The sequence below is a fragment of the Pseudophryne corroboree genome (genome assembly GCF_028390025.1).
Source record: "Pseudophryne corroboree isolate aPseCor3 chromosome 7 unlocalized genomic scaffold, aPseCor3.hap2 SUPER_7_unloc_1, whole genome shotgun sequence".
Taxonomy (NCBI): domain Eukaryota; kingdom Metazoa; phylum Chordata; class Amphibia; order Anura; family Myobatrachidae; genus Pseudophryne; species Pseudophryne corroboree.
The window spans coordinates 1,434,217-1,503,986 of record NW_026967608.1 but is presented as its reverse complement, the minus strand read 5'-3'; the positions used below and the strand labels follow the sequence as shown (position 1 = coordinate 1,503,986).

Here is a 69,770-nt window from a genome sequence, read left to right as displayed (position 1 = left end):
GGGAGAAAAATGCAAAGGTACAAGACAGCTTTTCCTTGCCAATATCTCTCTTTTGCAAAGAGCTGCGCATTGGAAAATTCAGGGCTATGCCGTGTAGATGATGGCCTAACAGGAGGCTTTAAAATTTTCTTTCTAGTGTCCTTCGTTTGGGAGAAAAATGCAAAGGTACAAGACAGCTTATCCTTGCCAATATCTCTCTTTTGCAAAGAGCTGCGCATTGGAAAATTCAGGGCTATGCCGTGTAGATGATGGCCTAACAGGAGGCTTGAAAAAATTTTTTCTAGTGTCCTTCGTTTGGGAGAAAAATGCAAAGGTACAAGACAGCTTTTCCTTGCCAATATCTCTCTTTTGCAAAGAGCTGCGCATTGGAAAATTCAGGGCTATGCCGTGTAGATGATGGCCTAACAGGAGGCTTTAAAATTTTCTTTCTAGTGTCCTTCGTTTGGGAGAAAAATGCAAAGGTACAAGACAGCTTTTCCTTGCCAATATCTCTCTTTTGCAAAGAGCTGCGCATTGGAAAATTATGGGCTATGCCGTGTAGATGATGGCCTAACAGGAGGCTTTAAAATTTTCTTTCTAGTGTCCTTCGTTTGGGAGAAAAATGCAAAGGTACAAGACAGCTTTTCCTTGCCAATATCTCTCTTTTGCAAAGAGCTGCGCATTGGAAAATTAAGGGCTATGCCGTGTAGATGATGGCCTAACAGGAGGCTTTAAAATTTTCTTTCTAGTGTCCTTCGTTTGGGAGAAAAATGCAAAGGTACAAGACAGCTTTTCCTTGCCAATATCTCTCTTTTGCAAAGAGCTGCGCATTGGAAAATTATGGGCTATGCCGTGTAGATGATGGCCTAACAGGAGGCTTTAAAATTTTCTTTCTAGTGTCCTTCGTTTGGGAGAAAAATGCAAAGGTACAAGACAGCTTTTCCTTGCCAGTATCTCTCTTTTGCAAAGAGCTGCGCATTGGAAAATTCAGGGCTATGCCGTGTAGATGATGGCCTAACAGGAGGCTTTACAATTTTATTTCTAGTGTCCTTCGTTTGGGAGAAAAATGCAAAGGTACAAGACAGCTTTTCCTTGCCAATATCTCTCTTTTGCAAAGAGCTGCGCATTGGAAAATTCAGGGCTATGCCGTGTAGATGATGGCCTAACAGGAGGCTTTAAAAAAAATGTTCTAGTGTCCTTCGTTTGGGAGAAAAATGCAAAGGTACAAGACAGCTTTTCCTTGCCAATATCTCTCTTTTGCAAAGAGCTGTGCATTGGAAAATTCAGGGCTATGCCGTGTAGATGATGGCCTAACAGGAGGCTTTAAAATTTTCTTTCTAGTGTCCTTCGTTTGGGAGAAAAATGCAAAGGTACAAGACAGCTTATCCTTGCCAATATCTCTCTTTTGCAAAGAGCTGCGCATTGGAAAATTCAGGGCTATGCCGTGTAGATGATGGCCTAACAAGGAGGCTTTAAAATTTTCTTTCTAGTGTCCTTCGTTTGGGAGAAAAATGCAAAGGTACAAGACAGTTTTTCCTTGCCAATATCTCTCTTTTGCAAAGAGCTGCGCATTGGAAAATTCAGGGCTATGCCGTGTAGATGATGGCCTAACAGGAGGCTTTAAAATTTTCTTTCTAGTGTCCTTCGTTTGGGAGAAAAATGCAAAGGTACAAGACAGCTTTTCCTTGCCAATATCTCTCTTTTGCAAAGAGCTGCGCATTGGAAAATTCAGGGCTATGCCGTGTAGATGATGGCCTAACAGGAGGCTTTAAAATTTTCTTTCTAGTGTCCTTCGTTTGGGAGAAAAATGCAAAGGTACAAGACAGCTTATCCTTGCCAATATCTCTCTTTTGCAAAGAGCTGCGCATTGGAAAATTCAGGGCTATGCCGTGTAGATGATGGCCTAACAGGAGGCTTGAAAAAAATTTTTCTAGTGTCCTTCGTTTGGGAGAAAAATGCAAAGGTACAAGACAGCTTTTCCTTGCCAATATCTCTCTTTTGCAAAGAGCTGCGCATTGGAAAATTCAGGGCTATGCCGTGTAGATGATGGCCTAACAGGAGGCTTTAAAATTTTCTTTCTAGTGTCCTTCGTTTGGGAGAAAAATGCAAAGGTACAAGACAGCTTTTCCTTGCCAATATCTCTCTTTTGCAAAGAGCTGCGCATTGGAAAATTATGGGCTATGCCGTGTAGATGATGGCCTAACAGGAGGCTTTAAAATTTTCTTTCTAGTGTCCTTCGTTTGGGAGAAAAATGCAAAGGTACAAGACAGCTTTTCCTTGCCAATATCTCTCTTTTGCAAAGAGCTGCGCATTGGAAAATTCAGGGCTATGCCGTGTAGATGATGGCCTAACAGGAGGCTTTAAAATTTTCTTTCTAGTGTCCTTCGTTTGGGAGAAAAATGCAAAGGTACAAGACAGCTTTTCCTTGCCAATATCTCTCTTTTGCAAAGAGCTGCGCATTGGAAAATTCAGGGCTATGCCGTGTAGATGATGGCCTAACAGGAGGCTTTACAATTTTCTTTCTAGTGTCCTTCGTTTGGGAGAAAAACGCAAAGGTACAAGACAGCTTTTCCTTGCCAATATCTCTCTTTTGCAAAGAGCTGCGCATTGGAAAATTCAGGGCTATGCCGTGTAGATGATGGCCTAACAGGAGGCTTTACAATTTTATTTCTAGTGTCCTTCGTTTGGGAGAAAAATGCAAAGGTACAAGACAGCTTTTCCTTGCCAATATCTCTCTTTTGCAAAGAGCTGCGCATTGGAAAATTCAGGGCTATGCCGTGTAGATGATGGCCTAACAGGAGGCTTTAAAATTTTCTTTCTAGTGTCCTTCGTTTGGGAGAAAAATGCAAAGGTACAAGACAGCTTTTCCTTGCCAATATCTCTCTTTTGCAAAGAGCTGCGCATTGGAAAATTCAGGGCTATGCCGTGTAGATGATGGCCTAACAGGAGGCTTTAAAATTTTCTTTCTAGTGTCCTTCGTTTGGGAGAAAAATGCAAAGGTACAAGACAGCTTATCCTTGCCAATATCTCTCTTTTGCAAAGAGCTGCGCATTGGAAAATTCAGGGCTATGCCGTGTAGATGATGGCCTAACAGGAGGCTTTAAAAAAAATTTCTAGTGTCCTTCGTTTGGGAGAAAAATGCAAAGGTACAAGACAGCTTTTCCTTGCCAATATCTCTCTTTTGCAAAGAGCTGCGCATTGGAAAATTCAGGGCTATGCCGTGTAGATGATGGCCTAACAGGAGGCTTTAAAATTTTCTTTCTAGTGTCCTTCGTTTGGGAGAAAAATGCAAAGGTACAAGACAGCTTTTCCTTGCCAATATCTCTCTTTTGCAAAGAGCTGCGCATTGGAAAATTATGGGCTATGCCGTGTAGATGATGGCCTAACAGGAGGCTTTAAAATTTTCTTTCTAGTGTCCTTCGTTTGGGAGAAAAATGCAAAGGTACAAGACAGCTTTTCCTTGCCAATATCTCTCTTTTGCAAAGAGCTGCGCATTGGAAAATTCAGGGCTATGCCGTGTAGATGATGGCCTAACAGGAGGCTTTAAAATTTTCTTTCTAGTGTCCTTCGTTTGGGAGAAAAATGCAAAGGTACAAGACAGCTTATCCTTGCCAATATCTCTCTTTTGCAAAGAGCTGCGCATTGGAAAATTCAGGGCTATGCCGTGTAGATGATGGCCTAACAGGAGGCTTTAAAAAAAAAATTCTAGTGTCCTTCGTTTGGGAGAAAAATGCAAAGGTACAAGACAGTTTTTCCTTGCCAATATCTCTCTTTTGCAAAGAGCTGCGCATTGGAAAATTCAGGGCTATGCCGTGTAGATGATGGCCTAACAGGAGGCTTTAAAATTTTCTTTCTAGTGTCCTTCGTTTGGGAGAAAAATGCAAAGGTACAAGACAGCTTTTCCTTGCCAATATCTCTCTTTTGCAAAGAGCTGCGCATTGGAAAATTCAGGGCTATGCCGTGTAGATGATGGCCTAACAGGAGGCTTTAAAATTTTCTTTCTAGTGTCCTTCGTTTGGGAGAAAAATGCAAAGGTACAAGACAGCTTATCCTTGCCAATATCTCTCTTTTGCAAAGAGCTGCGCATTGGAAAATTCAGGGCTATGCCGTGTAGATGATGGCCTAACAGGAGGCTTTAAAAAAATTTTTCTAGTGTCCTTCGTTTGGGAGAAAAATGCAAAGGTACAAGACAGCTTTTCCTTGCCAATATCTCTCTTTTGCAAAGAGCTGCGCATTGGAAAATTCAGGGCTATGCCGTGTAGATGATGGCCTAACAGGAGGCTTTAAAATTTTCTTTCTAGTGTCCTTCGTTTGGGAGAAAAATGCAAAGGTACAAGACAGCTTTTCCTTGCCAATATCTCTCTTTTGCAAAGAGCTGCGCATTGGAAAATTATGGGCTATGCCGTGTAGATGATGGCCTAACAGGAGGCTTTAAAATTTTCTTTCTAGTGTCCTTCGTTTGGGAGAAAAATGCAAAGGTACAAGACAGCTTTTCCTTGCCAATATCTCTCTTTTGCAAAGAGCTGCGCATTGGAAAATTCAGGGCTATGCCGTGTAGATGATGGCCTAACAGGAGGCTTTAAAATTTTCTTTCTAGTGTCCTTCGTTTGGGAGAAAAATGCAAAGGTACAAGACAGCTTTTCCTTGCCAATATCTCTCTTTTGCAAAGAGCTGCGCATTGGAAAATTCAGGGCTATGCCGTGTAGATGATGGCCTAACAGGAGGCTTTAAAATTTTCTTTCTAGTGTCCTTCGTTTGGGAGAAAAATGCAAAGGTACAAGACAGCTTTTCCTTGCCAATATCTCTCTTTTGCAAAGAGCTGCGCATTGGAAAATTCAGGGCTATGCCGTGTAGATGATGGCCTAACAGGAGGCTTTAAAATTTTCTTTCTAGTGTCCTTCGTTTGGGAGAAAAATGCAAAGGTACAAGACAGCTTTTCCTTGCCAATATCTCTCTTTTGCAAAGAGCTGCGCATTGGAAAATTATGGGCTATGCCGTGTAGATGATGGCCTAACAGGAGGCTTTAAAATTTTCTTTCTAGTGTCCTTCGTTTGGGAGAAAAATGCAAAGGTACAAGACAGCTTTTCCTTGCCAATATCTCTCTTTTGCAAAGAGCTGCGCATTGGAAAATTCAGGGCTATGCCGTGTAGATGATGGCCTAACAGGAGGCTTTAAAATTTTCTTTCTAGTGTCCTTCGTTTGGGAGAAAAATGCAAAGGTACAAGACAGCTTTTCCTTGCCAATATCTCTCTTTTGCAAAGAGCTGCGCATTGGAAAATTCAGGGCTATGCCGTGTAGATGATGGCCTAACAGGAGGCTTTACAATTTTCTTTCTAGTGTCCTTCGTTTGGGAGAAAAACGCAAAGGTACAAGACAGCTTTTCCTTGCCAATATCTCTCTTTTGCAAAGAGCTGCGCATTGGAAAATTCAGGGCTATGCCGTGTAGATGATAGCCTAACAGGAGGCTTTACAATTTTATTTCTAGTGTCCTTCGTTTGGGAGAAAAATGCAAAGGTACAAGACAGCTTTTCCTTGCTAATATCTCTCTTTTGCAAAGAGCTGCGCATTGGAAAATTCAGGGCTATGCCGTGTAGATGATGGCCTAACAGGAGGCTTTAAAATTTTCTTTCTAGTGTCCTTCGTTTGGGAGAAAAATGCAAAGGTACAAGACAGCTTTTCCTTGCCAATATCTCTCTTTTGCAAAGAGCTGCGCATTGGAAAATTCAGGGCTATGCCGTGTAGATGATGGCCTAACAGGAGGCTTTAAAATTTTCTTTCTAGTGTCCTTCGTTTGGGAGAAAAATGCAAAGGTACAAGACAGCTTATCCTTGCCAATATCTCTCTTTTGCAAAGAGCTGCGCATTGGAAAATTCAGGGCTATGCCGTGTAGATGATGGCCTAACAGGAGGCTTTAAAAAAAAATTTCTAGTGTCCTTCGTTTGGGAGAAAAATGCAAAGGTACAAGACAGCTTTTCCTTGCCAATATCTCTCTTTTGCAAAGAGCTGCGCATTGGAAAATTCAGGGCTATGCCGTGTAGATGATGGCCTAACAGGAGGCTTTAAAATTTTCTTTCTAGTGTCCTTCGTTTGGGAGAAAAATGCAAAGGTACAAGACAGCTTTTCCTTGCCAATATCTCTCTTTTGCAAAGAGCTGCGCATTGGAAAATTATGGGCTATGCCGTGTAGATGATGGCCTAACAGGAGGCTTTAAAATTTTCTTTCTAGTGTCCTTCGTTTGGGAGAAAAATGCAAAGGTACAAGACAGCTTTTCCTTGCCAATATCTCTCTTTTGCAAAGAGCTGCGCATTGGAAAATTCAGGGCTATGCCGTGTAGATGATGGCCTAACAGGAGGCTTTAAAATTTTCTTTCTAGTGTCCTTCGTTTGGGAGAAAAATGCAAAGGTACAAGACAGCTTATCCTTGCCAATATCTCTCTTTTGCAAAGAGCTGCGCATTGGAAAATTCAGGGCTATGCCGTGTAGATGATGGCCTAACAGGAGGCTTTAAAAAAAAAATTCTAGTGTCCTTCGTTTGGGAGAAAAATGCAAAGGTACAAGACAGCTTTTCCTTGCCAATATCTCTCTTTTGCAAAGAGCTGCGCATTGGAAAATTCAGGGCTATGCCGTGTAGATGATGGCCTAACAGGAGGCTTTAAAATTTTCTTTCTAGTGTCCTTCGTTTGGGAGAAAAATGCAAAGGTACAAGACAGCTTTTCCTTGCCAATATCTCTCTTTTGCAAAGAGCTGCGCATTGGAAAATTCAGGGCTATGCCGTGTAGATGATGGCCTAACAGGAGGCTTTAAAATTTTCTTTCTAGTGTCCTTCGTTTGGGAGAAAAATGCAAAGGTACAAGACAGCTTATCCTTGCCAATATCTCTCTTTTGCAAAGAGCTGCGCATTGGACAATTCAGGGCTATGCCGTGTAGATGATGGCCTAACAGGAGGCTTTAAAATTTTCTTTCTAGTGTCCTTCGTTTGGGAGAAAAATGCAAAGGTACAAGACAGCTTTTCCTTGCCAATATCTCTCTTTTGCAAAGAGCTGCGCATTGGAAAATTATGGGCTATGCCGTGTAGATGATGGCCTAACAGGAGGCTTTAAAATTTTCTTTCTAGTGTCCTTCGTTTGGGAGAAAAATGCAAAGGTACAAGACAGCTTTTCCTTGCCAATATCTCTCTTTTGCAAAGAGCTGCGCATTGGAAAATTCAGGGCAATGCCGTGTAGATGATGGCCTAACAGGAGGCTTTAAAATTTTCTTTCTAGTGTCCTTCGTTTGGGAGAAAAATGCAAAGGTACAAGACAGCTTATCCTTGCCAATATCTCTCTTTTGCAAAGAGCTGCGCATTGGAAAATTCAGGGCTATGCCGTGTAGATGATGGCCTAACAGGAGGCTTTAAAAAAAAAATTCTAGTGTCCTTCGTTTGGGAGAAAAATGCAAAGGTACAAGACAGCTTTTCCTTGCCAATATCTCTCTTTTGCAAAGAGCTGCGCATTGGAAAATTATGGGCTATGCCGTGTAGATGATGGCCTAACAGGAGGCTTTAAAATTTTCTTTCTAGTGTCCTTCGTTTGGGAGAAAAATGCAAAGGTACAAGACAGCTTTTCCTTGCCAATATCTCTCTTTTGCAAAGAGCTGCGCATTGGAAAATTCAGGGCTATGCCGTGTAGATGATGGCCTAACAGGAGGCTTTAAAATTTTCTTTCTAGTGTCCTTCGTTTGGGAGAAAAATGCAAAGGTACAAGACAGCTTATCCTTGCCAATATCTCTCTTTTGCAAAGAGCTGCGCATTGGAAAATTCAGGGCTATGCCGTGTAGATGATGGCCTAACAGGAGGCTTTAAAAAAAAAATTCTAGTGTCCTTCGTTTGGGAGAAAAATGCAAAGGTACAAGACAGCTTTTCCTTGCCAATATCTCTCTTTTGCAAAGAGCTGCGCATTGGAAAATTCAGGGCTATGCCGTGTAGATGATGGCCTAACAGGAGGCTTTAAAATTTTCTTTCTAGTGTCCTTCGTTTGGGAGAAAAATGCAAAGGTACAAGACAGCTTTTCCTTGCCAATATCTCTCTTTTGCAAAGAGCTGCGCATTGGAAAATTCAGGGCTATGCCGTGTAGATGATGGCCTAACAGGAGGCTTTAAAATTTTCTTTCTAGTGTCCTTCGTTTGGGAGAAAAACGCAAAGGTACAAGACAGCTTTTCCTTGCCAATATCTCTCTTTTGCAAAGAGCTGCGCATTGGAAAATTCAGGGCTATGCCGTGTAGATGATGGCCTAACAGGAGGCTTTACAATTTTATTTCTAGTGTCCTTCGTTTGGGAGAAAAATGCAAAGGTACAAGACAGCTTTTCCTTGCCAATATCTCTCTTTTGCAAAGAGCTGCGCATTGGAAAATTCAGGGCTATGCCGTGTAGATGATGGCCTAACAGGAGGCTTTAAAATTTTCTTTCTAGTGTCCTTCGTTTGGGAGAAAAATGCAAAGGTACAAGACAGCTTATCCTTGCCAATATCTCTCTTTTGCAAAGAGCTGCGCATTGGACAATTCAGGGCTATGCCGTGTAGATGATGGCCTAACAGGAGGCTTTAAAATTTTCTTTCTAGTGTCCTTCGTTTGGGAGAAAAATGCAAAGGTACAAGACAGCTTTTCCTTGCCAATATCTCTCTTTTGCAAAGAGCTGCGCATTGGAAAATTCAGGGCTATGCCGTGTAGATGATGGCCTAACAGGAGGCTTTAAAATTTTCTTTCTAGTGTCCTTCGTTTGGGAGAAAAATGCAAAGGTACAAGACAGCTTATCCTTGCCAATATCTCTCTTTTGCAAAGAGCTGCGCATTGGAAAATCCAGGGCTATGCCGTGTAGATGATGGCCTAACAGGAGGCTTTAAAAAAATTTTTCTAGTGTCCTTCGTTTGGGAGAAAAATGCAAAGGTACAAGACAGCTTTTCCTTGCCAATATCTCTCTTTTGCAAAGAGCTGCGCATTGGAAAATTCAGGGCTATGCCGTGTAGATGATGGCCTAACAGGAGGCTTTAAAATTTTCTTTCTAGTGTCCTTCGTTTGGGAGAAAAATGCAAAGGTACAAGACAGCTTTTCCTTGCCAATATCTCTCTTTTGCAAAGAGCTGCGCATTGGAAAATTCAGGGCTATGCCGTGTAGATGATGGCCTAACAGGAGGCTTTAAAATTTTCTTTCTAGTGTCCTTCGTTTGGGAGAAAAATGCAAAGGTACAAGACAGTTTTTCCTTGCCAATATCTCTCTTTTGCAAAGAGCTGCGCATTGGAAAATTCAGGGCTATGCCGTGTAGATGATGGCCTAACAGGAGGCTTTAAAATTTTCTTTCTAGTGTCCTTCGTTTGGGAGAAAAATGCAAAGGTACAAGACAGCTTTTCCTTGCCAATATCTCTCTTTTGCAAAGAGCTGCGCATTGGAAAATTCAGGGCTATGCCGTGTAGATGATGGCCTAACCGGAGGCTTTAAAATTTTCTTTCTAGTGTCCTTCGTTTGGGAGAAAAATGCAAAGGTACAAGACAGCTTATCCTTGCCAATATCTCTCTTTTGCAATGAGCTGCGCATTGGAAAATTCAGGGCTATGCCGTGTAGATGATGGCCTAACAGGAGGCTTTAAAAAAAAAATTCTAGTGTCCTTCGTTTGGGAGAAAAATGCAAAGGTACAAGACAGCTTTTCCTTGCCAATATCTCTCTTTTGCAAAGAGCTGCGCATTGGAAAATTCAGGGCTATGCCGTGTAGATGATGGCCTAACAGGAGGCTTTAAAATTTTCTTTCTAGTGTCCTTCGTTTGGGAGAAAAATGCAAAGGTACAAGACAGCTTTTCCTTGCCAATATCTCTCTTTTGCAAAGAGCTGCGCATTGGAAAATGCAGGGCTATGCCGTGTAGATGATGGCCTAACAGGAGGCTTTAAAATTTTCTTTCTAGTGTCCTTCGTTTGGGAGAAAAACGCAAAGGTACAAGACAGCTTTTCCTTGCCAATATCTCTCTTTTGCAAAGAGCTGCGCATTGGAAAATTCAGGGCTATGCCGTGTAGATGATGGCCTAACAGGAGGCTTTACAATTTTATTTCTAGTGTCCTTCGTTTGGGAGAAAAATGCAAAGGTACAAGACAGCTTTTCATTGCCAATATCTCTCTTTTGCAAAGAGCTACGCATTGGAAAATTCAGGGCTATACCATGTAGATGAAGCACTAAAGGAGGCTTTAAAATTTTCATTCTAGTGTCCTTCGTTTGGGAGAAAAATCCAATGGTACAAGACAGTTTTTCCTTGCCAATATCTCTCTTTTACAAAGAGCTGCGCATTGGAAAATTCAGGGCTATGCCGTGTAGATGATGGCCTAACAGGTGGCTTTAAAATTTTCTTTGTAGTGTCCTTCGTTTGGGAGAAAAATGCAAAGGTACAAGACAGCTTTTCCTTGCCAATATCTCTCTTTTGCAAAGAGCTACGCATTGGAAAATTCAGGGCTATACCGTGTAGATGAAGCACTAACAGGAGGCTTTAAAATTTTCATTCTAGTGTCCTTCATTTGGGAGAAAAATCCATTGGTACAAGACAGCTTTTCCTTGCCAATATCTCTCTTTTGCACAAAGCTGCGCTTTGGAAAATTCAGGGCTATGCCGTGTAGATGATGGCCTAACAGGAGGCTTTAAAATTTTCTTTGTAGTGTCCTTCGTTTGGGAGAAAAATGCAAAGGTACAAGACAGCTTTTCCTTGCCAATATCTCTCTTTTGCAAAGAGCTGCGCATTGGAAAATTCAGGGCTATGCCGTGTAGATGATGGCCTAACTGGAGGCTTTAAAATTTTCTTTCTAGTGTCCTTCGTTTGGGAGAAAAATGCAAAGGTACTAGACAGCTTTTCCTTGCCAATATCTCTCTTTTGCAAAGAGCTACGCATTGGAAAATTCAGGGCTATACCGTGTAGATGAAGCACTAACAGGAGGCTTTAAAATTTTCATTCTAGTGTCCTTCGTTTGGGAGAAAAATCCATTGGTACAAGACAGCTTTTCCTTGCCAATATCTCTCTTTTGCACAAAGCTGCGCATTGGAAAATTCAGGGCTATGCCGTGTAGATGATGGCCTAACAGGAGGCTTTAAAATTTTCTTTGTAGTGTCCTTCGTTTGGGAGAAAAATGCAAAGGTACAAGACAGCTTTTCCTTGCCAATATCTCTCTTTTGCAAAGAGCTGCGCATTGGAAAATTCAGGGCTATGCCGTGTAGATGATGGCCTAACTGGAGGCTTTAAAATTTTCTTTCTAGTGTCCTTCGTTTGGGAGAAAAATGCAAAGGTACAAGACAGCTTTTCCTTGCCAATATCTCTCTTTTGCAAAGAGCTACGCATTGGAAAATTCAGGGCTATACCGTGTAGATGAAGCACTAACAGGAGGCTTTAAAATTTTCATTCTAGTGTCCTTCGTTTGGGAGAAAAATCCAATGGTACAAGACAGCTTTTCCTTGCCAATATCTCTCTTTTGCAAAGAGCTGCGCATTGGAAAATTCAGGGCTATGCCGTGTAGATGATGGCCTAACAGAAGGCTTTAAAATTTTCTTTCTAGTGTCCTTCGTTTGGGAGAAAAATGCAAAGGTACAAGACAGCTTTTCCTTGCCAATATCTCTCTTTTGAAAGAGCTGCGCATTGGAAAATTCAGGGCTATGCCGTGTAGATGATGGCCTAACAGGAGGTTTTAAAATTTTCTTTCTAGTGTCCTTCGTTTGGGAGAAAAATGCAAAGGTACAAGACAGCTTTTCCTTGCCAATATCTCTCTTTTGCAAAGAGCTGCGCATTGGAAAATTCAGGGCTATGCCGTGTAGATGATGGCCTAACAGGAGGCTTTAAAATTTTCTTTCTAGTGTCCTTCGTTTGGGAGAAAAACGCAAAGGTACAAGACAGCTTTTCCTTGCCAATATCTCTCTTTTGCAAAGAGCTGCGCATTGGAAAATTCAGGGCTATGCCGTGTAGATGATGGCCTAACAGGAGGCTTTACAATTTTATTTCTAGTGTCCTTCGTTTGGGAGAAAAATGCAAAGGTACAAGACAGCTTTTCCTTGCCAATATCTCTCTTTTGAAAGAGCTGCGCATTGGAAAATTCAGGGCTATGCCGTGTAGATGATGGCCTAACAGGAGGTTTTAAAATTTTCTTTCTAGTGTCCTTCGTTTGGGAGAAAAATGCAAAGGTACAAGACAGCTTTTCCTTGCCAATATCTCTCTTTTGCAAAGAGCTGCGCATTGGAAAATTCAGGGCTATGCCGTGTAGATGATGGCCTAACAGGAGGCTTTAAAATTTTCTTTCTAGTGTCCTTCGTTTGGGAGAAAAACGCAAAGGTACAAGACAGCTTTTCCTTGCCAATATCTCTCTTTTGCAAAGAGCTACGCATTGGAAAATTCAGGGCTATACCATGTAGATGAAGCACTAACAGGAGGCTTTAAAATTTTCATTCTAGTGTCCTTCGTTTGGGAGAAAAATCCAATGGTACAAGACAGTTTTTCCTTGCCAATATCTCTCTTTTGCAAAGAGCTGCGCATTGGAAAATTCAGGGCTATGCCGTGTAGATGATGGCCTAACAGGAGGCTTTAAAATTTTATTTCTAGTGTCCTTCGTTTGGGAGAAAAATGTAAAGGTACAAGACAGCTTTTCCTTGCCAATATCTCTCTTTTGCAAAGAGCTACGCATTGGAAAATTCAGGGCTATACCGTGTAGATGAAGCACTAACAGGAGGCTTTAAAATTTTCATTCTAGTGTCCTTCATTTGGGAGAAAAATCCATTGGTACAAGACAGCTTTTCCTTGCCAATATCTCTCTTTTGCACAAAGCTGCGCATTGGAAAATTCAGGGCTATGCCGTGTAGATGATGGCCTAACAGTAGGCTTTAAAATTTTCTTTGTAGTGTCCTTCGTTTGGGAGAAAAATGCATAGGTACAAGACAGCTTTTCCTTGCCAATATCTCTCTTTTGCAAAGAGCTGCGCATTGGAAAATTCAGGGCTATGCCGTGTAGATGATGGCCTAACTGGAGGCTTTAAAATTTTCTTTCTAGTGTCCTTCGTTTGGGAGAAAAATGCAAAGGTACAAGACAGCTTTTCCTTGCCAATATCTCTCTTTTGCAAAGAGCTACGCATTGGAAAATTCAGGGCTATACCGTGTAGATGAAGCACTAACAGGAGGCTTTTAAATTTTCATTCTAGTGTCCTTCGTTTGGGAGAAAAATCCAATGGTACAAGACAGCTTTTCCTTGCCAATATCTCTCTTTTGCAAAGAGCTGCGCATTGGAAAATTCAGGGCTATGCCGTGTAGATGATGGCCTAACAGGAGGCTTTAAAATTTTCTTTCTAGTGTCCTTCGTTTGGGAGAAAAATGCAAAGGTACAAGACAGCTTTTCCTTGCCAATATCTCTCTTTTGAAAGAGCTGCGCATTGGAAAATTCAGGGCTATGCCGTGTAGATGATGGCCTAACAGGAGGTTTTAAAATTTTCTTTCTAGTGTCCTTCGTTTGGGAGAAAAATGCAAAGGTACAAGACAGCTTTTCCTTGCCAATATCTCTCTTTTGCAAAGAGCTGCGCATTGGAAAATTCAGGGCTATGCCGTGTAGATGATGGCCTAACAGGAGGCTTTAAAATTTTCTTTCTAGTGTCCTTCGTTTGGGAGAAAAACGCAAAGGTACAAGACAGCTTTTCCTTGCCAATATCTCTCTTTTGCAAAGAGCTGCGCATTGGAAAATTCAGGGCTATGCCGTGTAGATGATGGCCTAACAGGAGGCTTTACAATTTTATTTCTAGTGTCCTTCGTTTGGGAGAAAAATGCAAAGGTACAAGACAGCTTTTCCTTGCCAATATCTCTCTTTTGCAAAGAGCTACGCATTGGAAAATTCAGGGCTATACCATGTAGATGAAGCACTAACAGGAGGCTTTAAAATTTTCATTCTAGTGTCCTTCGTTTGGGAGAAAAATCCAATGGTACAAGACAGTTTTTCCTTGCCAATATCTCTCTTTTACAAAGAGCTGCGCATTGGAAAATTCAGGGCTATGCCGTGTAGATGATGGCCTAACAGGAGGCTTTAAAATTTTCTTTCTAGTGTCCTTCGTTTGGGAGAAAAATGCAAAGGTACAAGACAGCTTTTCCTTGCCAATATCTCTCTTTTGCGAAGAGCTACGCATTGGAAAATTCAGGGCTATACCGTGTAGATGAAGCACTAACAGGAGGCTTTAAAATTTTCATTCTAGTGTCCTTCATTTGGGAGAAAAATCCATTGGTACAAGACAGCTTTTCCTTGCCAATATCTCTCTTTTGCAAAGAGCTACGCATTGGAAAATTCAGGGCTATACCGTGTAGATGAAGCACTAACAGGAGGCTTTAAAATTTTCATTCTAGTGTCCTTCATTTGGGAGAAAAATCCATTGGTACAAGACAGCTTTTCCTTGCCAATATCTCTCTTTTGCACAAAGCTGCGCATTGGAAAATTCTGGGCTATGCCGTGTAGATGATGGCCTAACAGGAGGCTTTAAAATTTTCTTTGTAGTGTCCTTCGTTTGGGAGAAAAATGCATAGGTACAAGACAGCTTTTCCTTGCCAATATCTCTCTTTTGCAAAGAGCTGCGCATTGGAAAATTCAGGGCTATGCCGTGTAGATGATGGCCTAAATGGAGGCTTTAAAATTTTCTTTCTAGTGTCCTTCGTTTGGGAGAAAAATGCAAAGGTACAAGACAGCTTTTCCTTGCCAATATCTCTCTTTTGCAAAGAGCTGCGCATTGGAAAATTCAGGGCTATGCCGTGCAGATGATGGCCTAACAGGAGGCTTTAAAATTTTCTTTCTAGTGTCCTTCGTTTGGGAGAAAAATGCAAAGGTACAAGACAGCTTTTCCTTGCCAATATCTCTCTTTTGCAAAGAGCTACGCATTGGAAAATTCAGGGCTATACCGTGTAGATGAAGCACTAACAGGAGGCTTTAAAATTTTCATTCTAGTGTCCTTCATTTGGGAGAAAAATCCATTGGTACAAGACAGCTTTTCCTTGCCAATATCTCTCTTTTGCACAAAGCTGCGCATTGGAAAATTCAGGGCTATGCCGTGTAGATGATGGCCTAACAGGAGGCTTTAAAATTTTCTTTGTAGTGTCCTTCGTTTGGGAGAAAAATGCAAAGGTACAAGACAGCTTTTCCTTGCCAATATCTCTCTTTTGCAAAGAGCTGCGCATTGGAAAATTCATGGCTATGTCGTGTAGATGATGGCCTAACTGGAGGCTTTAAAATTTTATTTCTAGTGTCCTTCGTTTGGGAGAAAAATGCAAAGGTACAAGACAGCTTTTCTTTGCCAATATCTCCCTTTTGCAAAGAGCTGCGCATTGGAAAATTCAGGGCTATGCCGTGTAGATGATGGCCTAACAGGAGGCTTTAAAATTTTCTTTCTAGTGTCCTTCGTTTGGGAGAAAAACGCAAAGGTACAAGACAGCTTTTCCTTGCCAATATCTCTCTTTTGCAAAGAGCTGCGCATTGGAAAATTCTGGGCTATGCCGTGTAGATGATGGCCTAACAGGAGGCTTTACAATTTTATTTCTAGTGTCCTTCGTTTGGGAGAAAAATGCAAAGGTACAAGACAGCTTTTCCTTGCCAATATCTCTCTTTTGCAAAGAGCTACGCATTGGGAAATTGAGGGCTATACCATGTAGATGAAGCACTAACAGGAGGCTTTAAAATTTTCATTCTAGTGTCCTTCGTTTGGGAGAAAAATCCAATGGTACAAGACAGTTTTTCCTTGCCAATATCTCTCTTTTACAAAGAGCTGCGCATTGGAAAATTCAGGGCTATGCCGTGTAGATGATGGCCTAACAGGAGGCTTTAAAATGTTCTTTCTAGTTTCCTTCGTTTGGGAGAAAAATGCAAAGGTACAAGACAGCTTTTCCTTGCCAATATCTCTCTTTTGCAAAGAGCTGCGCATTGGAAAATTCAGGGCTATGCCGTGTAGATGATGGCCTAACAGGAGGCTTTAAAATTTTATTTCTAGTGTCCTTCGTTTGGGAGAAAAATGCAAAGGTACAAGACAGCTTTTCCTTGCCAATATCTCTCTTTTGCAAAGAGCTACGCATTGGAAAATTCAGGGCTATACCGTGTAGATGAAGCACTAACAGGAGGCTTTAAAATTTTCATTCTAGTGTCCTTCATTTGGGAGAAAAATCCATTGGTACAAGACAGCTTTTCCTTGCCAATATCTCTCTTTTGCACAAAGCTGCGCATTGGAAAATTCAGGGCTATGCCGTGTAGATGATGGCCTAAGAGGAGGCTTTAAAATTTTATTTCTAGTGTCCTTCGTTTGGGAGAAAAATGCAAAGGTACAAGACTGCTTTTCCTTGCCAATATCTCTCTTTTGCAAAGAGCTGCGCATTGGAAAATTCAGGGCTATGCCGTGTAGATGATGGCCTAACAGGAGGCTTTAAAATTTTCTTTCTAGTGTCCTTCGTTTGGGAGAAAAATGCAAAGGTACAAGACAGCATTTCCTTGCCAATATCTCTCTTTTGCAAAGAGCTGCGCATTGGAAAATTCAGGGCTATGCCGTGTAGATGATGGCCTAACAGGAGGCTTTAAAATTTTCTTTCTAGTGTCCTTCGTTTGGGAGAAAAATGCAAAGGTACAAGACAGCTTTTCCTTGCCAATATCTCTCTTTTGCAAAGAGCTGCGCATTGGAAAATTCAGGGCTATGCCGTGTAGATGATGGCCTAACAGGAGGCTTTAAAATTTTATTTCTAGTGTCCTTCGTTTGGGAGAAAAATGCAAAGGTACAAGACAGCTTTTCCTTGCCAATATCTCTCTTTTGCAAAGAGCTACGCATTGGAAAATTCAGGGCTATACCGTGTAGATGAAGCACTAACAGGAGGCTTTAAAATTTTCATTCTAGTGTCCTTCGTTTGGGAGAAAAATCCAATGGTACAAGACAGCTTTTCCTTGCCAATATCTCTCTTTTGCAAAGAGCTGCGCATTGGAAAATTCAGGGCTATGCCGTGTAGATGATGGCCTAACAGGAGGCTTTAAAATTTTCTTTCCCTTCGTTTGGGAGAAAAATGCAAAGGTACAAGACAGCTTTTCCTTGCCAATATCTCTCTTTTGCAAAGAGCTGCGCATTGGAAAATTCAGGGCTATGCCGTGTAGATGATGGCCTAACAGGAGGTTTTAAAATTTTCTTTCTAGTGTCCTTCGTTTGGGAGAAAAATGCAAAGGTACAAGACAGCTTTTCCTTGCCAATATCTCTCTTTTGCAAAGAGCTGCGCATTGGAAAATTCAGGGCTATGTCGTGTAGATGATGGCCTAACAGGAGGCTTTAAAATTTTCTTTCTAGTGTCCTTCGTTTGGGAGAAAAACGCAAAGGTACAAGATAGCTTTTCCTTGCCAATATCTCTCTTTTGCAAAGAGCTGCGCATTTGAAAATTCAGGGCTATGCCGTGTAGATGATGGCCTAACAGGAGGCTTTACAATTTTATTTCTAGTGTCCTTCGTTTGGGAGAAAATGCAAAGCTACAAGACAGCTTTTCCTTGCCAATATCTCTCTTTTGCAAAGAGCTACGCATTGGAAAATTCAGGGCTATACCATGTAGATGAAGCACTAACAGGAGGCTTTAAAATTTTCATTCTAGTGTCCTTCGTTTGGGAGAAAAACGCAAAGGTACAAGACAGCTTTTCCTTGCCAATATCTCTATTTTGCAAAGAGCTGCGCATTGGAAAATTCAGGGCTATGCCGTGTAGATGATGGCCTAACAGGAGGCTTTACAATTTTATTTCTAGTGTCCTTCGTTTGGGAGAAAATGCAAAGGTACAAGACAGCTTTTCCTTACCAATATCTCTCTTTTGCAAAGAGCTACGCATTGGAAAATTCAGGGCTATACCATGTAGATGAAGCACTAACAGGAGGCTTTAAAATTTTCCTTCTAGTGTCCTTCGTTTGGGAGAAAAATCCAATGGTACAAGACAGATTTTCCTTGCCAATATCTCTCTTTTACAAAGAGCTGCGCATTGGAAAATTCAGGGCTATGCCGTGTAGATGATGGCCTAACAGGAGGCTTTAAAATTTTCATTCTAGTTTCCTTCGTTTGGGAGAAAAATGCAAAGGTACAAGACAGCTTTTCCTTGCCAATATCTCTCTTTTGCAAAGAGCTGCGCATTGGAAAATTCAGGGCTATGCCGTGTAGATGATGGCCTAACAGGAGGCTTTAAAATTTTATTTCTAGTGTCCTTCGTTTGGGAGAAAAATGCAAAGGTACAAGACAGCTTTTCCTTGCCAATATCTCTCTTTTGCAAAGAGCTGCGCATTGGAAAATTCAGGGCTATGCCGTGTAGATGATGGCCTAACAGGAGGCTTTAAAATTTTCTTTCTAGTGTCCTTCGTTTGGGAGAAAAATGCAAAGGTACAAGACAGCTTTTCCTTGCCAATATCTCTCTTTTGCAAAGAGCTGCGCATTGGAAAATTCAGGGCTATGCCGTGTAGATGATGGCCTAAGAGGAGGCTTTAAAATTTTCTTTCTAGTGTCCTTCGTTTGGGAGAAAAATGCAAAGGTACAAGACAGCTTTTCCTTGCCAATATCTCTCTTTTGCAAAGAGGTACGCATTGAAAAATTCAGGGCTATACCGTGTAGATGAAGCACTAACAGGAGGCTTTAAAATTTTCATTCTAGTGTCCTTCGTTTGGGAGAAAAATGTAAAGGTACAAGACAGCTTTTCCTTGCCAATATCTCTCTTTTGCAAAGAGCTGCGCATTGGAAAATTCAGGGCTATGCCCTGTAGATGATGGCCTAACAGGAGGCTTTAAAATTTTCTTTCTAGTGTCCTTCGTTTGGGAGAAAAATGCAAAGGTACAAGACAGCTTTTCCTTGCCAATATCTCTCTTTTGCAAAGAGCTGCGCATTGGAAAATTCAGGGCTATGCCGTGTAGATGATGGCCTAACAGGAGGCTTTAAAATTTTCTTTCTAGTGTCCTTCGTTTGGGAGAAAATTGCAAAGGTACAAGACAGCTTTTCCTTGCCAATATCTCTCTTTTGCAAAGAGCTGCGCATTGGAAAATTCAGGGCTATGCCGTGTAGATGATGGCCTAACTGGAGGCTTTAAAATTTTCTTTCTAGTGTCCTTCGTTTGGGAGAAAAATGCAAAGGTACAAGACAGCTTTTCCTTGCCAATATCTCTCTTTTGCAAAGAGCTGCGCATTGGAAAATTCAGGGCTATGCCGTGTAGATGATGGCCTAACAGGAGGCTTTAAAATTTTCTTTCTAGTGTCCTTCGTTTGGGAGAAAAATGCAAAGGTACAAGACAGCTTTTCCTTGCCAATATCTCTCTTTTGCAAAGAGCTGCGCATTGGAAAATTCAGGGCTATGCCGTGTAGATGATGGCCTAACAGGAGGCTTTAAAATTTTCTTTCTAGTGTCCTTCGTTTGGGAGAAAAATGCAAAGGTACAAGACAGCATTTCCTTGCCAATATCTCTCTTTTGCAAAGAGCTGCGCATTGGAAAATTCAGGGCTATGCCGTGTAGATGATGGCCTAACAGGAGGCTTTAAAATTTTCATTCTAGTGTCCTTCATTTGGGAGAAAAATCCATTGGTACAAGACAGCTTTTCCTTGCCAATATCTCTCTTTTGCACAAAGCTGCGCATTGGAAAATTCAGGGCTATGCCGTGTAGATGATGGCCTAACAGGAGGCTTTAAAATTTTCTTTGTAGTGTCCTTCGTTTGGGAGAAAAATGCAAAGGTACAAGACAGCTTTTCCTTGCCAATATCTCTCTTTTGCAAAGAGCTGCGCATTGGAAAATTCAGGGCTATGCCGTGTAGATGATGGCCTAACTGGAGGCTTTAAAATTTTCTTTCTAGTGTCCTTCGTTTGGGAGAAAAATGCAAAGGTACAAGACAGCTTTTCCTTGCCAATATCTCTCTTTTGCAAAGAGCTGCGCATTGGAAAATTCAGGGCTATGCCGTGTAGATGATGGCCTAACAGGAGGCTTTAAAATTTTCATTCTAGTGTCCTTCGTTTGGGAGAAAAATCCAATGGTACAAGACAGTTTTTCCTTGCCAATATCTCTCTTTTACAAAGAGCTGCGCATTGGAAAATTCAGGGCTATGCCGTGTAGATGATGGCCTAATAGGAGGCTTTAAAATTTTCTTTCTAGTTTCCTTCGTTTGGGAGAAAAATGCAAAGGTGCAAGACAGCTTTTCCTTGCCAATATCTCTCTTTTGCAAAGAGCTGCGCATTGGAAAATTCAGGGCTATGCCGTGTAGATGATGGCCTAAGAGGAGGCTTTAAAATTTTATTTCTAGTGTCCTTCGTTTGGGAGAAAAATGCAAAGGTACAAGACTGCTTTTCCTTGCCAATATCTCTCTTTTGCAAAGAGCTGCGCATTGGAAAATTCAGGGCTATGCCGTGTAGATGATGGCCTAACAGGAGGCTTTAAAATTTTCTTTCTAGTGTCCTTCGTTTGGGAGAAAAATGCAAAGGTACAAGACAGCATTTCCTTGCCAATATCTCTCTTTTGCAAAGAGCTGCGCATTGGAAAATTCAGGGCTATGCCGTGTAGATGATGGCCTAACAGGAGGCTTTAAAATTTTCTTTCTAGTGTCCTTCGTTTGGGAGAAAAATGCAAAGGTACAAGACAGCTTTTCCTTGCCAATATCTCTCTTTTGCAAAGAGCTGCGCATTGGAAAATTCAGGGCTATGCCGTGTAGATGATGGCCTAACAGGAGGCTTTAAAATTTTATTTCTAGTGTCCTTCGTTTGGGAGAAAAATGCAAAGGTACAAGACAGCTTTTCCTTGCCAATATCTCTCTTTTGCAAAGAGCTACGCATTGGAAAATTCAGGGCTATACCGTGTAGATGAAGCACTAACAGGAGGCTTTAAAATTTTCATTCTAGTGTCCTTCGTTTGGGAGAAAAATCCAACGGTACAAGACAGCTTTTCCTTGCCAATATCTCTCTTTTGCAAAGAGCTGCGCATTGGAAAATTCAGGGCTATGCCGTGTAGATGATGGCCTAACAGGAGGCTTTAAAATTTTCTTTCCCTTCGTTTGGGAGAAAAATGCAAAGGTACAAGACAGCTTTTCCTTGCCAATATCTCTCTTTTGCAAAGAGCTGCGCATTGGAAAATTCAGGGCTATGCCGTGTAGATGATGGCCTAACAGGAGGTTTTAAAATTTTCTTTCTAGTGTCCTTCGTTTGGGAGAAAAATGCAAAGGTACAAGACAGCTTTTCCTTGCCAATATCTCTCTTTTGCAAAGAGCTGCGCATTGGAAAATTCAGGGCTATGTCGTGTAGATGATGGCCTAACAGGAGGCTTTAAAATTTTCTTTCTAGTGTCCTTCGTTTGGGAGAAAAACGCAAAGGTACAAGATAGCTTTTCCTTGCCAATATCTCTCTTTTGCAAAGAGCTGCGCATTTGAAAATTCAGGGCTATGCCGTGTAGATGATGGCCTAACAGGAGGCTTTACAATTTTATTTCTAGTGTCCTTCGTTTGGGAGAAAATGCAAAGCTACAAGACAGCTTTTCCTTGCCAATATCTCTCTTTTGCAAAGAGCTACGCATTGGAAAATTCAGGGCTATACCATGTAGATGAAGCACTAACAGGAGGCTTTAAAATTTTCATTCTAGTGTCCTTCGTTTGGGAGAAAAACGCAAAGGTACAAGACAGCTTTTCCTTGCCAATATCTCTATTTTGCAAAGAGCTGCGCATTGGAAAATTCAGGGCTATGCCGTGTAGATGATGGCCTAACAGGAGGCTTTACAATTTTATTTCTAGTGTCCTTCGTTTGGGAGAAAATGCAAAGGTACAAGACAGCTTTTCCTTACCAATATCTCTCTTTTGCAAAGAGCTACGCATTGGAAAATTCAGGGCTATACCATGTAGATGAAGCACTAACAGGAGGCTTTAAAATTTTCCTTCTAGTGTCCTTCGTTTGGGAGAAAAATCCAATGGTACAAGACAGATTTTCCTTGCCAATATCTCTCTTTTACAAAGAGCTGCGCATTGGAAAATTCAGGGCTATGCCGTGTAGATGATGGCCTAACAGGAGGCTTTAAAATTTTCATTCTAGTTTCCTTCGTTTGGGAGAAAAATGCAAAGGTACAAGACAGCTTTTCCTTGCCAATATCTCTCTTTTGCAAAGAGCTGCGCATTGGAAAATTCAGGGCTATGCCGTGTAGATGATGGCCTAACAGGAGGCTTTAAAATTTTATTTCTAGTGTCCTTCGTTTGGGAGAAAAATGCAAAGGTACAAGACAGCTTTTCCTTGCCAATATCTCTCTTTTGCAAAGAGCTGCGCATTGGAAAATTCAGGACTATGCCGTGTAGATGATGGCCTAACTGGAGGCTTAAAAATTTTCTTTCTAGTGTCCTTCGTTTGGGAGAAAAATGCAAAGATACAAGACAGCTTTTCCTTGCCAATATCTCTCTTTTGCAAAGAGCTGCGCATTGGAAAATTCAGGGCTATGCCGTGTAGATGATGGCCTAACAGGAGGCTTTAAAATTTTCTTTCTAGTGTCCTTCGTTTGGGAGAAAAATGCAAAGGTACAAGACAGCTTTTCCTTGCCAATATCTCTCTTTTGCAAAGAGCTGCGCATTGGAAAATTCAGGGCTATGCCGTGTAGATGATGGCCTAACAGGAGGCTTTAAATTTTTCTTTCTAGTGTCCTTCGTTTGGGAGAAAAATGCAAAGGTACAAGACAGCTTTTCCTTGCCAATATCTCTCTTTTGCAAAGAGCTGCGCATTGGAAAATTCAGGGCTATGCCGTGTAGATGATGGCCTAAGAGGAGGCTTTAAAATTTTCTTTCTAGTGTCCTTCGTTTGGGAGAAAAATGCAAAGGTACAAGACAGCTTTTCCTTGCCAATATCTCTCTTTTGCAAAGAGGTACGCATTGGAAAATTCAGGGCTATACCGTGTAGATGAAGCACTAACAGGAGGCTTTAAAATTTTCATTCTAGTGTCCTTCGTTTGGGAGAAAAATGTAAAGGTACAAGACAGCTTTTCCTTGCCAATATCTCTCTTTTGCAAAGAGCTGCGCATTGGAAAATTCAGGGCTATGCCCTGTAGATGATGGCCTAACAGGAGGCTTTAAAATTTTCTTTCTAGTGTCCTTCGTTTGGGAGAAAAATGCAAAGGTACAAGACAGCTTTTCCTTGCCAATATCTCTCTTTTGCAAAGAGCTGCGCATTGGAAAATTCAGGGCTATGCCGTGTAGATGATGGCCTAACAGGAGGCTTTAAAATTTTCTTTCTAGTGTCCTTCGTTTGGGAGAAAAATGCAAAGGTACAAGACAGCTTTTCCTTGCCAATATCTCTCTTTTGCAAAGAGCTGCGCATTGGAAAATTCAGGGCTATGCCGTGTAGATGATGGCCTAACTGGAGGCTTTAAAATTTTCTTTCTAGTGTCCTTCGTTTGGGAGAAAAATGCAAAGGTACAAGACAGCTTTTCCTTGCCAATATCTCTCTTTTGCAAAGAGCTGCGCATTGGAAAATTCAGGGCTATGCCGTGTAGATGATGGCCTAACAGGAGGCTTTAAAATTTTCTTTCTAGTGTCCTTCGTTTGGGAGAAAAATGCAAAGGTACAAGACAGCTTTTCCTTGCCAATATCTCTCTTTTGCAAAGAGCTGCGCATTGGAAAATTCAGGGCTATGCCGTGTAGATGATGGCCTAACAGGAGGCTTTAAAATTTTCTTTCTAGTGTCCTTCGTTTGGGAGAAAAATGCAAAGGTACAAGACAGCATTTCCTTGCCAATATCTCTCTTTTGCAAAGAGCTGCGCATTGGAAAATTCAGGGCTATGCCGTGTAGATGATGGCCTAACAGGAGGCTTTAAAATTTTCTTTCTAGTGTCCTTCGTTTGGGAGAAAAATGCAAAGGTACAAGACAGCTTTTCCTTGCCAATATCTCTCTTTTGCAAAGAGCTGCGCATTGGAAAATTCAGGGCTATGCCGTGTAGATGATGGCCTAACAGGAAGCTTTAAAATTTTATTTCTAGTGTCCTTCGTTTGGGAGAAAAATGCAAAGGTACAAGACAGCATTTCCTTGCCAATATCTCTCTTTTGCAAAGAGCTACGCATTGGAAAATTCAGGGCTATACCGTGTAGATGAAGCACTAACAGGAGGCTTTAAAATTTTCATTCTAGTGTCCTTCGTTTGGGAGAAAAATCCATTGGTACAAGACAGCTTTTCCTTGCCAATATCTCTCTTTTGCACAAAGCTGCGCATTGGAAAATTCAGGGCTATGCCGTGTAGATGATGGCCTAACAGGAGGCTTTAAAATTTTCTTTGTAGTGTCCTTCGTTTGGGAGAAAAATGCAAAGGTACAAGACAGCATTTCCTTGCCAATATCTCTCTTTTGCAAAGAGCTGCGCATTGGAAAATTCAGGGCTATGCCGTGTAGATGATGGCCTAACAGGAGGCTTTAAAATTTTCTTTCTAGTGTCCTTCGTTTGGGAGAAAAATGCAAAGGTACAAGACAGCTTTTCCTTGCCAATATCTCTCTTTTGCAAAGAGCTGCGCATTGGAAAATTCAGGGCTATGCCGTGTAGATGATGGCCTAACAGGAGGCTTTAAAATTTTCTTTCTAGTGTCCTTCGTTTGGGAGAAAAACGCAAAGGTACAAGATAGCTTTTCCTTGCCAATATCTCTCTTTTGCAAAGAGCTGCGCATTTGAAAATTCAGGGCTATGCCGTGTAGATGATGGCCTAACAGGAGGCTTTACAATTTTATTTCTAGTGTCCTTCGTTTGGGAGAAAATGCAAAGCTACAAGACAGCTTTTCCTTGCCAATATCTCTCTTTTGCAAAGAGCTACGCATTGGAAAATTCAGGGCTATACCATGTAGATGAAGCACTAACAGGAGGCTTTAAAATTTTATTTCTAGTGTCCTTCGTTTGGGAGAAAAATGCAAAGGTACAAGACAGCTTTTCCTTGCCAATATCTCTCTTTTGCAAAGAGCTGCGCATTGGAAAATTCAGGGCTATGCCGTGTAGATGATGGCCTAACAGGAGGCTTTAAAATTTTATTTCTAGTGTCCTTCGTTTGGGAGAAAAATGCAAAGGTACAAGACAGCTTTTCCTTGCCAATATCTCTCTTTTGCAAAGAGCTGCGCATTGGAAAATTCAGGACTATGCCGTGTAGATGATGGCCTAACTGGAGGCTTAAAAATTTTCTTTCTAGTGTCCTTCGTTTGGGAGAAAAATGCAAAGATACAAGACAGCTTTTCCTTGCCAATATCTCTCTTTTGCAAAGAGCTGCGCATTGGAAAATTCAGGGCTATGCCGTGTAGATGATGGCCTAACAGGAGGCTTTAAAATTTTCTTTCTAGTGTCCTTCGTTTGGGAGAAAAATGCAAAGGTACAAGACAGCTTTTCCTTGCCAATATCTCTCTTTTGCAAAGAGCTACGCATTGGAAAATTCAGGGCTATACCGTGTAGATGAAGCACTAACAGGAGGCTTTAAAATTTTCATTCTAGTGTCCTTCATTTGGGAGAAAAATCCATTGGTACAAGACAGCTTTTCCTTGCCAATATCTCTCTTTTGCACAAAGCTGCGCATTGGAAAATTCAGGGCTATGCCGTGTAGATGATGGCCTAACAGGAGGCTTTAAAATTTTCTTTGTAGTGTCCTTCGTTTGGGAGAAAAATGCAAAGGTACAAGACAGCTTTTCCTTGCCAATATCTCTCTTTTGCAAAGAGCTGCGCATTGGAAAATTCAGGGCTATGCCGTGTAGATGATGGCCTAACAGGAGGCTTTAAAATTTTCATTCTAGTTTCCTTCGTTTGGGAGAAAAATGCAAAGGTACAAGACAGCTTTTCCTTGCCAATATCTCTCTTTTGCAAAGAGCTGCGCATTGGAAAATTCAGGGCTATGCCGTGTAGATGATGGCCTAACTGGAGGCTTTAAAATTTTCTTTCTAGTGTCCTTCGTTTGGGAGAAAAATGCAAAGGTACAAGACAGCTTTTCCTTGCCAATATCTCTCTTTTGCAAAGAGCTGCGCATTGGAAAATTCAGGGCTATGCCGTGTAGATGATGGCCTAACAGGAGGCTTTAAAATTTTCATTCTAGTGTCCTTCGTTTGGGAGAAAAATCCAATGGTACAAGACAGTTTTTCCTTGCCAATATCTCTCTTTTACAAAGAGCTGCGCATTGGAAAATTCAGAGCTATGCCGTGTAGATGATGGCCTAACAGGAGGCTTTAAAATTTTCTTTCTAGTTTCCTTCGTTTGGGAGAAAAATGCAAAGGTACAAGACAGCTTTTCCTTGCCAATATCTCTCTTTTGCAAAGAGCTACGCATTGGAAAATTCAGGGCTATACCGTGTAGATGAAGCACTAACAGGAGGCTTTAAAATTTTCATTCTAGTGTCCTTCGTTTGGGAGAAAAATGCAAAGGTACAAGACAGCTTTTCCTTGCCAATATCTCTCTTTTGCAAAGAGCTGCGCATTGGAAAATTCAGGGCTATGCCGTGTAGATGATGGCCTAACAGGAGGCTTTAAAATGTTATTTCTAGTGTCCTTCGTTTGGGAGAAAAATGCAAAGGTACAAGACAGCTTTTCCTTGCCAATATCTCTCTTTTGCAAAGAGCTACGCATTGGAAAATTCAGGGCTATACCATGTAGATGAAGCACTAACAGGAGGCTTTAAAATTTTCATTCTAGTGTCCTTCGTTTGGGAGAAAAATGCAAAGGTACAAGACAGCTTTTCCTTGCCAATATCTCTCTTTTGCAAAGAGCTGCGCATTGGAAAATTCAGGGCTATGCCGTGTAGATGATGGCCTAACAGGAGGCTTTAAAATTTTATTTCTAGTGTCCTTCGTTTGGGAGACAAATGCAAAGGTACAAGACAGCTTTTTCTTGCCAATATCTCTCTTTTGCAAAGAGCTACGCATTGGAAAATTCAGGGCTATACCGTGTAGATGAAGCACTAACAGGAGGCTTTAAAATTTTCATTCTAGTGTCCTTCATTTGGGAGAAAAATCCATTGGTACAAGACAGCTTTTCCTTGCCAATATCTCTCTTTTGCACAAAGCTGCGCATTGGAAAATTCAGGGCTATGCCGTGTAGATGATGGCCTAACAGGAGGCTTTAAAATTTTCTTTGTAGTGTCCTACGTTTGGGAGAAAAATGCAAAGGTACAAGACAGCTTTTCCTTGCCAATATCTCTCTTTTGCAAAGAGCTGCGCATTGGAAAATTCAGGGCTATGCCGTGTAGATGATGGCCTAACTGGAGGCTTTAAAATTTTCTTTCTAGTGTCCTTCGTTTGGGAGAAAAATGCAAAGGTACAAGACAGCTTTTCCTTGCCAATATCTCTCTTTTGCAAAGAGCTGCGCATTGGAAAATTCAGGGCTATGCCGTGTAGATGATGGCCTAACAGGAGGCTTTAAAATTTTCATTCTAGTGTCCTTCGTTTGGGAGAAAAATCCAATGGTACAAGACAGTTTTTCCTTGCCAATATCTCTCTTTTACAAAGAGCTGCGCATTGGAAAATTCAGAGCTATGCCGTGTAGATGATGGCCTAACAGGAGGCTTTAAAATTTTCTTTCTAGTTTCCTTCGTTTGGGAGAAAAATGCAAAGGTACAAGACAGCTTTTCCTTGCCAATATCTCTCTTTTGCAAAGAGCTACGCATTGGAAAATTCAGGGCTATGCCGTGTAGATGATGGCCTAACAGGAGGCTTTAAAATGTTATTTCTAGTGTCCTTCGTTTGGGAGAAAAATGCAAAGGTACAAGACAGCTTTTCCTTGCCAATATCTCTCTTTTGCAAAGAGCTACGCATTGGAAAATTCAGGGCTATACCATGTAGATGAAGCACTAACAGGAGGCTTTAAAATTTTCATTCTAGTGTCCTTCGTTTGGGAGAAAAATCCAATGGTACAAGACAGTTTTTCCTTGCCAATATCTCTCTTTTACAAAGAGCTGCGCATTGGAAAATTCAGGGCTATGCCGTGTAGATGATGGCCTAACAGGAGGCTTTAAAATTTTCTTTCTAGTTTCCTTCGTTTGGGAGAAAAATGCAAAGGTACAAGACAGCTTTTCCTTGCCAATATCTCTCTTTTGCAAAGAGCTGCGCATTGGAAAATTCAGGGCTATGCCGTGTAGATGATGGCCTAACAGGAGGCTTTAAAATTTTATTTCTAGTGTCCTTCGTTTGGGAGAAAAATGCAAAGGTACAAGACAGCTTTTCCTTGCCAATATCTCTCTTTTGCAAAGAGCTGCGCATTGGAAAATTCAGGGCTATGCCGTGTAGATGAAGCACTAACAGGAGGCTTTAAAATTTTCATTCTAGTGTCCTTCGTTTGGGAGAAAAATGCAAAGGTACAAGACAGCTTTTCCTTGCCAATATCTCTCTTTTGCAAAGAGCTGCGCATTGGAAAATTCAGGGCTATGCCGTGTAGATGATGGCCTAACTGGAGGCATTAAAATTTTCTTTCTAGTGTCCTTCGTTTGGGAGAAAAATGCAAAGGTACAAGACAGCTTTTCCTTGCCAATATCTCTCTTTTGCAAAGAGCTACGCATTGGAAAATTCAGGGCTATACCGTGTAGATGAAGCACTAACAGGAGGCTTTAAAATTTTCATTCTAGTGTCCTTCATTTGGGAGAAAAATCCATTGGTACAAGACAGCTTTTCCTTGCCAATATCTCTCTTTTGCACAAAGCTGCGCATTGGAAAATTCAGGGCTATGCCGTGTAGATGATGGCCTAACAGGAGGCTTTAAAATTTTCTTTGTAGTGTCCTTCGTTTGGGAGAAAAATGCAAAGGTACAAGACAGCTTTTCCTTGCCAATATCTCTCTTTTGCAAAGAGTTGCGCATTGGAAAATTCAGGGCTATACCGTGTAGATGAAGCACTAACAGGAGGCTTTAAAATTTTCATTCTAGTGTCCTTCATTTGGGAGAAAAATCCATTGGTACAAGACAGCTTTTCCTTGCCAATATCTCTCTTTTGCACAAAGCTGCGCATTGGAAAATTCAGGGCTATGCCGTGTAGATGATGGCCTAACAGGAGGCTTTAAAATTTTCTTTGTAGTGTCCTTCGTTTGGGAGAAAAATGCAAAGGTACAAGACAGCTTTTCCTTGCCAATATCTCTCTTTTGCAAAGAGCTGCGCATTGGAAAATTTAGGGCTATGCCGTGTAGATGATGGCCTAACAGGAGGCTTTACAATTTTATTTCTAGTGTCCTTCGTTTGGGAGAAAAATGCAAAGGTACAAGACAGCTTTTCCTTGCCAATATCTCTCTTTTGCAAAGAGCTGCGCATTGGAAAATTCAGGGCTATGCCGTGTAGATGATGGCCTAACAGGAGGCTTTAAAATGTTATTTCTAGTGTCCTTCGTTTGGGAGAAAAATGCAAAGGTACAAGACAGCTTTTCCTTGCCAATATCTCTCTTTTGCAAAGAGCTACGCATTGGAAAATTCAGGGCTATACCATGTAGATGAAGCACTAACAGGAGGCTTTAAAATTTTCATTCTAGTGTCCTTCGTTTGGGAGAAAAATCCAATGGTACAAGACAGTTTTTCCTTGCCAATATCTCTCTTTTACAAAGAGCTGCGCATTGGAAAATTCAGGGCTATGCCGTGTAGATGATGGCCTAACAGGAGGCTTTAAAATTTTCATTCTAGTTTCCTTCGTTTGGGAGAAAAATGCAAAGGTACAAGACAGCTTTTCCTTGCCAATATCTCTCTTTTGCAAAGAGCTGCGCATTGGAAAATTCAGGGCTATGCCGTGTAGATGATGGCCTAACTGGAGGCTTTAAAATTTTCTTTCTAGTGTCCTTCGTTTGGGAGAAAAATGCAAAGGTACAAGACAGCTTTTCCTTGCCAATATCTCTCTTTTGCAAAGAGCTACGCATTGGAAAATTCAGGGCTATACCGTGTAGATGAAGCACTAACAGGAGGCTTTAAAATTTTCATTCTAGTGTCCTTCATTTGGGAGAAAAATCCATTGGTACAAGACAGCTTTTCCTTGCCAATATCTCTCTTTTGCACAAAGCTGCGCATTGGAAAATTCAGGGCTATGCCGTGTAGATGATGGCCTAACAGGAGGCTTTAAAATTTTCTTTGTAGTGTCCTTCGTTTGGGAGAAAAATGCAAAGGTACAAGACAGCTTTTCCTTGCCAATATCTCTCTTTTGCAAAGAGCTGCGCATTGGAAAATTCAGGGATATGCCGTGTAGATGATGGCCTAACTGGAGGCTTTAAAATTTTCTTTCTAGTGTCCTTCGTTTGGGAGAAAAATGCAAAGGTACAAGACAGCTTTTCCTTGCCAATATCTCTCTTTTGCAAAGAGCTGCGCATTGGAAAATTCAGGGCTATGCCGTGTAGATGATGGCCTAACTGGAGGCTTTAAAATTTTCTTTCTAGTGTCCTTCGTTTGGGAGAAAAATGCAAAGGTACAAGACAGCTTTTCCTTGCCAATATCTCTCTTTTACAAAGAGCTGCGCATTGGAAAATTCAGGGCTATGCCGTGTAGATGATGGCCTAACAGGAGGCTTTAAAATTTTCTTTCTAGTTTCCTTCGTTTGGGAGAAAAATGCAAAGGTACAAGACAGCTTTTCCTTGCCAATATCTCTCTTTTGCAAAGAGCTGCGCATTGGAAAATTCAGGGCTATGCCGTGTAGATGATGGCCTAACAGGAGGCTTTAAAATTTTCTTTGTAGTGTCCTTCGTTTGGGAGAAAAATGCAAAGGTACAAGACAGCTTTTCCTTGCCAATATCTCTCTTTTGCAAAGAGCTGCGCATTGGAAAATTCAGGGCTATGCCGTGTAGATGATGGCCTAACTGGAGGCTTTAAAATTTTCTTTCTAGTGTCCTTCGTTTGGGAGAAAAATGCAAAGGTACAAGACAGCTTTTCCTTGCCAATATCTCTCTTTTGCAAAGAGCTGCGCATTGGAAAATTCAGGGCTATGCCGTGTAGATGATGGCCTAACAGGAGGCTTTAAAATTTTCATTCTAGTGTCCTTCGTTTGGGAGAAAAATCCAATGGTACAAGACAGTTTTTCCTTGCCAATATCTCTCTTTTACAAAGAGCTGCGCATTGGAAAATTCAGAGCTATGCCGTGTAGATGATGGCCTAACAGGAGGCTTTAAAATTTTCTTTCTAGTTTCCTTCGTTTGGGAGAAAAATGCAAAGGTACAAGACAGCTTTTCCTTGCCAATATCTCTCTTTTGCAAAGAGCTACGCATTGGAAAATTCAGGGCTATACCGTGTAGATGAAGCACTAACAGGAGGCTTTAAAATTTTCATTCTAGTGTCCTTCGTTTGGGAGAAAAATGCAAAGGTACAAGACAGCTTTTCCTTGCCAATATCTCTCTTTTGCAAAGAGCTGCGCATTGGAAAATTCAGGGCTATGCCGTGTAGATGATGGCCTAACAGGAGGCTTTAAAATGTTATTTCTAGTGTCCTTCGTTTGGGAGAAAAATGCAAAGGTACAAGACAGCTTTTCCTTGCCAATATCTCTCTTTTGCAAAGAGCTACGCATTGGAAAATTCAGGGCTATACCATGTAGATGAAGCACTAACAGGAGGCTTTAAAATTTTCATTCTAGTGTCCTTCGTTTGGGAGAAAAATGCAAAGGTACAAGACAGCTTTTCCTTGCCAATATCTCTCTTTTGCAAAGAGCTGCGCATTGGAAAATTCAGGGCTATGCCGTGTAGATGATGGCCTAACAGGAGGCTTTAAAATTTTATTTCTAGTGTCCTTCGTTTGGGAGACAAATGCAAAGGTACAAGACAGCTTTTTCTTGCCAATATCTCTCTTTTGCAAAGAGCTACGCATTGGAAAATTCAGGGCTATACCGTGTAGATGAAGCACTAACAGGAGGCTTTAAAATTTTCATTCTAGTGTCCTTCATTTGGGAGAAAAATCCATTGGTACAAGACAGCTTTTCCTTGCCAATATCTCTCTTTTGCACAAAGCTGCGCATTGGAAAATTCAGGGCTATGCCGTGTAGATGATGGCCTAACAGGAGGCTTTAAAATTTTCTTTGTAGTGTCCTACGTTTGGGAGAAAAATGCAAAGGTACAAGACAGCTTTTCCTTGCCAATATCTCTCTTTTGCAAAGAGCTGCGCATTGGAAAATTCAGGGCTATGCCGTGTAGATGATGGCCTAACTGGAGGCTTTAAAATTTTCTTTCTAGTGTCCTTCGTTTGGGAGAAAAATGCAAAGGTACAAGACAGCTTTTCCTTGCCAATATCTCTCTTTTGCAAAGAGCTGCGCATTGGAAAATTCAGGGCTATGCCGTGTAGATGATGGCCTAACAGGAGGCTTTAAAATTTTCATTCTAGTGTCCTTCGTTTGGGAGAAAAATCCAATGGTACAAGACAGTTTTTCCTTGCCAATATCTCTCTTTTACAAAGAGCTGCGCATTGGAAAATTCAGAGCTATGCCGTGTAGATGATGGCCTAACAGGAGGCTTTAAAATTTTCTTTCTAGTTTCCTTCGTTTGGGAGAAAAATGCAAAGGTACAAGACAGCTTTTCCTTGCCAATATCTCTCTTTTGCAAAGAGCTACGCATTGGAAAATTCAGGGCTATGCCGTGTAGATGAAGCACTAACATGAGGCTTTAAAATTTTCATTCTAGTGTCCTTCATTTGGGAGAAAAATCCATTGGTACAAGACAGCTTTTCCTTGCCAATATCTCTCTTTTGCACAAAGCTGCGCATTGGAAAATTCAGGGCTATGCCGTGTAGATGATGGCCTAACAGGAGGCTTTAAAATTTTCTTTGTAGTGTCCTTCGTTTGGGAGAAAAATGCAAAGGTACAAGACAGCTTTTCCTTGCCAATATCTCTCTTTTGCAAAGAGCTGCGCATTGGAAAATTCAGGGCTATGCCGTGTAGATGATGGCCTAACTGGAGGCTTTAAAATTTTCTTTCTAGTGTCCTTCGTTTGGGAGAAAAATGCAAAGGTACAAGACAGCTTTTCCTTGCCAATATCTCTCTTTTGCAAAGAGCTGCGCCTTGGAAAATTCAGGGCTATGCCGTGTAGATGATGGCCTAACAGGAGGCTTTAAAATTTTCTTTCTAGTGTCCTTCGTTTGGGAGAAAAATGCAAAGGTACAAGACAGCTTTTCCTTGCCAATATCTCTCTTTTGCAAAGAGCTACGCATTGGAAAATTCATGACTATACCGTGTAGATGAAGCACTAACAGGAGGCTTTAAAATTTTCATTCTAGTGTCCTTCGTTTGGGAGAAAAATCCAATGGTACAAGACAGCTTTTCCTTGCCAATATCTCTCTTTTACAAAGAGCTGCGCATTGGAAAATTCAGGGCTATGCCGTGTAGATGATGGCCTAACAGGAGGCTTTAAAATTTTCTTTCTAGTTTCCTTCGTTTGGGAGAAAAATGCAAAGGTACAAGACAGCTTTTCCTTGCCAATATCTCTCTTTTGCAAAGAGCTGCGCATTGGAAAATTCAGGGCTATGCCGTGTAGATGATGGCCTAACAGGAGGCTTTAAAATTTTATTACTAGTGTCCTTCGTTTGGGAGAAAAATGCAAAGGTACAAGACAGCTTTTCCTTGCCAATATCTCTCTTTTGCAAAGAGCTACGCATTGGAAAATTCAGGGCTATACCGTGTAGATGAAGCACTAACAGGAGGCTTTAAAATTTTCATTCTAGTGTCCTTCATTTGGGAGAAAAATCCATTGGTACAAGACAGCTTTTCCTTGCCAATATCTCTCTTTTGCACAAAGCTGCGCATTGGAAAATTCAGGGCTATGCCGTGTAGATGATGGCCTAACAGGAGGCTTTAAATTTTTCTTTGTAGTGTCCTTCGTTTGGGAGAAAAATGCAAAGGTACAAGACAGCTTTTCCTTGCCAATATCTCTCTTTTGCAAAGAGTTGCGCATTGGAAAATTCAGGGCTATGCCGTGTAGATGATGGCCTAACTGTAGGCTTTAAAATTTTCTTTCTAGTGTCCTTCGTTTGGGAGAAAAATGCAAAGGTACAAGACAGCTTTTCCTTGCCAATATCTCTCTTTTGCAAAGAACTGCGCATTGGAAAATTCAGGGCTATGCCGTGTAGATGATGGCCTAACAGGAGGCTTTAAAATTTTCTTTCTAGTGTCCTTCGTTTGGGAGAAAAATGCAAAGGTACAAGACAGCTTTTCCTTGCCAATATCTCTCTTTTGCAAAGAGCTGCGCATTGGAAAATTCAGGGCTATGCCGTGTAGATGATGGCCTAACAGGAGGCTTTAAAATTTTCTTTCTAGTGTCCTTCGTTTGGGAGAAAAATGCAAAGGTACAAGACAGCTTTTCCTTGCCAATATCTCTCTTTTGCAAAGAGCTACGCATTGGAAAATTCAGGGCTATACCGTGTAGATGAAGCACTAACAGGAGGCTTTAAAATTTTCATTCTAGTGTCCTTCGTTTGGGAGAAAAATGCAAAGGTACAAGACAGCTTTTCCTTGCCAATATCTCTCTTTTGCAAAGAGCTGCGCATTGGAAAATTCAGGGCTATGCCGTGTAGATGATGGCCTAACAGGAGGCTTTAAAATTTTCTTTCTAGTGTCCTTCGTTTGGGAGAAAAATGCAAAGGTACAAGACAGCTTTTCCTTGCCAATATCTCTCTTTTGCAAAGAGCTGCGCATTGGAAAATTCAGGGCTATGCCGTGTAGATGATGGCCTAACAGGAGGCTTTAAAATTTTCTTTCTAGTGTCCTTCGTTTGGGAGAAAAATCCAATGGTACAAGACAGCTTTTCCTTGCCAATATCTCTCTTTTGCACAAAGCTGCGCATTGGAAAATTCAGGGCTATGCCGTGTAGATGATGGCCTAACAGGAGGCTTTAAAATTTTCTTTCTAGTGTCCTTAGTTTGGGAGAAAAATGCAAAGGTACAAGACAGCTTTTCCTTGCCAATATCTCTCTTTTGCAAAGAGCTGCGCATTGGAAAATTCAGGGCTATGCCGTGTAGATGATGGCCTAACAGGAGGCTTTAAAATTTTCTTTCTAGTGTCCTTCGTTTGGGAGAAAAATGCAAAGGTACAAGACAGCTTTTCCTTGCCAATATCTCTCTTTTGCAAAGAGCTGCGCATTGGAAAATTCAGGGCTATGCCGTGTAGATGATGGCCTAACAGGAGGCTTTAAAAAAAATTTTCTAGTGTCCTTCGTTTGGGAGAAAAATGCAAAGGTACAAGACAGCTTTTCCTTGCCAATATCTCTCTTTTGCAAAGAGCTGCGCATTGGAAAATTCAGGGCTATGCCGTGTAGATGATGTCCTAACAGGAGGCTTTAAAATTTTCTTTCTAGTGTCCTTCGTTTGGGAGAAAAATGCAAAGGTACATGACAGCTTTTCCTTGCCAATATCTCTCTTTTGCAAAGAGCTGCGCATTGGAAAATTCAGGGCTATGCCGTGTAGATGATGGCCTAACAGGAGGCTTTAAAATTTTCTTTCTAGTGTCCTTCGTTTGGGAGAAAAATGCAAAGGTACAAGACAGTTTTTCCTTGCCAATATCTCTCTTTTGCAAAGAGCTGCGCATTGGAAAATTCAGGGCTATGCCGTGTAGATGATGGCCTAACAGGAGGCTTTAAAATTTTCTTTCTAGTGTCCTTCGTTTGGGAGAAAAATGCAAAGGTACAAGACAGCTTTTCCTTGCCAATATCTCTCTTTTGCAAAGAGCTGCGCATTGGAAAATTCAGGGCTATGCCGTGTAGATGATGGCCTAACAGGAGGCTTTAAAATTTTCTTTCTAGTGTCCTTCGTTTGGGAGAAAAATGCAAAGGTACAAGACAGCTTTTCCTTGCCAATATCTCTCTTTTGCAAAGAGCTGAGCATTGGAAAATTCAGGGCTATGCCGTGTAGATGATGGCCTAACAGGAGGCTTTAAAAAAAAATTTCTAGTGTCCTTCGTTTGGGAGAAAAATGCAAAGGTACAAGACAGCTTTTCCTTGCCAATATCTCTCTTTTGCAAAGAGCTGCGCATTGGAAAATTCAGGGCTATGCCGTGTAGATGATGACCTAACTGGAGGCTTTAAAATTTTCTTTCTAGTGTCCTTCGTTTGGGAGAAAAATGCAAAGGTACAAGACAGCTTTTCCTTGCCAATATCTCTCTTTTGCAAAGAGCTACGCATTGGAAAATTCAGGGCTATACCGTGTAGATGAAGCACTAACAGGAGGCTTTAAAATTTTCATTCTAGTGTCCTTCGTTTGGGAGAAAAATGCAAAGGTACAAGACAGCTTTTCCTTGCCAATATCTCTCTTTTGCAAAGAGCTGCGCATTGGAAAATTCAGGGCTATGCCGTGTAGATGATGGCCTAACAGGAGGCTTTAAAAAAAATGTTCTAGTGTCCTTCGTTTGGGAGAAAAATGCAAAGGTACAAGACAGCTTTTCCTTGCCAATATCTCTCTTTTGCAAAGAGCTGCGCATTGGAAAATTCAGGGCTATGCCGTGTAGATGATGGCCTAACAGGGCTGGGGAGGGCCGCTGCTCAGGCACATCTCTGTCAAGTAAAGAAGATTCAACTGAGGCAGCACAAGGGAACTCTCATCTGGGGACAACAACTGCAGGGAGAACACATATTTTCAGATGAACATGGGAGGGCAGAAGGCTGCCTAATACTGAAGCACCCCCAAACAACAAACCAAATGCAACAACTAGTGCAAGCATTCCTGGGGGAAGGCTGCAGCAGATGGATTTGCATATGGTGATGTCATCCAAGCAGTGGGTCAAAGTTGGCTTCAACCCTCGTCTGCATATGAAAAGAGAAAAGGGGCGTGCAGGGCATGGCGGCCTTTTGCGGCGATTGGATGACCCCTAGTTCGCATTAAACACATCCACCCTCCTTCGGTGTGGGGCTCATGTTGGCTATGCCCCAGCCCCTGAAGCATTCAAGCTGATTTCTTGCAGCAGCTAGGCACTGTAACAGCTCCAGAGCTGCTCTGTAAGGCAAGTAAAAGGGCGTGGGCCCTGCAGCACTACCTGTAGTTCGCATTGTGCGTTGGAAGGCACAAATTAAGCAGACGGGAGAAGTCAGGATAGTGCGCAAGGGCATAGAAGGGAGCGGCTCAAGAAAAAAGAAGTGGAAATAGACAGCAAACTAGGCTGGAGAGAGACCTGAGACAAAGAGATCTGAATTATACGAGAGCCGACCAGGGGAAACACAAATTATGCAGTCAAGTTTCCCACATTTGGGGAAATCGCAGGAGCAGCACACCCAGAGTGCAATGGGTGAGACTTGCCCTGGGAGAAGCACCTTCATGATCATAGTATCTCACCTGGCAGGTAAGTAGGATTTGGGATAGTTCTGGGGAGGGTCGCTGCTCGGGCTGTCAAGTGAAGTAGATCCAACTGAGGCAGCACAAGGAAACTCTCGATAGAAGAACAAGGCTAGAGGAAGATCTGAGACAAATAAATCTGACTTTTACCAGAGCTGACCAGAGGAAAGAACAAACACAGTCCCCCACTACCACAAATAATGCAGTCGAGTTTCCCACATTTGGGGAAATCATAGGGGTCAGCATACCCAGAATGCAATGAATGAACCTCACCCTGGGAGAACAATCTTCATGACCATGGTATCTCCTATGCAAAATAAGTATGACTTAGGATAGGGCTGGGGAGGGCCGCTGCTAAGGCACATCTCTGTCAAGTAAAGGAGATTCAACTGAGGCAGCACAAGGGAACTCTCATCTGGGGACAACAACTGCAGGGAGAACACATATTTTCAGATGAACATGGGAGGGCAGAAGGCTGCCTAATACTGAAGCACCCCCAAACAACAAACCAAATGCAACAACTAGTGCAAGCATTCCTGGGGGAAGGCCTGCAGCAGATGGATTTGCATATGGTGATGTCATCCAAGCAGTGGGTCAAAGTTGGCTTCAACCCTCGTCTGCATATGAAAAGAGAAAAGGGGCGTGCAGGGCATGGCGGCCTTTTGCGGCGCTTGGATGACCCCTAGTTCGCATTAAACACCTCCACCCTACTTCGGTGTGGGGCTATGCCCCAGTCCCTGAAGCATTCAAGCTGATTTCTTGCAGCAGCTGGGCACTGTAACAGCTCCAGAGCTGCTCTGTAAGGCAAGTAAAAGGGTGTGGGCCCTGCAGCACTACCTGTAGTTTGCATTGTGCGTTGGAAGGCACAAAGTAAGCAGACGGGAGAAGTCAGGATAGTGCGCAAGGGCATAGAAGGGAGCAACTCAAGAAAAGAGAAGTGGAAACAGACAGCAAACTAGGCTGGAGAGAGACCTGAGACAAAGAGATCTGAATTATACGAGAGCCGACCAGGGGAAACACAAATTATGCAGTCAAGTGTCCAACATTTGGGGAAACCGCAGGAGCAGCACACCCAGAGTGCAATGGGTGAGCCTTGCCCTGGGAGAAGCACCTTCATGATCATAGTATCTCACCTGGCAGGTAAGTAGGAGTTGGGCTAGAGCTGGGGAGGGTCGCTGCTCGGGCACCCCCCTGTCAAGTGAAGGAGATCCAACTGAGGCAGCCCATGGAAACTCTCGAAAGAAGAACAAGGCTAGAGGAAGATCTGAGACAAATAAATCTGACTTTTACCAGAGCTGACCAGAGGAAAGCACAAACACAGTCCCCCACTACCACAAATAATGCAGTCGAGTTTCCCACATTTGGGGAAATCACAGGGGTCAGCATACCCAGAATGCAATGAATGAACCTCACCCTGGGAGAACAATCTTCATGACCATGGTATCTCCTATGCAAAATAAGTATGATTTGGGATAGGGCTGGGGAGGGCCGCTGCTCAGGCACATCTCTGTCAAGAATTTATAAAGTCTATACATATATATAACCAAATGTCAATATATATATATAGAACCCAGCGCTCCTATCAAAACTTATCTATTTCACCAATTTGTTGCTTATTTAATCTTTATACATCTATTAATTTTCACCATATATTATAAAATGCTGCTCCCATAGGTAGTACTGTTCTACCAATAATAAACCAAATTTTAAAGATAATCACACTTGTTATCAAGGGAGCGCAAAAAATAAAATATACAAGCTCCTTATTTTTAAAAAATATATATAGACAGAAGAAACCCACATTCAATAAAATACAATGGAGTCAACATATATAGGCACCACTATCCATATCTAAATGTAATCAGGATCTATTTCATATTGCCCTTGATGACAACGGAATGTTTATTAAAGGGTCCAAAAAATCCTACTGGATACAGCTGTTGTAATTTAATCGTTTGTAACCCTACCTTGAACGAGAGCTGTCTATGTATTCTATTAAGGGATGGTTACCTAATAGCTGTGCCTCCACTCAAGCTATGTGTAGTATTTAACTACCGTTAAGGCTTGCTTGAGTAAGCCTGATCTCTATCCTTAGGGGATGATTCCCTTATATCATAGATATATTATCTAATATACCTGTCTCTTTCTTCCAGGATCTTCAGATCAACTTCCAGACGGACCAGACACACATGGAAAGTATAACACTTTAATGACCAGTACCACACATTTCATCAATTACACATTCCCCTTTAAGTCATTAATCCATGCTAACCCCCTGTCAATTAGGCCTATACACAGTACCTGCATGCAATACAACAAATCCTTTTTCTTTTCAAGACACCCTTAGGTGTTAGAGTGACCCGGGTACTCTTAATATGATAGTGCACTATAAGGGCCCATAAACTTCCTAAAAATAACAGCAGTTAATACAGAATGTCTGACACTATGTTTTAGTATCAACTATCAGTTCTCCCTTCAGTTAAAGAGAAAGATGTTTGGCTCAGTCTACTTATGGTAGCGATTACTTTCTCCTATAAGGTTACTTATAGTTCCTCCTTGGCAGATAACAGAAAGTATCTATTTAGCTCATAGATAGTAACATCAACAGTTGATTACCAAGGAATCTGTATCCTTTCCTCAGTAAAAATGTTACTGTAGTTGTCCAGTATTAAACTAAACTCCTAAGAAGCTGGTATGATAAACCTTTGTTATGCTGCGTCCTTGTGTCCATTTGAAGTAGCTGATGCTTTCTATATTTCAGAGCATATATAGCTTTTCGATTCCTGTATGCCTCAAATTATTGTTGTCTCTTAGGATGAGTCTATATTAAATATATCTGCAAGAGATGGTTTCTCTTATCATAGTCACAGCGAGCTCAAATCCTTTAACTTTATAACTAATAGTCTCTTACGTGTCAGTCCTTCTTACGGGTTCACGAATATACATATAACACAGTTGTATTAAAGTGCCACAAGCTAGTCCTTGAATCGGGATGATATTCTAATCCTTTGTGGCTAAGAGGCTTTAACATCCATCCAATGTCACTGTAGTATGGCTACCTTTAATGTCCTTGACTCTAATTCTGCTAATTCAGGGGCATAAATACACACATTAGGTGGCAGCTTTAGGGTGTTACTTTCTATTTAGCGCTGCGGAACAATGTCTCTGGCTCTCCTTTGACTGATGTGATGCTGATATATGGGGGAGTTTTAAAACTATTTATGAAGCGTTAAACAGTTCAAGTTTCACTCCACTCCTCCTGTTACATATATATACCTAGTGCTTTCTACCTTCTCCTTAGCACTATGATTAAGCCATACATGGAACTGTAATTATAGGTCACTCTGACTACTGTGACCCATTACTATCCTCCTGCTTAATAGCCATTATTGCGGCCTAGCCCTGGAGTACTTAGTCCCAATATGAAATTGACTATGTACAATAGTCACCTATGGCTTGCTGTGCTTAGTGTAGGGGTAATATAAATGGCTGGATTATGCACTCACACTTCTACCATCTAGTGATGCTGCTGCCGGATGCTCCCCCGACTCCTCCCTTACACTTACAGCCACACAGAATGGAGCCTCTGCTGCTGGTCCTGGCTTCTTTGTTGTGGCTGTCAGAGTCTGTGCCGGTAATAGGTAGGAAGGAACCCTCTCTGTGTCCCTGTCACAGATGTGCCCTTCCAATACTGCTGGGTGAGTTGACTAGCGCTGATCTTGGGTTCTATGAACAGTTCTGAGTCTCAATGCTGCTGTCACCACCTTTACAGTAAGGAAGCCCTGTTCTGGCTTCACACACTAAGCCCCCTCCGGCCGCCGCAATGTATACCGCTCAGCTCTAATGCGGGCGACGGCCGGAGCAGCAAAAAACTATGTCCTCTCACCAAGGGATATGCAGTCTCTATCTCAGCTACACTCACAGCACCTCTCCACTCCTCTCTAGTAGTCACATGACCCACTCTGAGGTGATGCCCCGCCCACTGGCAATCACCTCACTAGGTGATTGACAGTTAGGAGCACAAGGACATTAACCCTTTAGATACACTGTGAAACCATAAAATAAGCCTTCATTGTATTCACCACTACATTTACATCAATGTACATACAATTACATATATGTGAACTGTATTATTTACCTCACAACATGCATACAGTATTACAACATCCATTAACTTTTATATGAATAATATATATGCTTATACTCCATTTTAGTCACCATATTATAACTACCTCAGTATAAGTGTTGTTTAAACCCTAAATCAGGGTTACATTTCTCCCCCTGGTGCATTGTCACTGTTTAACATCTTTAGGTGCCAATGCACCATCTACCTTACTCACTATGCTAAAATAGTATATATTCATTCACATCCATTAGCAAGCCACCTCATCTCAACCATTTTAACTGTTGGCCAAATAGGGAGGGATGGAACTACATAGCCTTCATGCCTCCCAGGGATAGTGTTCTCTGATCGTGCTGGTTTCCCTTGCTCTTCTACACCTGATTTATTGACTTATTTTAGTACTGGACTTCGGATGGAAGATTTAAGAGATTGTGCTAGGGTAAAGTTATCATGTACCTCACTACGATTTTCACTGAGACTAGTTTCTTTCTCTGACGAAGCTTCTAAAGTTATCAAGTCTTTAGCATCTGAATTTTCCGTTTCTTGATCCTGGGACTGATTTACTCTACCATTGAATCTCGAGAGAGGTCGGTAATGTAAGGTTGTAGAAGGATGACATGGAGCTGGATCTCTCCCTTGCCTTTGTTCTGAATATGCACTTCCTTCATCAACCACTTTTTCTCGTGGTTGATAACAATAACTGTATGATCCTCGTCGGTTTGGAGCAAATCGACTCCCTTTCACTGGTACTCCACCTATGCCAGTCACATTTGCTGCATGTACACCCTTTTCCCCTTCCAACACTTCAAATTCTACTTTCTCTCCATCTCCTACACTGTACAACAGTTTTAGGGGGTTATTCTTCGTTATGGATGTCCAATGTACAAATATGTCTTCTCCGGTGTCATGCCTTTTAATGAAGCCATAGCCTTTCTTCACATGGAACCATATTACTGTGCCAGTCATTTTAAGAGACATATACTGTGTCCCTTTACTATCAACTTTATTCATAGAAGATTGTCTCAGCAATATACCATCCACTACCTCAGTCTGTAATGCTATGTCCTTAGTATCCGGTCGCATAGAAAATTCATGGATACGGTCTTCAGGACAGTTGTTTAGGAAGTTGGCATCCTTGAGTATTTTATTCTCAGATTCTAGCTGAGACAGTCTTTCTTTCATTTCATTCAGACAAATATGATCCTCCTTTTCAGTTTCTTTACCCACTTCCAATAATTCAGACAACTCAGTTATTTTTGATTCCAGAGAATGAATATTGTCTTCCTGCTGCTGGTACATTATCAACTTTTGTTGCTCCTGATCCACTCTGGTTTGTCTTTCATCAGATGCCATGGTTTCCATCTCTCTCTGTATAAACCAAAGTTCTCTCTCAAGCTCTTTGTTCCTCTCATCAATTTTGGTGTTAAACATCTGTTCTTCTTTTAGCTTCCATTGGGTTTCATCTAGAACCTCCAACAACTGATGTTTAGACCTGTCCAGTGCTATATGTCTTATCACCTCTATCGGGGTCTGTAGATCCACTGGGCTATCTCTTCTTGTTGGTTCCTCAATGGAAGTTGGAAACCGGGAAAGCAGGTCCTTCTGTTGATCTTTTGGAAGAGCTAATACTAATTGTCCATGTTTCTTATAATCCTCAGCTATTTGCTTTAGCACAGTTTCTAATCTCTGTATACCTACATCTATCTTCACTTCCCCTGGAACTCTCTCTTTCAGTGGTAGAACATTCTTATCTCCTTTCATTCCATAATCCATGTTAGCGACCAAAGTATGAGCAAGGTTGTCACTAACACCTCCCTCACTATCCTTTAGGTGGGGATCAAGTTTGACTTTCTTGTCCTTTGATTTTTTCTTTCTCTTCTCCAACTCTACAGGGACATCTAATATTTTTTCATTTTTCACACCTAGGTTATTTACAAAAGTTCCCACAAACTTGCATGTCACCTCTTCCTTTAAGCCTGGTCCCTTACGGTACTCTTGTTTGTCCATACTTTTACATTCTCTAATGGCTTCAACTCTCCCAACTGATACAGCAATGGCTTTATGTCCAACCTTCTCCCTGTTCCTTTGCTTCTTTCCCATATTTGTATTTTATTTTTAGGGATGTGAGGACTTTATCAATAATAATTAATGGCAGCTGACACCTGTGGTGTAACAGGGCCTGAGTGTAACTTCTATCTCACGCGGTGCCTCCAAATGTAACCCTACCCTCATTACCTTGAACGAGAGCTGTCTATGTATTCTATTAAGGGATGGTTACCTAATAGCTGTGCCTCCACTCAAGCTATGTGTAGTATTTAACTACCGTTAAGGCTTGCTTGAGTAAGCCTGATCTCTATCCTTAGGGGATGATTCCCTTATATCATAGATATATTATCTAATATACCTGTCTCTTTCTTCCAGGATCTTCAGATCAACTTCCAGACGGACCAGACACACATGGAAAGTATAACACTTTAATGACCAGTACCAAATGGATTAAGTATACATTAACATTTCATCAATTACACATTCCCCTTTAAGTCATTAATCCATGCTAACAGCCTGTCAATTAGGCCTATACACAGTACCTGCATGCAATACAACAAATCCTTTTTCTTTTCAAGACACCCTTAGGTGTTAGAGTGACCCGGGTACTCTTAATATGATAGTGCACTATAAGGGCCCATAAACTTCCTAAAAATAACAGCAGTTAATACAGAATGTCTGACACTATGTTTTAGTATCAACTATCAGTTCTCCCTTCAGTTAAAGAGAAAGATGTTTGGCTCAGTCTACTTATGGTAGCGATTACTTTCTCCTATAAGGTTACTTATAGTTCCTCCTTGGCAGATAACAGAAAGTATCTATTTAGCTCATAGATAGTAACATCAACAGTTGATTACCAAGGAATCTGTATCCTTTCCTCAGTAAAAATGTTACTGTAGTTGTCCAGTATTAAACTAAACTCCTAAGAAGCTGGTATGATAAACCTTTGTTATGCTGCGTCCTTGTGTCCATTTGAAGTAGCTGATGCTTTCTATATTTCAGAGCATATATAGCTTTTCGATTCCTGTATGCCTCAAATTATTGTTGTCTCTTAGGATGAGTCTATATTAAATATATCTGCAAGAGATGGTTTCTCTTATCATAGTCACAGCGAGCTCAAATCCTTTAACTTTATAACTAATAGTCTCTTACGTGTCAGTCCTTCTTACGGGTTCACGAATATACATATAACACAGTTGTATTAAAGTGCCACAAGCTAGTCCTTGAATCGGGATGATATTCTAATCCTTTGTGGCTAAGAGGCTTTAACATCCATCCAATGTCACTGTAGTATGGCTACCTTTAATGTCCTTGACTCTAATTCTGCTAATTCAGGGGCATAAATACACACATTAGGTGGCAGCTTTAGGGTGTTACTTTCTATTTAGCGCTGCGGAACAATGTCTCTGGCTCTCCTTTGACTGATGTGATGCTGATATATGGGGGAGTTTTAAAACTATTTATGAAGCGTTAAACAGTTCAAGTTTCACTCCACTCCTCCTGTTACATATATATACCTAGTGCTTTCTACCTTCTCCTTAGCACTATGATTAAGCCATACATGGAACTGTAATTATAGGTCACTCTGACTACTGTGACCCATTACTATCCTCCTGCTTAATAGCCATTATTGCGGCCTAGCCCTGGAGTACTTAGTCCCAATATGAAATTGACTATGTACAATAGTCACCTATGGCTTGCTGTGCTTAGTGTAGGGGTAATATAAATGGCTGGATTATGCACTCACACTTCTACCATCTAGTGATGCTGCTGCCGGATGCTCCCCCGACTCCTCCCTTACACTTACAGCCACACAGAATGGAGCCTCTGCTGCTGGTCCTGGCTTCTTTGTTGTGGCTGTCAGAGTCTGTGCCGGTAATAGGTAGGAAGGAACCCTCTCTGTGTCCCTGTCACAGATGTGCCCTTCCAATACTGCTGGGTGAGTTGACTAGCGCTGATCTTGGGTTCTATGAACAGTTCTGAGTCTCAATGCTGCTGTCACCACCTTTACAGTAAGGAAGCCCTGTTCTGGCTTCACACACTAAGCCCCCTCCGGCCGCCGCAATGTATACCGCTCAGCTCTAATGCGGGCGACGGCCGGAGCAGCAAAAAACTATGTCCTCTCACCAAGGGATATGCAGTCTCTATCTCAGCTACACTCACAGCACCTCTCCACTCCTCTCTAGTAGTCACATGACCCACTCTGAGGTGATGCCCCGCCCACTGGCAATCACCTCACTAGGTGATTGACAGTTAGGAGCACAAGGACATTAACCCTTTAGATACACTGTGAAACCATAAAATAAGCCTTCATTGTATTCACCACTACATTTACATCAATGTACATACAATTACATATATGTGAACTGTATTATTTACCTCACAACATGCATACAGTATTACAACATCCATTAACTTTTATATGAATAATATATATGCTTATACTCCATTTTAGTCACCATATTATAACTACCTCAGTATAAGTGTTGTTTAAACCCTAAATCAGGGTTACATTTCTCCCCCTGGTGCATTGTCACTGTTTAACATCTTTAGGTGCCAATGCACCATCTACCTTACTCACTATGCTAAAATAGTATATATTCATTCACATCCATTAGCAAGCCACCTCATCTCAACCATTTTAACTGTTGGCCAAATAGGGAGGGATGGAACTACATAGCCTTCATGCCTCCCAGGGATAGTGTTCTCTGATCGTGCTGGTTTCCCTTGCTCTTCTACACCTGATTTATTGACTTATTTTAGTACTGGACTTCGGATGGAAGATTTAAGAGATTGTGCTAGGGTAAAGTTATCATGTACCTCACTACGATTTTCACTGAGACTAGTTTCTTTCTCTGACGAAGCTTCTAAAGTTATCAAGTCTTTAGCATCTGAATTTTCCGTTTCTTGATCCTGGGACTGATTTACTCTACCATTGAATCTCGAGAGAGGTCGGTAATGTAAGGTTGTAGAAGGATGACATGGAGCTGGATCTCTCCCTTGCCTTTGTTCTGAATATGCACTTCCTTCATCAACCACTTTTTCTCGTGGTTGATAACAATAACTGTATGATCCTCGTCGGTTTGGAGCAAATCGACTCCCTTTCACTGGTACTCCACCTATGCCAGTCACATTTGCTGCATGTACACCCTTTTCCCCTTCCAACACTTCAAATTCTACTTTCTCTCCATCTCCTACACTGTACAACAGTTTTAGGGGGTTATTCTTCGTTATGGATGTCCAATGTACAAATATGTCTTCTCCGGTGTCATGCCTTTTAATGAAGCCATAGCCTTTCTTCACATGGAACCATATTACTGTGCCAGTCATTTTAAGAGACATATACTGTGTCCCTTTACTATCAACTTTATTCATAGAAGATTGTCTCAGCAATATACCATCCACTACCTCAGTCTGTAATGCTATGTCCTTAGTATCCGGTCGCATAGAAAATTCATGGATACGGTCTTCAGGACAGTTGTTTAGGAAGTTGGCATCCTTGAGTATTTTATTCTCAGATTCTAGCTGAGACAGTCTTTCTTTCATTTCATTCAGACAAATATGATCCTCCTTTTCAGTTTCTTTACCCACTTCCAATAATTCAGACAACTCAGTTATTTTTGATTCCAGAGAATGAATATTGTCTTCCTGCTGCTGGTACATTATCAACTTTTGTTGCTCCTGATCCACTCTGGTTTGTCTTTCATCAGATGCCATGGTTTCCATCTCTCTCTGTATAAACCAAAGTTCTCTCTCAAGCTCTTTGTTCCTCTCATCAATTTTGGTGTTAAACATCTGTTCTTCTTTTAGCTTCCATTGGGTTTCATCTAGAACCTCCAACAACTGATGTTTAGACCTGTCCAGTGCTATATGTCTTATCACCTCTATCGGGGTCTGTAGATCCACTGGGCTATCTCTTCTTGTTGGTTCCTCAATGGAAGTTGGAAACCGGGAAAGCAGGTCCTTCTGTTGATCTTTTGGAAGAGCTAATACTAATTGTCCATGTTTCTTATAATCCTCAGCTATTTGCTTTAGCACAGTTTCTAATCTCTGTATACCTACATCTATCTTCACTTCCCCTGGAACTCTCTCTTTCAGTGGTAGAACATTCTTATCTCCTTTCATTCCATAATCCATGTTAGCGACCAAAGTATGAGCAAGGTTGTCACTAACACCTCCCTCACTATCCTTTAGGTGGGGATCAAGTTTGACTTTCTTGTCCTTTGATTTTTTCTTTCTCTTCTCCAACTCTACAGGGACATCTAATATTTTTTCATTTTTCACACCTAGGTTATTTACAAAAGTTCCCACAAACTTGCATGTCACCTCTTCCTTTAAGCCTGGTCCCTTACGGTACTCTTGTTTGTCCATACTTTTACATTCTCTAATGGCTTCAACTCTCCCAACTGATACAGCAATGGCTTTATGTCCAACCTTCTCCCTGTTCCTTTGCTTCTTTCCCATATTTGTATTTTATTTTTAGGGATGTGAGGACTTTATCAATAATAATTAATGGCAGCTGACACCTGTGGTGTAACAGGGCCTGAGTGTAACTTCTATCTCACGCGGTGCCTCCAAATGTAACCCTACCCTCATTACCTTGAACGAGAGCTGTCTATGTATTCTATTAAGGGATGGTTACCTAATAGCTGTGCCTCCACTCAAGCTATGTGTAGTATTTAACTACCGTTAAGGCTTGCTTGAGTAAGCCTGATCTCTATCCTTAGGGGATGATTCCCTTATATCATAGATATATTATCTAATATACCTGTCTCTTTCTTCCAGGATCTTCAGATCAACTTCCAGACGGACCAGACACACATGGAAAGTATAACACTTTAATGACCAGTACCAAATGGATTAAGTATACATTAACATTTCATCAATTACACATTCCCCTTTAAGTCATTAATCCATGCTAACAGCCTGTCAATTAGGCCTATACACAGTACCTGCATGCAATACAACAAATCCTTTTTCTTTTCAAGACACCCTTAGGTGTTAGAGTGACCCGGGTACTCTTAATATGATAGTGCACTATAAGGGCCCATAAACTTCCTAAAAATAACAGCAGTTAATACAGAATGTCTGACACTATGTTTTAGTATCAACTATCAGTTCTCCCTTCAGTTAAAGAGAAAGATGTTTGGCTCAGTCTACTTATGGTAGCGATTACTTTCTCCTATAAGGTTACTTATAGTTCCTCCTTGGCAGATAACAGAAAGTATCTATTTAGCTCATAGATAGTAACATCAACAGTTGATTACCAAGGAATCTGTATCCTTTCCTCAGTAAAAATGTTACTGTAGTTGTCCAGTATTAAACTAAACTCCTAAGAAGCTGGTATGATAAACCTTTGTTATGCTGCGTCCTTGTGTCCATTTGAAGTAGCTGATGCTTTCTATATTTCAGAGCATATATAGCTTTTCGATTCCTGTATGCCTCAAATTATTGTTGTCTCTTAGGATGAGTCTATATTAAATATATCTGCAAGAGATGGTTTCTCTTATCATAGTCACAGCGAGCTCAAATCCTTTAACTTTATAACTAATAGTCTCTTACGTGTCAGTCCTTCTTACGGGTTCACGAATATACATATAACACAGTTGTATTAAAGTGCCACAAGCTAGTCCTTGAATCGGGATGATATTCTAATCCTTTGTGGCTAAGAGGCTTTAACATCCATCCAATGTCACTGTAGTATGGCTACCTTTAATGTCCTTGACTCTAATTCTGCTAATTCAGGGGCATAAATACACACATTAGGTGGCAGCTTTAGGGTGTTACTTTCTATTTAGCGCTGCGGAACAATGTCTCTGGCTCTCCTTTGACTGATGTGATGCTGATATATGGGGGAGTTTTAAAACTATTTATGAAGCGTTAAACAGTTCAAGTTTCACTCCACTCCTCCTGTTACATATATATACCCAGTGCTTTCTACCTTCTCCTTAGCACTATGATTAAGCCATACATGGAACTGTAATTATAGGTCACTCTGACTACTGTGACCCATTACTATCCTCCTGCTTAATAGCCATTATTGCGGCCTAGCCCTGGAGTACTTAGTCCCAATATGAAATTGACTATGTACAATAGTCACCTATGGCTTGCTGTGCTTAGTGTAGGGGTAATATAAATGGCTGGATTATGCACTCACACTTCTACCATCTAGTGATGCTGCTGCAGGATGCTCCCCCGACTCCTCCCTTACACTTACAGCCACACAGAATGGAGCCTCTGCTGCTGGTCCTGGCTTCTTTGTTGTGGCTGTCAGAGTCTGTGCCGGTAATAGGTAGGAAGGAACCCTCTCTGTGTCCCTGTCACAGATGTGCCCTTCCAATACTGCTGGGTGAGTTGACTAGCGCTGATCTTGGGTTCTATGAACAGTTCTGAGTCTCAATGCTGCTGTCACCACCTTTACAGTAAGGAAGCCCTGTTCTGGCTTCACACACTAAGCCCCCTCCGGCCGCCGCAATGTATACCGCTCAGCTCTAATGCGGGCGACGGCCGGAGCAGCAAAAAACTATGTCCTCTCACCAAGGGATATGCAGTCTCTCTCTCAGCTACACTCACAGCACCTCTCCACTCCTCTCTAGTAGTCACATGACCCACTCTGAGGTGATGCCCCGCCCACTGGCAATCACCTCACTAGGTGATTGACAGTTAGGAGCACAAGGACATTAACCCTTTAGATACACTGTGAAACCATAAAATAAGCCTTCATTGTATTCACCACTACATTTACATCAATGTACATACAATTACATATATGTGAACTGTATTATTTACCTCACAACATGCATACAGTATTACAACATCCATTAACTTTTATATGAATAATATATATGCTTATACTCCATTTTAGTCACCATATTATAACTACCTCAGTATAAGTGTTGTTTAAACCCTAAATCAGGGTTACACGTTACTTTCCAATTGTAATTGATACATTAAATTCCTTCTTGTGGATGAACAGCAACAGTTGTAACCAACGCCTCTTTTCTCTAACGTCCTAAGTGGATGCTGGGGACTCCGTAAGGACCATGGGGAATAGCGGCTCCGCAGGAGACTGGGCACATCTAAAGAAAGCTTTAGGACTATGTGGTGTGCACTGGCTCCTCCCCCTATGACCCTCCTCCAAGCCTCAGTTAGATTTCTGTGCCCGACGAGAAGGGTGCACACTAGGGGCTCTCCTGAGCTTCTTAGTGAAAGTTTTAGTTTAGGTTTGTTATTTTCAGTGAGACCTGCTGGCAACAGGCTCACTGCATCGAGGGACTAAGGGGAGAAGAAGCGAACTCACCTGCGTGCAGAGTGGATTGGGCTTCTTGGCTACTGGACATTAGCTCCAGAGGGACGATCACAGGCCCAGCCTGGATGGGTCCCGGAGCCTCGCCGCCGGCCCCCTTACAGAGCCAGAAGAGCGAAGAGGTCCGGAAAAATCGGCGGCAGAAGACGTTCCTGTCTTCAATAAGGTAGCGCACAGCTGTGCGCCATTGCTCTCAGCACACTTCATACTCCGGTCACTGAGGGTGCAGGGCGCTGGGGGGGGCGCCCTGAGACGCAATAAAACATGATAAAAATACCTTACATGGCAAAAAATACATCACATATAGCTCCTGGGCTATATGGATGCATTTAACCCCTGCCAGAATATACAGAAAAACGGGAGATAAGGCCGCCGAAAAGGGGGCGAAGACTATCTCCTCAGCACACTGGCGCCATTTTCCCTCACAGCTCAGTTGGACGGAAGCTCCCTGGCTCTTCCCTGCAGTCACTACACTACAGAAAGGGTTAAAAAAAGAGAGGGGGGCACTAATTAGGCGCAGTATTAAAACATACAGCAGCTATAAGGGGAAAAACACTTATATAAGGTTATCCCTGTATATATATATATATAGCGCTCTGGTGTGTGCTGGCATACTCTCCCTCTGTCTCCCCAAAGGGCTAGTGGGGTCCTGTCCTCTATCAGAGCATTCCCTGTGTGTGTGCTGTGTGTCGGTACGTTTGTGTCGACATGTATGAGGAGAAAAATGATGTGGAGACGGAGCAGAGTGTCTGTAACAGTGATGTCACCACCTAGGGGGTCGACACCTGAGTGGATGTACTGTTGAAAATTACATGACAGTGTCAGCTCTGTATAAAAAAACAAAAAAAAAAAAACAGTGGTTGACATGAGACAGCCGGCTACTCAGCTTGTGCCTGTCCAGACATCTCATAGGCCGTCAGGGGCTCTAAAGCGCCCGTTACCTCAGATGGCAGATACAGACGCCGACACGGATACTGACTCCTGTGTCGACGGTGAAGAGACAACCGTGATTTCCAGTAGGGCCACACGTTACATGATTGAGACAATGGAAAATGTTTTATACATTTCTGATAATACGAGTACCACCAAAAAGGGGTATTATGTTCGGTGAGGGAAAAACTACCTGTAGTTTTCCTGAATCTGAGAAATAAAATGAGGTGTGTGATGATGCGTGGGTTTCCCCCCGATAACAATTGATCATTTCTTAAAAAGTATTGGCTGTATACCCTTTCCCGCCAGAGGTTAGGGTGCGTTGGGAAACACCCCCTAGGGGGGATAAGGCGCTCACACGCTTGTAAGAACAAGTGCTCTACCCTCTCATGAGATGGCCGCCCTTAAGGATCCTGCTGATAGAAAGCAGGAGGGTATCCAAAAATGTATTCACACACATACTGGTGTTATACTGCGACCAGCAATCGCCTCAGCCTGGAGGTGCAGTGCTGGGTTGGCATGGTCGGATTCCCTGACTGGAAATATTGATATCCTAGATAAGGATAGTATATTATTGCCTATAGAGCATTTAAAAGATGCATTTCTATATATGCATGATGCACAGCGGAATATTTGCCGACTGGCATCAAGTATAAGTGCGTTGTCCAATTCTACCAGTAAAATGGTCAGGTGATGCGGATTCCAAACGGCATTTGGAAGTATTGCCTTTGAAAGGGGACATTTGGGGTCGGTATTTTAGACCTGGTGGCCACGGCAACAACTGGGAAATCCACGTTTGTACCCCAGGTCGCCTCTCAAAATAAGACGCCGTATTATCAGGCGCAGTCCTTTGTTGGCAAGCGGACAAAAGGTTCCTCTTTTCTGCTCGTGACAGAGGGAGAGGAAAAAGGCTGAAGAGATTAGCCAGTTCCCAGGAACAGAAACCCTTTCCCGCCTCTGCCAAGCCCTCAGTATGACGCTAGGGCCTTACAAGCTCAGGCACGGTGGGGGCCCGTTCTCAATGAATTTCAGTGCGCAGTGGGCTCACTCGCAAGTAGACCCCTGGATCCTTCAGGTAATATCTCAAGGGTACATATTGGAATTCGAGACGTCTCCCCCTCGCCGTTTCCAAAAGTCGGCTTTACCGACGTCTCCCTCTGACAGGGAGGCAGTTTTGGAAGCCATTCACAAGCTGTATTCCCAGCAGGTGATAATCAAGGTACCCCTCCTGCAACAGGGAACGGGGTATTATTCCACACTATTGTGGTACCGAAGCCAGACGGCTCGGTGAGACCGATTCTAAATCTAAAATCTAAAATCTTTGAACACTTACATACAGAGGTTCAAATTCAAGATTGAGTCACTCAGAGCAGTGATTGCGAACCTGGAAGAAGGGGACTACATGATGTCTCGGGACATCAAGGATGCTTACCTTCATGTCAAAATTTACCCTTCTCACCAAGGGTACCTCAGGTTATGGTACAGAACTGTCACTATCAGTTCAGACGCTGCCGTAGGGATGGTCCACGGCACCCCGGGTCTTTACCAAGGTAATGGCCGAAATGATATCCCTTCGAAGGAAGGGAATTTTAGTTATCCCTTACTTGGACGATTCCCTGATAAGGGTAAGATCCAGGGAACAGTTGGAAGTCGGTGTAGCACTATCTCAGGTAGTGTTGCGGCAGCACGATTGGATTCTCAATATTCCAAAATCGCAGCTGGTTCCGACGACTTGTCTTCTGTTTCCTAGGGATGTTCCTGGACACAGTCCAGAAAAAAGGTGTTTCTCCCGGAAGAGAAAGCCAGGGAGTTATCCGAGCTAGTCAGGAACCTCCTAAAACCGAACCAAGTCTCAGTGCATCAATGCACAAGGGTTCTGGGTAAAAATGGTGGCTTCCTACGAAGCAATCCCATTCGTTAGATTCCACGCAAGAACTTTCCAGTGGAACCTACTGGACAAATGGTCCGGGTCGCATTTTCAGATGCATCAGCGGATAACCCTGTCACCAAGGACAAGGGTATCCATCCTGTGGTGGTTGCAGAGTGCTCATCTTCTAGAGGGCCGCAGATTCGGCATTCAGGACTGGGTCCTGGTGACCACGGATGCCAGCCTGCGAGGCTGGTGAGCAGTCACACAGGGAAGGAATATCCAGGGCTTAGGGTCAAGCCTGGATACATCACTTCACATAAATATCCTGAAGCTAAGGGCCATTTACAATGCTCTAAGCTTAGCAAGACCTCTGCTTCAAGGTCAGCCGGTGTTGATCCAGTCGGACAACATCATGGCAGTCACCCACGTAAACAGACAGGGTGGCACAAGAAGCAGGAGGGCAATGGCAGAAGCTGCAGGGATTCTTCGCTGGGCGGAAAATCATGTGATAGCACTGTCAACAGTATTCATTCCGGGAGTGGACAACTGGGAAGCAGACTTCCTCAGCACGACCTCCACCCGGGAGAGTGGGGACTTCACCCAGAAGTCGTCCACATGATTAAAAAACTCGACAGGTATTGCGCCAGGTCAAGAGACCCTCAGGCAATAGTTGTAGACGCTCTGGTAACACCGTGGGTGTACCAGTCAGTGTATGTGTTCCCTCCTCTGCCTCTCATACCCAAGGTACTGAGATTGATAAGATGGAGAGGAGAAAGCACTATATTCGTGGCTCCGGATTGGCCAAGAAGGACTTGGTAACCGGAACTTCAAGAGATGCTCACGGAGGATCCGTGGCCTCTACCTCTAAGAAGGGACCTGCTCCAGCAAGGACCCTGTCTGTTCCAAGACTTACCGCGGCTGCGTTTGATGGCATGCCGGTTGAACACCGGATCCTGAAGGAAAAAAGGCATTCCGGATGAAGTCATCCATATCCTGATCTAAAGCCAGGAAGGATGTAACCGCAAAAACATTATCACCGCAATTGGCGAAAATATGTTGCGTAGTGCGAGGCCAGTAAGGCCCGATGGAGGAAATTCAACTGGGTCGATTCCTACATTTCCTGCAAACAGGAGTGTCTATGGGCCTGAAATTGGGGTCCATTAAGGTTCAGATTTCGGCCCTGTCAATTTTCTTCCAAAAAAGAACTAGCTTCAGTCCCTGAAGTTTAGACGTTTGTAAAAGGGGTACTGCATATACAGCCTCCTTTTGTGCCTCCAGTGGCAATTTGGGATCTCAATGTAGTTTGGGTTCCAAAAGTCACATTGGTTTGAACCACTTAAATCTGTGGAGTTAAAATATCTCACATGGAAAGTGGTCATGCTGTTGGCCCTGGCCTGGGCCAGGCGCGTGTCAGAATTGGCGGCTTTATCCTGTAAAAGCCCTTATCTGATTTTCCATTCGGACAGGGCGGAATTGAGGACTCGTCCTCAGTTTCTCCCTAAGGTGGTTCCAGCGTTTTCACCTGAACCAACCTATTGTGGTGCCTGCGGCTACTAGGGACTTGGAGGAATCCAAGTTGCTGGATGTTGTCAGGGCCCTGAAAATATGTTTCCAGGACGGCTGGAGTCAGGAAATCTGACTCGCTGTTTATCCTGTATGCACCCAACAAGCTGGGTGCTCCTGCTTCTAAGCAGACTATTGCTCGTTGGATTTGTAGTACAATTCAGCTTGCACATTCTGTGGCAGGCCTGCCACAGCTAAAATCTGTAAAAGCCCGTTCCACAAGGAAAGTGGGCTCATCTTGGGCGGCTGCCCGAGGGGTCTCGGCTTTACAACTTTGCCGAGCAGCTACTTGGTCAGGGGCAAACACGTTTGCTAAATTCTACAAATTTGATACCCTGGCTGAGGAGGACCTGGAGTTCTCTCATTCGGTGCTGCAGAGTCATCCGCACTCTCCCGCCCGTTTGGGAGCTTTGGTATAATCCCCATGGTCCTTACGGAGTCCCCAGCATCCACTTAGGACGTCAGAGAAAATAAGAATTTACTTACCGATAATTCTATTTCTCATAGTCCGTAGTGGATGCTGGGCGCCCATCCCAAGTGCGGATTGTCTGCAATACTTGTACATAGTTATTGTTACAAAAATCGGGTTATTATTGTTGGGAGCCATCTTTTCAGAGGCTCCTCTGTTATCATGCTGTTAACTGGGTTCAGATCACAGGTTGTACGGTGTGATTGGTGTGGCTGGTATGAGTCTTACCCGGGATTCAAAATCCTTCCTTATTGTGTACGCTCGTCCGGGCAAAGTATCCTAACTGAGGCTTGGAGGAGGGTCATAGGGGGAGGAGCCAGTGCACACCACATAGTCCTAAAGCTTTCTTTAGATGTGCCCAGTCTCCTGCGGAGCCGCTATTCCCCATGGTCCTTACGGAGTCCCCAGCATCCACTACGGACTATGAGAAATAGAATTATCGGTAAGTAAATTCTTATTATTTACTGCAGTTAAAGTTCATATGTAACTCACGTGAGTAATGAAAGAAAACAGGGGGAGAGCGCTGTGATGGTTGGTGAAACACAGCGGTATGCTACGACCCCCGTTAACCGTGGCTGGATCTTATTGGCACTCGCGGTCGGGATATTTCTCCCTGCCGTGGGGTAGAGACCTCCTTTTGCTCGGTCTCAAATTGCTTTTTCCCCTTCACCGCTGTCTTTACATCAGACGTCCGCCGTGATGTAGCTCGTTCATGAACGGGCTTATATCTCAGCAATCAGAGTGTCCGGTAATCACCTTTCTTACGCGTTTCTCCGCTGTTATCCAAGAGCGGTTTCGTCAGAGGATACATCAGCAGCCTAGCAGGCTCTTTTTAAAATGCACCGGACCAATAGCATTACTAATTAGTTGATTGGATACATACATGTACTAATTGGATGCATACATGTAATGACTCACATATGGAACAACTTTCTAATTGCAATTGCACATATAAAGGCATTTCATAATATAAAAATAAGCAACATGGTGATTAAAAATAATAATAAAATAAGCAACAAGGTGGTTTAAAAAATAGCAGAAAATATATAATCTATATACAGATTAACCTATAATCTTTCAATCAATACCTCATATCTATAATCACATATACATAATTCAGAGACTCAGCACTAAGGATCCCCATTTACTTATATAAAACCTTTTAGGGTAACATAAATCCATGCCACTACTAAAGCAGTTCTTGTGGCGCAGGGGAAACATCAAATGCACTCTATGCAGCTAGTCCCATGTTCGAATCCAACCCGCTCAGCTTAACATCCATATTATTTATTTACTTTTAATGGGATCATTCTATCAATTCATTTTTACCTTTAATTTTTGTTAATATTATTTCTATATTTCATTATTTTAACCCCTGGAATAACTACATTGCTGTTTAAACAACAAAAAGAATTGAAGAAAAAATAAATATTAAACAGACAATTTAAGGATTCGAAGATTTAAATATTTAAAGATTTTAAAATTTAAAACAGGGAGGGGGGGAGAGGGAGGGGGGCCTTTTGGGAGAAGGAGGGGGGAAAAATAAAAATAGAAAAAAAAAATATATATAGAACCAAGAGAAAGTGTAAAAAGAGGATGGAGGAAGAAATCTGATGTTCATCATTACTAGTGGATTTTACTAAAGAACTTTAAAGGAACACACACAACAGGATTATACAGTTTCATCCTAAGAGGAAAGCTGTTTCCAAAATAGCTACTTCTAATAATTTTGTTTATTTATTAAACATACAATAAATGGATATTCAATAAATAATATATTAGGTAAATCAATAGATAAAATCTTCAGAGACTGCCAATGTTGTTCAGTTCGATGCTCCAAAATGCCTCCCTTGTCAAGTAAAGGAGATTCAACTGAGGCAGCACAAGGGAACTCTCATCTGGGGACAACAACTGCAGGGAGAACACATATTTTCAGATGAACATGGGAGGGCAGAAGGCTGCCTAATACTGAAGCACCCCCAAACAACAAACCAAATGCAACAACTAGTACAAGCATTCCTGGGGGAAGGCCTGCAGCAGATGGATTTGCATATGGTGATGTCATCCAAGCAGTGGGTCAAAGTTGGCTTCAACCCTCGTCTGCATATGAAAAGAGAAAAGGGGCGTGCAGGGCATGGCGGCCTTTTGCGGCGCTTGGATGACCCCTAGTTCGCATTAAACACCTCCACCCTACTTCGGTGTGGGGCTCATGTTGGCTATGCCCCAGCCCCTGAAGCATTCAAGCTGATTACTTGCAGCAGCTGGGCACTGTAATAGCTCCAGAGCTGCTCTGTAAGGCAACTAAAAGGGTGTGGGCCCTGCAGCACTACCTGTAGTTCGCATTGTGCGTTGGAAGGCACAAAGTAAGCAGACGGGAGAAGTCAAGATAGTGCGCAAGGGCATAGAAGGGAGTGGCTCAAGAAAAGAGAAGTGTAAACAGACAGCAAACTAGGCTGGAGAAAGACATGAGACAAAGAGATCTGAATTATACGAGAGCCGACCAGGGGAAACACAAATTATGCAGTCAAGTTTCCCACATTTGGGGATATCGCAGGAGCAGCACACCCAGAGTGCAATTGGTGAGCCTTGCCCTGGGAGAAGCACCTTCATGATCATAGTATCTCACCTAGCAGGTAAGTAGGAGTTGGGCTAGAGCTGGGGAGGGTCGCTGCTCGGGCACCCCCCTGTCAAGTGAAGGAGATCCAACTGAGGCAGCACAAGGGAACTCTCGAAAGAAGAACAAGGCTAGAGGAAGATCTGAGACAAAGAAATCTGACTTTTACCAGAGCTGACCAGAGGAAAGCACAAACACAGTCCCCCACTACCACAAATAATGCTGTCAAGTTTACCACATTTGGGAAAATAACAGGGGTCAGCATACCCAGAATGCAATGAATGAACCTCACCCTGGGAGAACAATCTTCATGACCATGGTATCTCCTATGCAAAATAAGTATGATTTGGGATAGGGCTGGAGAGGGCCGCTGCTCAGGCACATCTCTGTCAAGTAAAGGAGATTCAACTGAGGCAGCACAAGGGAACTCTCATCTGGGGACAACAACTGCAGGAGGTACACATATTTTCAGATGAACATGGGAGGGCAGAAGGCTGCCTAATACTGAAGCACCCCCAAACAACAAACCAAATGCAACAACTAGTGCAAGCATTCCTGGGGGAAGGCCTGCAGCATATGGATTTGCATATGGTGATGTCATCCAAACAGTGGGTCAAAGTTGGCTTCAACCCTCGTCTGCATATGAAAAGATAAAATTGGCATGCAGGGCATGGCGGCCTTTTGCGGTGCTTGGATGACCCCTAGTTCGCATTAAACACCTCCACCCTCCTTCGGTGTGGGGCTCATGATGGCTATGCCCCAGCCCCTGAAGCATTCAAGCTGATTTCTTGCAGCAGCTGGGCACTGTAACAGCTCCAGAGCTGCTCTGTAAGGCAAGTAAAAGGGTGTGGGCCCTGCAGCACTACCTGTAGTTTGCATTGTGTGTTGGAAGGCACAAAGTAAGCAGACGGGAGAAGTCAGGATAGTGCGCAAGGGCATAGAAGGGAGCAACTCAAGAAAAGAGAAGTGGAAACAGACTGCAAATTAGGCTGGAGAGAGACCTGAGACAAAGAGATCTGAATTATACGAGAGCCGACCAGGTGAAACACAAATTATGCAGTCAAGTGTCCAACATTTGGGGAAACCGCAGGAGTAGCACACCCAGAGTGCAATGGGTGAGCCTTGCCCTGGGAGAAGCACCTTCATGATCATAGTATCTCACCTGGCAGGTAAGTAGGAGCTGGGCTAGAGCTGGGGAGGGTCGCTGCTCGGGCACCCCCCTGTCAAGTGAAGGAGATCCAACTGAGGCAGCACAAGGGAACTCTCGAAAGAAGAACAAGGCTAGAGGAAGATCTGAGACAAAGAAATCTGACTTTTACCAGAGCTGACCAGAGGAAAGCACAAACACAGTCCCTCACTACCACAAATAATGCAGTCCAGTTTCCCACATTTGGGGAAATCACAGGGGTCAGCATACCCAGAATGCAATGAATGAACCTCACCCTGGGAAAACAATCTTCATGACCATGGTATCTCCTATGCAAAATAAGTATGATTTGGGATAGAGCTGGGGAGGGCCGCTGCTCAGGCACATCTCTGTCAAGTAAAGGAGATTCAACTGAGGCAGCACAAGGGAACTCTCATCGGGGGACAACAACTGCAGGGAGAACACATATTTTCAGATGAACATGGGAGGGCAGAAGGCTGCCTAATACTGAAGCACCCCCAAACAACAAACCAAATGCAACAACTAGTGCAAGCATTCCTGGGGGAAGGCCTGCAGCAGATGGATTTGCATATGGTGATGTCATCCAAGCAGTGGGTCAAAGTTGGCTTCAACACTCATCTGCATATGAATAGAGAAGAGGGGCGTGCAGGGCATGGCGGCCTTTTGCGGCGCTTGGATGACCCCTAGTTCGCATTAAACACCTCCACCCTCCTTCGGTGTGGGGCTCATGTTGGCTATGCCCCAGCCCCTGAAGCATTCAAGCTGATTTCTTGCAGCAGCTGGGCACTGTAACAGCTCCAGAGCTGCTCTGTAAGGCAAGTAAAAGGGTGTGGGCCCTGCAGCACTACCTGTAGTTCGCATTTTGCGTTGGAAGGCACAAAGTAAGCAGACGGGAGAAGTCAGGATAGTGCGCAAGGGCATAGAAGGGAGCGGCTCAAGAAAAGAGAAGTGGAAACAGACAGCAAACTAGGCTGGAGAGAGACCTGAGACAAATACATCTGAATTATACGAGAGCCGACCAGGGGAAACACAAATTATGCAGTCAAGTTTCCCACATTTGGGGAAATCACAGGGGCAGCACACCCAGAGTGCGATGGGTGAGCCTTGCCCTGGGAGAAGCACCTGCATGATCATAGGATCTCACCTGGCAGGTAAGTAGGAGTTGGGCTAGAGCTGGGGAGGGTCGCTGCTCGGGCACCCCCCTGTCAAGTGAAGGAGATCCAACTGAGGCAGCACAAGGGAACTCTCGAAAGAAGAACAAGGCTAGAGGAAGATCTGAGACAAAGAAATCTGACTTTTACCAGAGCTGACCAGAGGAAAGCACAAACACAGCCCCCCACTACCACAAATAATGCAGTCGAGTTTCCAACATTTGGGGAAATCACAGGGGTCAGCATAAACAGAATGCAATGAATGAACCTCACCATGGGAGAACAATCTTCATGACCATGGTATCTCCTATGCAAAATAAGTATGATTTGGGATAGGGCTGGGGAGGGCCGCTGCTCAGGCACATCTCTGTCAAGTAAAGGCGATTCAACTGAGGCAGCACAAGGGAACTCTCATCTTGGGACAACAACTGCAGGGAGAACACATATTTTCAGATGAACATGGGAGGGCAGAAGGCTGCCTAATACTGAAGCACCCCCAAACAACAAACCAAATGCAACAACTAGTGCAAGCATTCCTGGGGAAGGCCTGCAGCAGATGGATTTGCATATGGTGATGTCATCCAAGCAGTGGGTCAAAGTTGGCTTCAACCCTCGTCTGCATATGAAAAGAAAAAAGGGATGTGCAGGGAATGGCGGCCTTTTGCGGCGCTTGGATGACCCCTAATTCGCATTAAACATCTCCACCCTCCTTCGGTGTGGGGCTCATGATGGCTATGCCCCAGCCCCTGAAGCATTCAAGCTGATTTCTTGCAGCAGCTGGGCACTGTAACAGCTCCAGAGCTGCTCTGTAAAGCATGTAAAAGGGTGTGGGCCCTGCAGCACTACCTGTAGTTTGCATTGTGCGTTGGAAGGCACAAAGTATACAGACAGGAGAGGTCAGAATAGTGCGCAAGGGCATAGAAGGGAGCGGCTCAAGAAAAGAGAAGTGGAAACAGACAGCAAACTAGGCTGGAGAGAGACCTGAGACAAAGAGATCTGAATTATACGAGAGCCGACCAGGGGAAACACAAATTATGCAGTCAAGTTTCCCACATTTGGGGAAATCACAGGGGCAGCACACCCAGAGTGCAATGGGTGAGCCTTGCCCTGGGAGAAGCACCTACATGATCATAGTATCTCACCTGGCAGGTAAGTAGGAGTTGGGCTAGAGCTGGGGAGGGTCGCAGCTCGGGCACCCCCCTGTCAAGTGAAGGAGATCCAACTGAGGCAGCACAAGGGAACTCTCGAAAGAAGAACAAGGCTAGAGGAAGATCTGAGACAAAGAAATCTGACTTTTACCAGAGCTGACCAGAGGAAAGCACAAACACAGTCCCCCACTACCACAAATAATGCAGTCAAGTTTCCCACATTTGGGGAAATCACAGGGGTCAGCAGACCCAGAATGCAATGAATGAACCTCAACCTGGGAGAACAATCTTCATGAGCATGGTATCTCCTATGCAAAATAAGTATGATTTGGGATAGAGCTGGGGAGGGCCGCTGCTCAGGCACATCTCTGTCAAGTAAAGGAGATTCAACTGAGGCAGCACAAGGGAACTCTCATCTGGGGACAACAACTGCAGGGAGAACACATATTTTCAGATGAACATGGGAGGGCAGAAGGCTGGCTAATACTGAAGCACCCCCAAACAATAAACCAAATGCAACAACTAGTGCAAGCATTCCTGGGGGAAGGCCTGCAGCAGATGGATTTGCATATGGTGATGTCATCCAAGCAGTGGGTCAAAGTTGGCTTCAACCCTCGTCTGCATATGAAAAGAAAAAAGGGATGTGCAGGGCATGGCGGCCTTTTGCGGCGCTTGGATGACCCCTAATTCACATTAAACACCTCCACCCTCCTTCGGTGTGGGGCTCATGTTGGCTATGCCCCAGCCCCTGAAGCATTCAAGCTGATTTCTTGCAGCAGCTGGGCACTGTAACAGCTCCAGAGCTGCTCTGTAAAGCATGTAAAAGGGTGAGGGCCCTGCAGCACTACCTGTAGTTTGCATTGACGTTGGAAGGCACAAAGTAAGCAGACAGGAGAGGTCATAATAGTGCGCAAGGGCATAGAAGGGAGCGGCTCAAGAAAAGAGAAGTGGAAACAGACAGCAAACTAGGCTGGAGAGAGACCTGAGACAAAGAGATCTGAATTATACGAGAGCCGACCAGGGGAAACACAAATTATGCAGTCAAGTTTCCCACATTTGGGGAAATCGCAAGAGCAGCACACCCAGAGTGCAATGGGTGAGCCTTGCCCTGGGAGAAGCACCTTCATGATCATAGTATCTCACCTGGCAGGTAAGTAGGAGTTGGGCTAGAGCTGGGTAGGGTCACTGCTCGGGCACTTCCCTGTCAAGTGAAGGAGATCCAAGTGAGTCAGCACAAGGGAACTCTCGAAAGAAGAACAAGGCTAGAGGAAGATCTGAGACAAATAAATCTGACTTTTACCAGAGCTGACCAGAGGAAAGCACAAACACAGTCCCCCACTACCACAAATAATGAAGTCGAGTTTCCCACATTTGGGGAAATCACAGGGGTCAGCATACCCAAAATGCAATGAATGAACCTCACCCTGGGATAACAGTCTTCATTACCATGATATCTCCTATGCAAAATAAGTATGATTTGGGATAGAGCTCGGGAGGGCCGCTGCTCAGGCACATCTCTGTCAAGTAAAGGAGATTCAACTGAGGCAGCACAAGGGAACTCTCATCTGGGGACAACAACTGCAGGGAGAACACATATTTTCAGATGAACATGGGAGGGCAGAAGGCTGCCTAATACTGAAGCACCCCCAAACAACAAACCAAATGCAACAACTAGTACAAGCATTCCTGGGGGAAGGTCAGCAGAAGACGGATTTGCATACAGTGATGTCATCCAAGCAGTTGGCCAAAGTTGGCTGGAACCCTCATCTGCATATGAAAAGAGAAAAGGGGTATGCAGGGAATGGCGGCCTTTTGCGGCGCTTGGATGACCCTTAGTTCGCATTAAACACCCCCACCCTCCTTCGGTGTGGGGCTCATGTTGGCAATGCCCCAGCCCCTGAAGCATTCAAGCTGATTTCTTGCAGCAGCTTGGCACTGTAACAGCTCCAGAGCTGCTCTGTAATGCAAGTAAAAGTTTGTGGGCCCTGCAGCACTACCTGTAGTTTGCATTGTGCATTGGAAGGCACAAAGTAAGCAGACAGGAGGAGAAGTCAGGATAGTGCACAAGGGTATAGAAGGGAGGGGCTCAAAAAAAGAAGAAGTGGAAACAGACTGCAAACTAGGCTGGAGAGAGACCTGAGACAAAGAGATCTGAATTATATAAAAGCCGACCAGTGGAAACACAAATTATGCAGTCAAGTTTCCCATATTTGGGGAAATCACAGGGGCAGCACACCCAGAGTGCAATGGGTGAGCCTTGCCCTGGGAGAAGCACCTTCATGATCATAGTATCTCACCTGGCAGGTAAGTAGGAGTTGGGCTAGAGCTGGGGAGGGTCGCTGCTTGGGCACCCCCCTGTCAAGTAAAGGAGATCCAACTGAGGCAGCACAAGGGAACTCTCGAAAGAAGAACAAGGCTAGAGGAAGATCTGAGATAAAGAAATCTGACTTTTACCAGAGCTGACCAGAGGAAAGCACAAACACAGTCCCCCACTACCACAAATAATGCAGTCAAGTTTCCCACATTTGGGGAAATCACAGGGGTCAGCATACCCAGAATGCAATGAATGAACCTCACCCTGGGAGAACGATCTTCATGACCATGGTATCTCCTATGCAAAATAAGTATGATTTGGGATAGGGCTGGGGAGGGCCGCTGCTCAGGCACATCTCTGTCAAGTAAAGAAGATTCAACTGAGGCAGCACAAGGGAACTCTCATCTGGGGACAACAACTGCAGGGAGAACACATATTTTCAGATGAACATGGGAGGGCAGAAGGCTGCCTAATACTGAAGCACCCCCAAACAACAAACCAAATGCAACAACTAGTGCAAGCATTCCTGGGGGAAGGCCTGCTGCAGATGGATTTGCATATGGTGATGTCATCCAAGCAGTGGGTCAAATTTGGCTTCAACCCTCGTCTGCATATGAAAAGAGAAAAGGGGCGTGCAGGGCATGGCGGCCTTTTGCGGCGCTTGGATGACCCCTAGTTCGCATTAAACACCTCCACCCTCCTTCGGTGTGGGGCTCATGTTGGCTATGCCCCAGCCCCTGAAGCATTCAAGCTGATTTCTTGCAGAAGCTGGGCACTGTAACAGCTCCAGAGCTGCTCTGTATGGCAAGTAAAAGGGTGTGGGCCCTGCAGCACTACCTGTAGTTCGCATTGTGCGTTGGAAGGCACAAAGTAAGCAGATGGGAGAAGTCAGGATAGTGCGCAAGGGCATAGAAGGGAGCGGCTCAAGAAAAGAGAAGTGGAAACAGACAGCAAACTAGGCTGGAGAGCTCTTCTGTCTATATTTTGCAAACCTGCTCTTGTCCTCTCCAGCTGCTCCATGTAGATTTGACGTCTGGAAAGGTGCATAACCCACTGACAAGCAGGCACACTCCTGCATGAGTTTTCTCTCTCACTAGCTGGATGATACACAATCATTTGCATGTGCTCCACCTCTGACACACCACCCACCCAACCACCCAGTGACCAGAGCCACCCACAAGCCAACTGGCTCCTTGATTTAATTTGCACAGTGTAGTCATCCAGGCAGCATGTCCTTCTCAATGGAAGGATCTCTGGTTCCATGGAATCTTCCACATTGGAATGCTGCGGAATAAAAAGGATTTAAATATTCAGCTTGCTAGCATTCAATGTACCTGCGGCTTGGCTTTAGCACATGGGTCTTCATCCTGTGGCCCTCCAGCTGCTGTGAAACTACACATCCCAGCATGCCCTGCCACAGTTTTGCTATTAAGGTATGCTAAAACTGAGGCAGGGCATGCTGGGATGTGTAGTTCCACAGCAGCTGGAGGGTCGCAGGTTGAAGACCCATGTTCTAGCATGCCTGTTCTATGATGCATGTACCGTGGTGTCACAATCAGCTTGGAATGGGGTGTCTAGCAGGCATTTGCTGACAGCCACTTGAGGGAGACACACATCAGGAGATGCAGCATATCGGAGGTCTTCGATGCCTTTCCAGCAAATGCACACCACCTGCTGCTGGTCTGGACACAAAACAATGCCCACAATCGAAGTCCCAAAATGCCCAACTACAGGATTCATGTAAGTAGTGAATTTAGGAATGAATTTAGAAGTAGGAAATGAAGTTAGTTCACAAGTACATTCAAATTCAGATCTAAAGTCTAGGTAGGCCTCACGTCCTGGCAGCCCCCAGCACTTATAAATGCCTTGATTAGAGGTAGAGAATTAAATGTAGATAAAAAGTAGACACAAAATAAGACTCCACAGAGCAGTTATCAGGTGTCTTTATCAATTGTTGCATTTAAAAAATCAAGCAATTAGGGAACACAATGTTGCAACAATGTAACCCTATTTGCAAAATAGTACTAAATAAGTTTGTCGATGTAAGACATTTGCAAAGGCGCATCCAAAACACGCTGGAAAATGCAACTGAATCTGTTTTTGGAGGCTAGAATAGGAAATGTGCATCGGTCCTACAAGTACTGAAAGCTCTTCTACCATCTCCCTTTTCTGAAAAGCCATTTAATATATGGTTCCCAGATAGGGGACATATCAGATATTGCCTTTCAAAAGCAGCAAATATCATACCACTTCTATTGCCATCAAAGATAAACATTGATTGTTTTCAGATATTGGATTGAAAAAGCAGTCTTTATTGACATAAAGAAGCAAAAAAACATACATAAACATTACACACATAAGTACTGTGTTGCAGCACAGATAAAACACAATACAAATGCTGTCGGTATAGTACAGTTCAAGAACTACAGCACAGGCCAGCCTACACTATAAATCATGAACTGCACTATACATTTAAACAATACAATAATACAACAGTTAATAAGGCTATGGGTGTGGAGTGTAAGAGGGTGAGGGAATCACAAGCCCGAAGCTTTATTGAAAGACAGACACATATAAAGGGAGGATTAATAAATACAAAGATATCCTTTACTATAGAATGTAGTCCAATCCGGTCTTTCAACTCTTCCACAACTTAAAAACGGATAGTGTTCCCAAGCCTTCCATCCTGGAATATCTTCAGTCTCTCGCCAATGAAGAAAACAATCCCTCCAGCAGACTCTTCAACCACGATACAAGATCACAGCCAAAACGGCGAGAAGCAACTACACTTGCGTTTAACCAAAACAGCTAAAACTTAGTGGAGGAAAGTGCAGTGCACCAAAACATAAGCTGACACTATCATGGAGAATGCGCCAGCATATATGCTCTTCTATCTATATTTTGCAAACCTGCTCTTGTCCCCTCCAGCTGCTCCATGTAGATTTGACGTCTGGCAAGGTGCATAACCCACTGACAAGCAGGCACACTCCTGCATGAGTTTTCACTCTCACTAGCTGGATGATACACATTCATTTGCATGTGCTCCACCTCCGACACACCGCCCACCCAACCACCCAGTCACCAGAGCCACCCACAAGCCAACTGGCTCCGTAACTTAATTTGCACAGTGCAGTCATCCAGGCAGCATGTCCTTCTCAATGGAATAATCTCTGGTTCCATGGAATCTTCCGCATTGGAATGCTGCGGAACAAAAAGGATTTAAACATTCAGCTTGCTAGCATTCAATGTACCTGCGGCTTGGCTCTAGCACATGGGTCTTCATCCTGTGGCCCTCCAGCTGCTGTGAAACTACACATCCCAGCATGCCCTGCCACAGTTTTGCTATTAAGGTATGCTAAAACTGAGGCAGGGCATGCTGGGATGTGTAGTTCCACAGCAGCTGGAGGGTCGCAGGTTGAAGACCCATGTTCTAGCATGCCTGTTCTATGATGCATGTTCCGTGAAGTCACAATCAGCTTGGAATGGGGTATCTAGCAGGCATTTGCTGACAGCCACTTGAGGTAGACACACATCAGGAGATGCAGCATATCGGAGGTCTTCGATGCCTTTCCAGCAAATGCACACCACCTGCTGCTGGTCTGGACACAAAACAATGCCCACAATCGAAGTCCCAAAATGCCCAACTACAGGATTCATGTAAGTAGTGAATTTAGGAATGAATTTAGAAGTAGGAAATTAAGTTAGTTCACAAGTACATTCAAATTCAGATCTAAAGTCTAGGTAGGCCTCACGTCCTGGCAGCCCCCAGCATTTAAAAATGCCTTGATTAGAGGTAGGGAATTAAATGTAGATAAGAAGTAGACGCAAAATAAGACTCCACAGAGCAGTTATCAGGTGTCTTTATCAATTGTTGCATTTAAAAAATCAAGCAATTAGGGAACACAATGTTGCAACAATGTAACCCTATTTGCAAAATAGTACTAAATAAGTTTGTCGATGTAAGACATTTGCAAAGGCGCATTTAAAACACACTGGAAAATGCAACTGAATCTGTTTTTGGAGGCTAGAATAGGAAATGTGCATCGGTCCAACGAGTACTGAAAGCTCTTCTACCATCTTCCTTTTCTGAAAAGCCATTTAATATATGGTTCCCAGATAGGGGACATATCAGATATTGCCTTTCAAAAGCAGCAAATATCATACCACTTCTATTGCCATCAAAGATAAACATTGATTGTTTTCAGATATTGGATTGAAAAAGCAGTCTTTATTGACATAAAGAAGCAAAAAAACATACATAAACATTGCACACATAAGTACTGTGTTGCAGCACAGCCAAAACACAATACAAATGCTGTCGGTATAGTACAGTTCAAGAACTACAGCACAGGCCAGCCTACACCAGTGTTGCCAACTCTGAAATGGAAAACAAGCATCCGATGACTGAAAAATAAGCCCAAAACAAGCCCAAACCAATCCTAAAAAGCCCCAAAAAAAGCCCAACTCAAGGTTGTTGTTTTTATATATATATATATATATATATATATATATATATATATATATATAAACAGACATTATTGTTTGTCTTATTAAAATACATATAATTATTTATATAATCTGCCTTTAAGGTCTTTACAATGATATTTATCAGCACAAAACTGGCTTTTAAAGAATACTGGAATTTTTATAAATATTATAGTTAGAGTTGTGAATTTAAGATACTATGCTTTCATGTTTCCTCTAAAGAAAAATCTCAAGTGAAAATTGCCAACTGTATATACTGTATCTGTGGTCATTTGTATTCACTGTGAAATATTTATTCTATGGAAAGATAAAACAAATAATCTTACAACATCCAACTTTGTACTTCTATTAAATAAATTAAGAGGCCAAATCAAGGTAACAAAACAAAAGATTATTAAGACAATTCAAAATAATAAATGCATATATAAATATTAAATAGTAACTCAATTCAATAAATAACAAAGGAATTACTGAGAGGTAAAGTGCATTGCAGATGGCACACTGTGAGGTAAAGTGCATGGTACACTGTGTGAAGTAAAGTGCATTGCAGATGGCATACTATGTGAGGTAAAGTGCATGGCACACTGTGTGAAGTATAGTGTATTGCAGATAGCACACTGGGGGTCATTCCGAGTTGTTCGCTCGTTGCCGATTTTTGCAACGGAACGATTAAGGCAAAAATGCGCATGCGTATGGTACGCAGTGCGCATGCGCTAAGTAATTTAGAACAAAACTTAGTAGATTTACTCACGTCCGAACGAAGAATTTTCATAATTGAAGTGATCGGAGTGTGATTGACAGGAAGTGGGTGTTTCTGGGCGGAAATTTACCGTTTTCTGGGAGTGTGCAGGATAAAACGCAGGAGTGTCTGGAGAAACGGGGGAGTGGCTGTCCGAACGCAGGGCGTGTTTGTGACTTCAAACCAGGAACGAAACGGGCTGAGCTGATCGCAGTGTAGGAGTAAGTCTCGAGCTACTCAGAAACTGAAAATAATTATTTATTCGCAATTCTGCTAATCTTTCGTTCGCAATTCTGCTAAGCGAAGATACACTCCCAGAGGGCGGCGGTCTAGCGTGTGCAATGCTGCTAAAAGCAGCTAGCGAGCGAACTCGGAATGACCCCCACTGTGTGAGGTAAAGTGCATGGCACACTGTGTGAAGTAAAGTGCATTGCAGATGGCATACTGCGAGGTAAAGTACATAGCACACTGAATTACAAAGGTTTTATGTAAAATGGATATAAGCAAATTCATCTGAGCTGTCTCCATCGTCTATAGAAGCTTCCATGTTATATATTCCTGAGTTGAAGCGCTGAAGCATATTGGTAGTTGGTTTAAAAATCCTTGCAACAAATACCCAAGCGTCTTAAACCATATCTGACATAAAGAATACCACATAAAGTGGTCCTAAATTGCTTCACTGTTGTG

The 69,770-nt window shown here is 42.8% G+C and overlaps 16 non-coding genes across 16 annotated transcripts; all 16 read right to left on the bottom strand.

Moving 5' to 3' along the window:
* Positions 1-37,009: 37,009 nt before the first annotated feature.
* On the bottom strand, positions 37,010-37,172 carry LOC134985760 (U1 spliceosomal RNA). The gene has a single exon (XR_010191919.1). It is a non-coding gene; the product is annotated as a U1 spliceosomal RNA (small nuclear RNA).
* Positions 37,173-37,317: 145 nt separating this feature from the next.
* LOC134985649 (U1 spliceosomal RNA) lies at positions 37,318-37,481 on the bottom strand. The gene has a single exon (XR_010191821.1). It is a non-coding gene; the product is annotated as a U1 spliceosomal RNA (small nuclear RNA).
* A 661-nt stretch (positions 37,482-38,142) lies between these two features.
* LOC134985810 (U1 spliceosomal RNA) lies at positions 38,143-38,305 on the bottom strand. Its single transcript, XR_010191961.1, has one exon. It is a non-coding gene; the product is annotated as a U1 spliceosomal RNA (small nuclear RNA).
* Positions 38,306-38,457: 152 nt separating this feature from the next.
* On the bottom strand, positions 38,458-38,621 carry LOC134985859 (U1 spliceosomal RNA). Its single transcript, XR_010192002.1, has one exon. It is a non-coding gene; the product is annotated as a U1 spliceosomal RNA (small nuclear RNA).
* Positions 38,622-57,942: 19,321 nt separating this feature from the next.
* Positions 57,943-58,105, bottom strand: LOC134985825 (U1 spliceosomal RNA). Its single transcript, XR_010191973.1, has one exon. It is a non-coding gene; the product is annotated as a U1 spliceosomal RNA (small nuclear RNA).
* A 152-nt stretch (positions 58,106-58,257) lies between these two features.
* LOC134985689 (U1 spliceosomal RNA) lies at positions 58,258-58,421 on the bottom strand. Its single transcript, XR_010191858.1, has one exon. It is a non-coding gene; the product is annotated as a U1 spliceosomal RNA (small nuclear RNA).
* A 671-nt stretch (positions 58,422-59,092) lies between these two features.
* On the bottom strand, positions 59,093-59,255 carry LOC134985815 (U1 spliceosomal RNA). The gene has a single exon (XR_010191965.1). It is a non-coding gene; the product is annotated as a U1 spliceosomal RNA (small nuclear RNA).
* A 152-nt stretch (positions 59,256-59,407) lies between these two features.
* LOC134985693 (U1 spliceosomal RNA) lies at positions 59,408-59,571 on the bottom strand. Its single transcript, XR_010191862.1, has one exon. It is a non-coding gene; the product is annotated as a U1 spliceosomal RNA (small nuclear RNA).
* Positions 59,572-60,242: 671 nt separating this feature from the next.
* On the bottom strand, positions 60,243-60,405 carry LOC134985827 (U1 spliceosomal RNA). The gene has a single exon (XR_010191975.1). It is a non-coding gene; the product is annotated as a U1 spliceosomal RNA (small nuclear RNA).
* Positions 60,406-60,557: 152 nt separating this feature from the next.
* LOC134985712 (U1 spliceosomal RNA) lies at positions 60,558-60,721 on the bottom strand. The gene has a single exon (XR_010191879.1). It is a non-coding gene; the product is annotated as a U1 spliceosomal RNA (small nuclear RNA).
* A 670-nt stretch (positions 60,722-61,391) lies between these two features.
* LOC134985769 (U1 spliceosomal RNA) lies at positions 61,392-61,554 on the bottom strand. Its single transcript, XR_010191927.1, has one exon. It is a non-coding gene; the product is annotated as a U1 spliceosomal RNA (small nuclear RNA).
* A 152-nt stretch (positions 61,555-61,706) lies between these two features.
* LOC134985694 (U1 spliceosomal RNA) lies at positions 61,707-61,870 on the bottom strand. Its single transcript, XR_010191863.1, has one exon. It is a non-coding gene; the product is annotated as a U1 spliceosomal RNA (small nuclear RNA).
* A 670-nt stretch (positions 61,871-62,540) lies between these two features.
* On the bottom strand, positions 62,541-62,703 carry LOC134985749 (U1 spliceosomal RNA). The gene has a single exon (XR_010191909.1). It is a non-coding gene; the product is annotated as a U1 spliceosomal RNA (small nuclear RNA).
* Positions 62,704-62,855: 152 nt separating this feature from the next.
* Positions 62,856-63,019, bottom strand: LOC134985717 (U1 spliceosomal RNA). Its single transcript, XR_010191883.1, has one exon. It is a non-coding gene; the product is annotated as a U1 spliceosomal RNA (small nuclear RNA).
* A 675-nt stretch (positions 63,020-63,694) lies between these two features.
* LOC134985766 (U1 spliceosomal RNA) lies at positions 63,695-63,857 on the bottom strand. The gene has a single exon (XR_010191924.1). It is a non-coding gene; the product is annotated as a U1 spliceosomal RNA (small nuclear RNA).
* A 152-nt stretch (positions 63,858-64,009) lies between these two features.
* Positions 64,010-64,173, bottom strand: LOC134985647 (U1 spliceosomal RNA). Its single transcript, XR_010191819.1, has one exon. It is a non-coding gene; the product is annotated as a U1 spliceosomal RNA (small nuclear RNA).
* Positions 64,174-69,770: the final 5,597 nt, after the last annotated feature.